Raw genomic sequence first — 61,022 nt, forward strand, 5'->3', positions numbered from 1 at the left:
CTTTGCAGGGGATATTATATTTTTCTACACATTGTGTGAATCAAGTTTATAAAGCCATGATTTGCAAACTACAATGGTTAAATTTACACAACACATGAAGCTAAAATGAAACAAATGGTCACAATATGTGGCTAGGTAGTGCATGAATCCCACAATGAAATTTGAAGCATATGAATTTCTCCCCTGCTCTTATTAAAAAAAACCCTGAGGCTCTCAATTTACTGCAGTGGTTTTGAATTCTCCATGTTTATCTCTTTTATAAACTAAAGATCAAAATATAATGCCATCTCAAATAGGACTACTGTCCAGACAAATATTTCAAAATAGGAGTTACAGCCCTACAAAAATAAAATAATCTAAAATTCCACCTGGTGATATAAAAACTGTTTAGCATGTGATACCATTGTATTTGCTGTGTTAACATTCTATTTTGTTAAGTAATAAACTGATATCACCCTCAAAACAAAATGTAAGGAAACTTCTATTATGAATCTTTAAGAAAAACAAGTTTTTTTCCCTTTGATAATCATATTTTCAACATACAGCTAATTTCTAGTGATACACAGACATTTAGTTTCCCACTTTTCTACTACAGTTCTTGTTGGAAGGATTTTTGAACAGCACTTAACAGAGGGAGAGCTTAGAACCTAAAATGGCAAAAAAGGGGGGAAATAACCCATCACCCATTTCCCTTTGTGTAGTACAGTGGGATTTTTAAAAAAAATATTGCAGGTGCTTCTGTTAGGAATTTCAACAATCATGCTCAAGTTATCAAAGTGTTTCCTGTATTAAAATCCAGAATCATTTTATTCGTCCTTCGCAGAATTTTGGAGGGAATTCAGTGTTTGGATGTCAGAGTTAGTGTAGATGACACACAGAAAATCTGTGGCAACATGTTACTCAGTTGGTAAAACATTTCTTCAGAAATACTTTGTGGTACCAAGAATTGAACAGTTCGAGAAATCCCACCATCCCAGGAAGCCATTTCCATCATAAACCCTTTGACACACTTAAATACAAGTTCTGCTCTTTTCAGGCACCAAGATATCGTCATTTCTTCAGACATATCATGTACCAGCAGAAGAGGGATACTAATTGTGGTGATGTCATGGGTGCAGCACACTTTAAGGATATTTCGGAGGCCCATGATAGCAGGATCCCGGGCTGTAATATTACCCGACCTCACATTGTCATCCACACAAAGATGAAAAGTCACATGAATTTCAGACAGATTTGAATGTCGGGTGATATAAAATTCTCCGGGAAAAATATTTGATTGATTCTGTTCCCCGTTCTTAGACTTATCTTCATTGCCACTATTTCTGTTTCCTGCTTCATTTAGTCTTTTGACCTTACTACTACGTTGTGCTCGGGCATAAAGTACAACTTGCTGAACAACTTCAAGCTGTTCCTGAACTCCAGGAAAATGAAAATCTGTACACTCCTGGGAAACAGTTGCAAAATCTCTTTTGATCCCACTATATGAACTGATGCGATTGTCCACAAGCAAGACTAGACCACAAAGGGAAGTTGAATAAAGTGATAGTGCTGTTTGAAGACGGTGGAGTTTGACTCCGCTGCGGTGACTGCGCTTGTGCTTGCAGAAATCTAGCATATCTGCCCTCAATAGTCGCAGATTATGCATGGTTTTCAGCTGTGCTCCCAAATGGATAGTGAAACTTTCTTCCAATTGCCTCTGGTCCTCAAAGAGTCTTCCAGTTCCTTCTTCAGATTCTCTCCACTGATTGGGAGTAACTTTGATCTCATCACCAATATTACTGTTGGGATTTTTCAGATCCTGGTGAACTTTTACCACCCATTCTTGATACTCCTGTTTCTGGATTGCTGTGGTTTGTTTCAGTTCACTGCTCCACTTGTTCTCCAGTAGCTGCTGGGATTCAAAGTGCTTAGCTGCCAACATGTTGACATCTTGATCCGTTAATGATTTCCCCAGTTCTTGCATCACCTTATCCATTTCTGCCCTTTGCCTTTCTCGCAGTTTTTTAAGCTCCACATCCCTCTCGCTTATTAATTCGGAGATGCTAACGAAATAATTATGTTCCAAGTTTAACAGAGTTTCTGAGGCAGGTGAGTGGATCAAGTCATGATAAACATCTGCAAAATCTTCGTCCCAGCTGGGATCTTCTGGCCTGGCATGTTCGGAGGTGGCTTCAGTGTAAGCTTGGGCCCAAGCCTTGGCCAATTGGTCTAAATCCATTTTGCCAGATTTCACAGCTTCCAGAGCCGCTTCGGCTTCTCGGTCAAAATCTTCCCCGGATTCCTCTTCTATGAATTTAGCCAGAGATTCTTTCAAGCCCTTTTCTACGAAGCAAGGCAAATTATGAAGCAGCATCAGACGCCTAGGCAAATGACTAACGTTTTCTTGGACGGGGAACCTCAGCGGCACGGTTAGCAGGAAATGCTGGTTCCCGGCCTTGAATTCATACACAAATTCTCTCTCCATTCTGCAGGCTTTTCCCCCCTCCTCCTTTCCTCAGTGACTCTTCCTTACGAGGTTTAGGCGCCTTCTTCAAAGAGTTTCCAATTCACGCCCTTTTCAAAATAGAAGTAATAGAATTAAAAGCGTTGAAGGGGAAAAAACCCCTACCCCAACAGGCGGTTCCGCTTCTGAAGCGCCCGCTCCTTTTAAAATGGGGGCCGGCTTCCGGAGCGTGTCGAGAAAAGGCTTCGCGGCCCGCTGCCTCTTCGAGCATTAATAAGCGGGCGGCGTCGCCGTTTTGTGGAAACAGGCGGCATGCGAATCCCCGGCCGTGCCTGGGGCTTCCGGGGGGCGGCCAGGCCGAAGAGGCCGAGCCGCCGCCGCCGCCGCCGCCGCACAGTTATCACAGTCCTGAGCCACCGGTGTGAGGGAGGCTTTGAGGACCGACCGCTTACCTTTCAAGAGGCGAGACGGGAACTCCGCCGCCAGGCCCAGCCTCCCGCAGCTGAGAGGGGCGGGCCTGCGCGCTAGTCGGGGTGGAGAGACACAGAGAGAGTGAGAGATCGAGGGCCGGCCTTGGTAGGCTCAGCCCCTGTCGGGTCGTTGTTTACATCCGTCCCGCTCGGGTCTCCCTCCCCGCCTTCTCTCGGCCTCGCCGGCCACCCCAACTTGCCCGAAACCCACCTTCGCCTCCCTCTCCCAGGCCGGGTCAATGCGGCGCTTTCCACCGAGCCATGGACACCAGCGACCTCTTCACCAGCTGCAAGAAGGGCGACGTTTGTCGCGTGCGGTGAGGCCTGGGCCGGGGCTTTTTTTTTTAAAAAGGGCGCTGTGCGGAGAAGGTGGCGGGTGGCTCGTTTGGGACATTTACTTGAGGCGCCCCCTCCCTCCTCCGAGATAGGCTGGGTGGTTGTGTAGTAACGAGGTGGTATAATAACTCTCTCTTTGGGGGCTTTGCCCGCCCTTGCGTTTCTTGAGACGCGACTGCGTGTGTTGTTTACCAGCCCAGAACTTTTCAAAGTGGCTCTTTGCCTTTTCAGACTCTTCCAACCTATGAATGTGGACCAGGAGGGGTTCCAAGCACTTAACTAAAAGTAGTATTAATTGTCCTGACTTACCATCCTTTTTGGGGTAGCAGAGAACGCAACCACTTGTTATGTGGCACCCGAGGAAAAAGTTGCCTAGGTTGAGGGAAAGGTAGAAGGAAAACTGTGTTTTTAAGTACAAGTAATCCTCAACTTAACAACAGTTCATTCAGTGATCGTTCAAAGACTCAATGGCACTGAAAAAAGTGATCTATGAGCAGGTGGGGATTCCTACTTACCGCCACTACTGATGCGATGTGCCCGCAGCTCCCGTGCCCAGCGAGCAGGCAAGTCCCAGCATGCACAGGCAGCAAAATCTCAGGAGAAGATACACACACACACACACACACACACACACACACACACGGGATTTTTGGTGATTTTTTGCTTCTGCGCATGCATGAAAGCAAAATCTCACCAGGACACATGCACACACATTATGACTGTTGCAGCATCCCCACGGTCAAATTTCAGATGCTTGTCATCTGATTCGCATTTATGACGGTTGCAATTTAGTTTAGTTTAATTGGATTTGTAGGCCACCCCTCTCCGAGGACTGGGGTGGCTCACAGCATACATAAGATATAACAATGCAATAGATCCAATTAATACAGTTTAAAAAATCTTTAAAAATTCTAAAACACTTTAAAAACATTCATTAACATTCACCTAATAAATTTACACTAAAAACACTTGTTGGTCAGGCGGAAGATCTAATGACCCCAGGCCTGGAGACAAAGATGAATTTTTAAACTCTTTCAGAAGGCAAGGAAGGTGGGGGCAGTGCTAATCTCTGGGGGGGGGGAGCTGATTCCAGAGGGCTGCCCCCCCCAAATAGAAGGCACTTCCCCTAGGTCCCGCCAGCTGGCATTGTTTGGTCGACGGGACCCTGAGGAGACCAACTTTGTGGGACCTCACTGGATGCTGGGATTCGTGCAGCAGAAGGCGGTCTCGGAGATAATCTGGTCCTATGCAGTGTCCCTGAATCATGTGAATCCCTTTTGCGGCCTTCTGACTCAGTGGGAAAACCAGATTCACTTAATAACTATGTTGCTAATTTAACAACTGTGGTGATTCACTTATCAAATGTGGCAAGAAAAATACTAAAATGGGGCAAAACTCACTTAACAAATTTCTCATTTAGCAATATAAATTTTGTGTTGTTGTGGTTGTAAGTTGAGAACTATCTGTATTGAACAACATTTGGGAGGAAATCTGGTTCAGTATAACAGTAGAATGTTCAAAAGAAGCATTAACACAATTTCTCCTGGTGACCAAATTTTCTTATCACGCTACATATATTACAATATTCAATGAAAGAATGCCTGATTCACACTTGCTGAAGTCGGTACACCGTAGGTAATTCTCATTAACTTTCATCACTCCCATTTCTATTTTCTCTTTTCCAACAGCAGCAAAGTGTGTATGCATACTCCACACGTTTGATCATTTCAAATATGTGTTAGAATCCTGTATTAGATAGTAAGACAAATGTGTGTTACCTAATTAAATATTTGGGACCCAAAAATGATAGAAAGAATGCTGTTTTAATTTTGTCGTGATGAGCATGCTTTTGGCCTGCTCACATTTACTTAACTCACAAAACAACTACTGTTTGGTTTTAGTAAGTCTCTTACTCAAATTCTTTCATGACAGTAGTGGCAAATCCAACAACCTCCTTGATTAAGCTCACTTCCTGGTGACTTGATGGATATGTCACTGCAATTTTCTTGGCAATAACATAGAAGTGGTTTGACATTGCCTCTGGAATGTATATTTTGTTTCTTGGTCTAGCCTTGGCATTATCTGGTGCTTTACCATCCACATATTAAATAGAATGAACCTGCTTTATGGTTTCAAAAGAAAAGGATTTAGGGGTAGTGATTTCTGACAGTCTCAAAATGGGTGAACAGTGCAGTCAGGCGGTAGGGAAAGCAAGTAGGATGCTTGGCTGCATAGCTAGAGGTATAACAAGCAGGAAGAGGGAGATTATGATCCCACTATATAGAATGCTGGTGAGACCACATTTGGAATACTGTGTTCAGTTCTGGAGACCTCACCTACAAAAAGATATTGACAAAATTGAACGGGTCCAAAGACGGGCTACAAGAATGGTGGAAGGTCTTAAGCATAAAACGTATCAGGAAAGACTTAATGAACTCAATCTGTATAGTCTGGAGGACAGAAGGAAAAGGGGGGACATGATCGAAACATTTAAATATATTAAAGGGTTAAATAAGGTCCAGGAGGGAAGTGTTTTTAATAGGAAAGTGAACACAAGAACAAGGGGACACAATCTGAAGTTAGTTGGGGGAAAGACCAAAAGCAACATGAGAAAATATTATTTTACTGAAAGAGTAGTAGATCCTTGGAACAAACTTCCAGCAGACATGGTAGATAAATCCACAGTAACTGAATTTAAACATGCCTGGGATAAACATATATCCATCCTAAGATAAAATACAGAAAATAGTATAAGGGCAGACTAGATGGACCATGAGGTCTTTTTCTGCTGTCAGACTTCTATGTTTCTATGTTTCATTTCCTTCTGTTTTTCAGTCAAATTATGCTTGATGCTGCCATCTAGTGGAGCCCATGGTTTTTACACTCTTTCTAAAAAGTTTTTCTGCTTATCAGCTCTACTTTTCCCCTAAAACAGCTGGAAACTTCAGATATCCTAACACAGCTAGTGTAAAAAGTAGATAAATACAGTACTGTATATATGAAATGAGCTTTGAAGTCATTTACAGTCCCATCTTAAAATTACATGATATTTATTTGAAGATAATTTGAATCTATCTGCTGCTTTTCCACTAGATGAGTTTAGTGCTGCCTGTAACAAAAACGAATTCAGTGCAGAACATAATTAAAATACAAGCTAACAATAATTGTTAGTGATTAATAAAGAGAGGCTCTTTGTTTGTGATTATATTATGTACTTCACAGCATATTAGACTCTCTAATAATATTATAGTGTCTATATCAGTGTTTCCCCACCTTGGCAACTTGAAGATATTTGGACTTCAACTCCCAGAATTCCCCATCCAGCAAATGCTGGCTGTGGAATTCTGGGAGTTGAAGTCCAAATATCTTCAAGTTGCCAAGGTTGGGAAACATTGGTCTATATCAGTAGAATGCTATCTTTAAAAAAATCATGAATAACATTATATCCCTGCTGTGCTACCATTCACCTCTGGCATATGCATCCCTCATTTTCCAGTCCAAATGCTCTCTAATAGAGCTAATTTCCTAAATTATAGGTATGATGGAGCAATGCTATATTTGATAAGAGAAAATTCCTTAATAGGAGAGTCTCTTCATAAAATTATTGTCTCTAGTCCATTCTGCCATAATTCCTGATGAATGGGAACTCTGAGCATTTAGTTTCTGTAGCCAGATTCTATTTGGAGTCAGCACTGTTAGTGATAATGAGGCTCCAAGCCACAAAGGGTTTCAAAAGTGATAACCAGCACTTAGAATTGCACCTGAAAACCAAGTGCTTCTATTTATTCACACTTCTAATGTAAAGGGACAATATTTGTATTCCTATCAATAATATAATTGATAAATAACCTTAAAGAACTTCTGTTATTTGATTTTCCACACACACATATTAGAAAGTTAGATTTGATCTGTAATAGGGAGACAAATGGAAAGCAGTAGAATTAGTTAATTCACAAAAATATGTTTGATAGATTCTCACTTATTTGGGTTGAGGCTTTGAGAGTGCTCAGTTGCTGGTATACTTTAGTAATAAAAGGAAAACTTAAGCCATGAATAAAGTGTATTGAAATAGCTTCTTAGTTATTAAAATTGTCTGTCTGTCTTTCAGGTACCTTCTTGAACAGAGAGATGTTGAAATCAATGTCCGAGACAAATGGGACAGTACCCCTTTGTGAGTGCTTTGGCTTGAGCTACCCATACTGTTTGGTAATTTACACAGGGATTTAAGAAAAATTAAGGTCTTTCACTTTTTGCAGCATTTCTCTATCCTTTCTATTTAAAAAAAAGAAAATGTGTTTTTTTGTATTTTTAGTAATCTCTCCCAGGTTATATGTATGAAGTGTACTCCAGTGTTTACTCCTTTGTCAATGTGGATACTTTTCTTCCTTTGCAAAAATATTATGGGTAACAATAGAGATTTTATCATTGCTTGGGAATGGCCATTTGAATAAGTTTCTAGAAAAGTCCTGCTAATTTAAATTAGCTGATAGCATAGAAACATTAATTCTCATATTTTTTTTCTATTTATGTTTGGAGCTATATTATTTTTGAAGCAGAACTCATTTTCTTAGCACACTGCCACAAATTTGTTAGCATGGAGTTTGCAGAAAACTTCTTCAGTCATTGTTCAGTCTGGTTTTAGTTAGGCAAGCCATTTGCTAAATAAGCCATTTGCCAATAAAACTAGTTCTCCTTTCTCTGTCAAGTTGACCAATTGCTTCCTATGGGTCTTAAATATCTTTCTTCACAGAAAGTAAAGCACATACACTATAAGCAGCTGTCTTTTTGATTCCAAACAGAAAAACTGTGCATTACCACATTGAGAAGTCCTGTATCTTAGTAAACATTTGGAATGCAGTGTATCAGAAAAGTTGCATTTGAGAGCTTTTATGCTATAGCATAGTCCATGACAGCATGGTAGTAATCTGAGCTGAATTAAATGCCAGCTAGATGGTACAAGGCATAAAGTGTTGCAAGCAGTCTCTACAGTGAGATAACAAACACCCATTAACACAGGATTAATTTATTGGAATGTGAGTTTGATTGGTTTTGAAAATTGAGGGGAAAATGAGAACAGTTTTTCAGAGGGTGGTGAAGAAACAGCTTAATTTATTTTGCATTAGTAGTGGTTGAAAGACAACATTGTGGTATTAGTGAGGATGTCTGCTGTCTATGAGGCAAAAATAACTTTATCCAAGTAGCTTTCAGAAAATTGTTTATTACACCACTCCTGAAATAGTTGTTTTGGTTATCAGTCTGAATCTAGGAAAAAAAATCAAAGTGGTGGTTTTGCCTTAAAAGCTTAAGCAACTTCTGGGCAACTTACTTAAACTTTATTTTATCCTGATTCCTGAAGATGAGACTGGGAAAAGGGCTCTTAATGTAGAATGGATTCTTCAGGCAAACTTTTGCTGGCAGTAATCTGGATATCTTTATAGAGCCAAGACAAACAAGATATTTAAAGATACGCAGTTCTGGATGTTTAAATCTGAGGCCAAATGCTTTTTCTCATAAGAAATTGCTGCTTAAAATGTTTATTATTTATGTGATTTGTTCTGGAAGTCTTGCATAAAAGGAGCAGAACATTTATACTTAAAGATATCAAATGTATCATTTTCTTGGTTTGTTTATTGGAGATGAGTTCTTTCTTTCCAATTGAGGGAATATAAGATAATACATTATCTTCCATTGTGTGACTATCATGTTATGCTATGTTTTTTTCTCATAATGAGTTACTAAATAAGCTATATGCATTTGGTCCTAAAATATGCAAAGCTAATACCAAATAGGCCACATTATGACTTAATATGATGTGTGAGGTCAGTGATACAATTAGTGGGAATGCTTAGGAACCAAGGTTTTTTTTAAAAAAATTGCTACACTTGCATAATTCTAATTTTGAGTTTTATTGGGGATGTCATCCTATACAGTAGTGGAACTGAATAAATTTTTATTTTAAAATATTTTGCATATACATATAACTAAATTAAACAGCTTTATGGAAATAAGCTTGACTTTGAAAGCTTGGTAATATAGGGATAATCTGTGGCAAATGCAGCAACACCTTTGGCTATTTGAGTGCTTTATTGTGAGGATTAAACAGGTAGCCCTAAACTTACAACCATAATTGAACTTGGCATTAGGGTCATAATTCATTGGAATCATAAGTCGAAGCACTCATGCGACCAGAAGGAATTTTTCACCATGGTCTTTAAGTGAATGCCACCATGGTCATTAAACAAATGGCATGCTTTTTTAAGGAAACCCATTCATTTGAAGGGGCTTTTGTTTGGCCAGAAAACAAGCAACAAACATCACAAATAACATGACTGTGGAATTCACAATTGGACATAAAGATGACCTGCATAACCTGCAGTTAGATGATTGCTGAAGGCATTGTACCCTCTTGCTAGAAGTGCAGTATGGGCTGTAAAATCCCATTCTATGGTGTTGTAAATTCAACTGGTTATAAACGTAGCCCAGTAGTTAAGTGAAGATGCCTGTAATATCTTAATGTGGTGAGGGAGACCTTGCTTGACGGTAGTACATTTAAAAGCGATTTGGGTGTCCTTACTGATAGGAAGTTACAGGCTAGCCAACAGTGTGATGTAGCTGCTTAAAAAACGGTTGCTATCTTGGGTGCATTAATAACATAAAGTCTAAATCACAGGAAATGATTGTTCCACTTTACTTTGCCCTGGTCAGACCTCACTTGGAGTACTGTGTCTGGTCCTTAAGAAGGAAAAGGGAAACAAGTTTAAAGGAAGGATATCAGGATAGTGAAATGCCAGAAAAGCAAGCCTGCAAAGAATGGCTAATTCAGTGTGTTTAGCTCCAACAGAGATTGAGAAAGAGATGATAGAACTTCTTCAAGTGCCTAATCTCACTGTTCTCTTTTATAGATATTATGCTTGTCTCTGCGGACATGAAGAACTTGTGCAATATCTTCTAGCCAGTGGTAAGAAGACTGATATATTTTTCCAGAAATAAATATAAGTTGTCACTTTATGCTCTCTAGAACTGGAACTGTAAAGTCAGACAATAATTCTGCTATGATGAAAATTACAATTCCTTTCAATTTGTTTCTAACAAAGAAAGTCTTTCTCTCTTTCTGTTTATGGGTCTGAGGTTTTTTTTAAAAGGTTGGAGAGTAAGTGGTGATATTTTTTGTAACATAATTTCTGTTCCATTTCATATTGATGCATCTAAAAGTAAAAACTAAATTAGAGGGAGATCTCACTAGACCAGGTTTTACACTAGAAATACATTCACTTTAATAGCAAGTTAAAATGGACAGCTGTTGTTATGTATGAAGTGGATAGTAGAAGAAGTCTGAAAATCAAGAATAGCAGTTTGGCATAGTGATCTATCTAATCTAAACTATTGTTCATCCATGTCTTTAACCATATGTTCTTGAGGAGAATTAATACACTGTTTAATAATAATTTGATTGCAAGGAAAATATATTTAAAAAGAATGCAATTAGCTTTATATAGTTCTTCTAAAAGGAAAGTTTACCTGAGAAAATAAAGGTCAGACATTAAAACAGGAGGTTTAATTAATTAATTAAATTTATTGTATTTCTATGCCGCCCAACTCTTGAAGGACTTTGGGCGGCTTACAACAGGATATAGAAAATACATTTAAAAACATCATAAAAGATTTAAAAAACAGTTAAAAATCACATACATGCATATCATTCAGGCCAGACCTTGCAAATTGTGAGATCAATGGCCCCAAGCCTGCTGGAAAAGCCAGGTCTTCGATGCTTTCCAGAAGGCCAATAGATTGGAGACAGTCCGGATCTCAGGGGGTAGTTGGTTCCAGAAAGCTGGGGCAGCCACAGAGAAGGCCCTTCTCCATGGGCCCACCAGCTGACACTGTTTAGCTGATGGGACTTGGAGAAGACCACCTCTGCAGGATCTTACTGGTTGCTGGGCTAGGGCTTTAAAGGTAATAACCAAAGGTAAATAAAGGTAATAACCAGGGTGTGTTTTGAATCTCAAAACAGATTCATGACTTGTTGCTTTTCTAAAAGGAATACAGATAATAGATATTTTACAGTTTAATAATTTAAACAGAAGCTGCATGTAGGCCAGCTACCTTGAAGTGAAATGTAATGTAGCTGAGAGTATTATTATAGAATACACAACTCAATGTAATGACAAAATCAAATTATTTTTATTGTTTTTCTAAATTGATTTGTCTCTATTATTTCAGCCAAATAGAATAGCATCATGTAATATTCTAATATTTTAAGGACCTAAATTTTTCCACTACAGGATTGCTGTTTTCATTTTATAATTTTATAAATCATAATAAAAATGTACTTTATCTAAAATATTCCTCCATAGTCTTATTTCATAAGCTCTTCTTTAGATCTAAACATTCGCAGTGATATCTAAAGACTCTATAAAAGTTATTTGGTTTCTGTCAATCACCCTTCCAAAAATAGTGCCGATAAAAATGTGGTACATGTTAACGTTATGTAAACTGGTCTTCCCTACAGGTGCAAAATGTGAAGCAAACACCTTTGATGGTGAACGTTGCTTATATGGAGCTCTGAATGATACTATTCGGCGAGTGTTGAAGGAATATAAACAAATCACAGCAAAGTGCATGAAGAGGGACTACTATGATGCATTTCTTCAGCGGTAAAGAGATCTATTCTGATGTTGGCAAAAGACTTATCTTCAGAAAGGGCTGTTGTCTTCTATTTCTTATCATGCCTTCCCATTCCCGATTTTAAGTTATGGCACTCTATTATATAGAAGTATGCAGGGTTTAGTTTTTCTCCCTAGCTGTCTGTTTCTCTTTAAAGAAGCCATACCTTTGCCTGGATGTGACCAGTATCTGCGTAAACTCAGAAAAATATGTCTTTGATCTGAAGAGATGATTTGTGCAGTTACTGTGGAAACCCAAAGAAAAACATGGCTTATTTAAAGGCCTTTGGTGAGGATTAGCGCAGGATTTGATTGCCTGGAATTTAAGTGGTTAAGGAGATTGAGTGTGTTAAAAAAACCTATAGTGGTGTTTAAAACTGTTCTTTCTTCACACAGTTGTGATTGGTGTTATATCTTTAGAATTTATCAGAGTAAAAACTGTATCAACACTACAATAAATAGGATTTATCAAATACAATATTAATAATGTTATTTTACAGCTTTAATTTTCTTTTTGGGGGGAGGGGGAGATGGTGATGCATAGAAATGTCAAGTTGAATTATTCCATACTGTTTTTGTTTAATCGTGAAACTACTTTTCCCTCTCAATCTCCTTGCAGGCTTCTAGAACAGGGATACCACAGTGACATTGTTTTTATTGTTCATGGGAAGTCTTTCTGTGCTCATCGCTGTGTACTGGGTGCCCGAAGTGCATATTTTGCAGAGATGTTCGAGACCAAGTGGAAGGGGAAGAATGTCATAGCACTGAAACATCCATTGGTAAGAAACTCAACCTTTTGTTTTTTCCTGAATAAATTACATTTGAGACTTTCTTTTTTTGAATTGTCTTTATTACATTTTTCTCTTTCTACATGTCACAGTTATTTCTTAAATATATCTACAGCCTTTTACATACATTACTTTTATATTGGTACATTGTGTACATTATCTCACAATATTTTCTAATTCTACCTCTTCTTCATACACTCTTTCTTCATCCATCTGTATTCAATCCAGTTGTACCATATTGCATAATAATCTGAATCTTTTTGTCCTTTAAGTTTTATTGTAATTTTTTTTTTACTTTTTAACTTTCTTACTTGTCATTTGTCAAAAACAGATCCCAACAAATTTTATTGCAAAGTGATGGAATTATGGGTTACCACTAATATCATACTAACAGAAGTGTCACACATTTCCACTTTCAGATACATTAATCTGCGGTGCAGGTGAATTAGAACTAAGAGGTACTGAAAACTGAACCTCTGTTTTATATTTCTCTTCGGTATTTTAAAATGAAAATGAAATAAAAAACACTCATGAGTAGTGTAGATCACATAAAACACTTTTTATTAGAATTTTTCCCAACTCATTTTTCATGCAGAACATTCAGCCTTCTGCAAATGTTACCTGGGCGCTTAATGAGTCCTCCTTAAGATGGTGAAAGTGCCTGGATAAGGAATCTTCTTCTGCCGCCCTGCTGTATATTCCTAAATCTGACCCAACTGATTACATAATTTGTAAATAGATGGCTTCTTGCCATTAAAATTTAAGTGCTGAAGGGAAGTTTTAAAATTGTTTGCTTATCTTTTTGGCCAGTCAACTCCCAGTGGCTCTGATTAGATTCAGAAAGTTAAAAAGTCTGTAAAAAGAAATACAGTAATACCTCGTCTTACGAACTTAATTGGTTCCGGAAGTAGGTTCGTAAGGCGAAAAGTTCGTAAGACGAAACATTGTTTCCCATAGGAAACAATGTAAAAGCGATTAATGCGTGCAAAGGGGGGGGAAAAATCGCAAAATGGCGCTCCACTGGGCCTCCAGGAAAGACGTCTTTGTGACGTCAAAGCTCCGCCCATGGAATTCCCTATTGGGATTCCCCACCTCCTTTCCAGCCTCCAGATCAGCCGAAAATGCCGCCGCCGCTTGCAAAAATGGTGCTCTGCCGGGCGGCGCCACCTGGCTGTAACTTTCTGAAACAGCCAGGCGCTTCTCGGCGGCCTCCGGAACCCGAACCCGAACTTCTCGGTTTGGTGTTCAGGAGAATGGCGAGAAGTCCCCCGGCTGTTTCAGAAGGAGACAGCCGGGCGGCGGCACTTCTTGGCAGCCTCCCGAACCCGAACCCGAAAAGTTCAGGTTCGGGTTCAGGAGAACGCCAAGAAGCCCCCTGGCTGTTTTAAAAGGTGACAGCCGGGCGGCGGTACACAGTGGAGCGCCATTTTGCGATCTGCAGTGGGTTCGTAAGCCGAAAAAAGTTCATAAGAAGAGGCAAAATTTTTCCGAACCCCAGGTTCGTATCAAGAGCGGTTCGTATCACGAGGTACCACTGTATTCATAAAACAATGCCATCCAGTAGAGCAAAGCTTAAACATTACCTCAAAGAGGCCTATCCATCAAGGCTGGGGTGGGGTGGGTATTTAAAAAAAATACTTGAATATGGACAAAGTGGAAGCCATGTGGATTTCTGGAGTGATGGGGGAAAGGAGCTGTTTAAACAGGTAGATCCAGCAATAGAGTAATCCTGCCTTTTAAGTTTCCCATAGATGACTTGCCTAATTAATGGAATCTGATGCAAGCCAACTGTCAGAGTTCTCAGGGTGAGTGAACCCCAGAGGAGGCATATGGTCCCTTAAATTGCTAGGCCCTATGCCGTGCAGAGCTTTGTATAACCAACAACGTATTGAATCACAGCCAGAAGCCATGTAGTAAACACTGCATCCCTTGTAGCAGGAGTGTTATAACCATTATAGGACATAATGAGACTTGCCAATATTGCAAATGAGTTTGCATTTTGCACCAACGTAGCTACCCAATTCAGCCAACAGAATTCTAGGCCCTGTTTACTTTCTAGTTTCATTTATATTATTTCTTTCAAAAGTTTGTATATAACTCATTTGTTCCATATACAGATCAATCCAGCAGCCTTTAGTTCCCTTCTGCAATACCTCTATACAGGTAAATCTAATGTGATATATTAAAACTATGGATTTTATTTATTTGTAATAGGTTCTACATAAATTTCCTGTTGGTATTTCCTGTCAAAGTTTTAGATTTGTTGGAATTTCTTGAAAGATTCTGGGAATGAATAGATCATGGTTGGTCAGCTTCTTTGCTCTGGATTATAATTAATAGTGTGTGGATGTTCAGAGCAAAATCATGAAACAAAATGTTAAGAAGTTATATTTATGTGGTTATTTACCAAGCACATTTAAATTATATTAAAGTAACCAAAATATCTTTACAATCCCCAGGGCAGGTCACAACTTTTGAGCATCCCTAATGTTTGGAAATTGAAAATTGAAAAATCTGACATGCCCCAGGACAGTAACACTCTGAAATCTCTAAAGTGGTTTTCCAGTTCGCTATCATATATACATAAATAATTACTAATAATCACCCAAGTGAATGTGGTTAGGATTTCCATAAAGTTTTAAAAGGGGGTTTAAAGAGAGTTTTTTGTTTTTAAATGTGTTTCTCATACACCTTTGAGGATTTGGACAATTTTTCAGGTATTTACCGGTGACACCCTGCCTTTGAAATTTAGTGGCATAATTTTTGATAATTGTAAAAAGTCTATGTTTTCAATGGGAAAAAAAGAAGAAGAAATATAAAGGGTTAAAAGCAATAAAAGAGTAGAATCCTCTTAGGCTTCATGCTAATAAAATCGTTTACCCACATAACCTGTTTTATTCACAAAAGTATTAACTGGTGTTATTTTAAACCACAGGGTGGTGCTGCAGTTTAAGTTTATAGCTTTGGTGTATGGAGGGGAAGAGAAAGAGAGTTCAGAGGGCATGGGTAAACAACAGGGATGAATCGAAAGAATGAAATGAAAGGATAATTAACACTTTTCTTTTCCTTACCAGGGTGTTTGGACATAGATGTAGAATATGTAAATGACTGCAAGAGATTGGCCAAACAATGTCAGCTCCAAGATCTCATTGAAGACTTGGAAACCAAATGTAAAAAGGTGTATGAATTTGGTAAGCCTCCCAATCTTACTGTCATTCTTTATAAGAAAATGGAAAAGTAGCCAGTTCTCCTATATTAATTACCAAAAGCAAATTTATCTATTTTACAATATCTAGTTCACCATACTAGAATCAGTAACCATAGATCTAAAACTGAGCAATAGATCAAAGTACAAAATAAAATACGTAGCTTTCAAAGTATGATGAAACGAAAGAAAATGACACTAAATCTGCATATATCCATTTGAATCTTGAAATTGTATCATGCAGAAACTGTCAAGCTAAAGTTAAGTCTTCTAATGGAAGTGGCGGACTTTAAAGTAGTTTGGTTTAAGACATTTGGGTACCATGCTGTCTATAGATGCCACCATGGAGATAAAGTGAAGGGAGATTGCTAAGTGTGCTGGTTCAAGTTCTTGGAAGAAAGATGAGATAGAAACCTTCCACTTCACTGAGAGTCACCATATCAAGCTCAGACAACCATTTCAATTCAACCCAGGTTCATAGCAATTTTACTTAGACTTAGAATTTTACTGCACAGTGCTTTACAGCCCTCTCTAAGCAGTTTTACAAAATCAGAATATTTCCCCCAAACAATCTGGGTCCTCGTTTTACCAATCTCGGAAGGATAGAAAGCTGTGTCAACCTTGAACCGGTGAGATTCTAACTGCTGAACTGCCGGCAGACAAAAGTAGCTTGCATCATGCTTCATTCTAACCACTGCATCACCACAGCTCTCATAGTAGCAGTATACTGTAAGTAGCAGTATAGTTGTAAGTCGGCTCTAAATGAATGCAAGCAACTTTATCCAAAAAATGCTTTCTTACTATAGGTTTTCTTGAAAATAAGACATGTCCTGATATTAAGCCCGACAGGGCTTTCCAGGACATGCACTGAAATAACCCCATTCCCAAATAAGCCCCTCAAACTACTTTCTGGGGAAAGGGGAGGACATGCCCCCCACATCCAGGCTGAGCTCGTTCGGGGGCAACAGAGGCAGCTGCTCCCTTGCCCGGTGGCTGTCCCAACCCCTCCTGCCCATCCTTTCCTCAGAAAGAATGTGGAGGTGACAGCAGTAACTCACTCTGTGGGAGTGGTGATCAGTGGCTAGAATGAGGGAAAGTGGTAGGAGGGCCCTGCTACAGATCCCACCGAGAGAGTCGCCTGCCGAAACAGAAGTGCAGGGAGGCGGACGCGGGACTGGGCATGTGGAAGAGCAATTAGTGTCTCCACGTCAAGCTGGCAGATGGGGCCGGGCCTCTCCCTACCCACAGTGGATACAGAATCTCAATCCCTGCCTTGCCTCCTCCTCACAGACAGGGGCATGTATGTATGTGTTTGTTTGTTTAATTTATATACCACCCAACTCCCCAAGGACTGGGCAGCACACAACAAAGAGAACAATATCTAAAAAACAATTTAAGAAATAATTTAAAACCTATATTAAAATTATGCATATCTCTTGTTGCTGGATCTAGATGATAGCTCATTTGGTCAACAGCCCCAGGCCTGCCAGAAAAGCCAGGTCTTTACAGCTTTCTGGAAGGCCAGTAGGGTTTGGGCAGAACGGACCTCAGGGGGTAGCTGATTCCAGAGAGCCAGAGCCGCCATAAGAGAAAGCCCTTCCCCATGGCCCCGCCAGCCGACACTGTTTAGCTGACAGGACCCGGAGAAGGCCAACCCTGGGGGCCCTTATTGGTTGATATATTAAAACAGTGCCAAAGGCAGAGCCCAGAGGAGCCAACTCAGTCCTCCTGGGTGTCCGCATCTTGTGTCGATGCCTGTGCGCACCTGCCTCTCGCTATCTCTGGCTCTCCCGGCCAAAAGAGTGCCTGCTGCAAAAAGAGAAGCTCCCGGTTGGGAGAAAGAGAGAGCAAGCAAGAGTGGGTGTGCACAGGCACTGACACAAGACACACACACGGCGGGACTGGCTTTGATCCTCTGGCACTGGTAGTGTTTTGAAGTGCGCTCCTGCCAGTGAGGAGAAAGAGATGAGGCAGGGATCGAGACCCTGTGGCAGGAAAGGGAGAGACCGGCCTCCCCATCTGCAAGGCGCGACATGGGGAGATGCAAAAGCTGCCAGACTCAGGGAAGATGCTCAGCCCACTTCATCCCCCGCCACACCACGAGATGCACATCTTACCCAAGTCAGGCAGCTCCATGGCATCTCTGAGCTGATCTGTTCAGGGAAGTATCTTGCAAAGTACAGAAAAACAAAGGGCGAGCAACTAGCAACTTCATTCAGTGAGAAGTTTTTTTTTACTTTGCAAGGTGTTTCTGTGCACAGACTGGCCGAGAGATGCCACAGAGCTGCCAGACTCAAGTAAGATGTGCGTCTCAGGGCCTGGCCTGCCTCCTGCACCCCGAAAATAATAATACACACATACCCTTCATGGCACCGGACCAGATTATCTCCGGGACCGCTTTCTGCCGCATGAATCCCAGCGACCAGTTAGGTCCCACAGAGTGGGCTTTCTCCGAGTCCCGTCAACTAAACAATGTCGTTTGGCGGGACCCAGGGGAAGAGCCTTCTCTGTGGTGGCCCCGGCCCTCTGGAACCAGCTCCCCGCAGATATTAGAATTGCCCCCACCCTCCTCGCCTTTCGTAAGCTCCTTAAAACCCACCTCTGCCGTCAGGCATGAGGGAACTGAGATATTCCTTCCCCCTAGGCCTTACAATTTATGCATGGTATGTTTGCGTGTATGTTTGGTTTTATAATAAGGGGTTTTTAGTTGTTTTAGTATTGGATTGTTACATGTTGTTTTTATCATTGTTGTTAGCCGGCCCGAGTCTACGGAGAGGGGCGGCATACAAATCCAATTAATAATAATAATAATAATAATAATAATAATAATAATACCCCCAGTAATAAGGCCAAGGCCATATTTTGCGGGTCAAAAAATATAGGACGGTCTTATTTTCGGGGAAACACAGTATCTATAGATATATTTCTAGCTCAAGTTAGGAGGACATGTCAATAAAATATTTGTTATTTTAAAGTTTTTATATTTTTGTTTCTTTTAGTTTCTTCCAAGCCAGGCACCTGTGTAAAAGTGCTTACAATTGAACCATCAGGTGATTCACGATTGCAGGAAGACCTTGCTCTGCTAGCAGAATGTGCCTTGCCAGCTGAATTCAGGGTAGGAAGTATTTCATTTCTCGTTTTCATCTCTTTGAAGTGTTTGTCCATTTGAGTACTCTCATATAATTACATTTAGCTTAATATTCTGCCAGATAATTATTGACCACAAGGTTATTAGATCCAGGACACACACATACACGAGTCAATAAGGTGGTCTGGGAGATGATTTACAGTTAGGTCTGTGCTGGCCTGGGAGAGAATGGTGCCTTCAACCTCATAAGAAATAGTGGTATGTCTTCTCCTCAGGAGACTGCCCTAGTTGGATCCAACTATTCTAAACAATTTAGCATCTTGTCTCTGATTGTCTCTTTTTAAGGAAGAGGGGAGGGATGGCATACAAATCTAATAAATTATTATTATTGTTGTTGTTGTTGTTGTTATTATTATTATTATTATTATTATTATTATTATTATTATTATGTCAGTACAACACAGCAAACGAGATCACTATGCTGGATTTCGTATTTCATCACCAGTCGGGCGCTTCCCAAGCACCTAGGACTGAGTGATGTAGCGGCGAATTATGTTTGCCGATCCCAGTAAGCGGCCTTTTGTAATTGACAGATGGAGATTTTGTCAATTCCGATGGTTTTCAAATGGGAATTGACAAAATCTCCATCTGTCAATTGCAAAAGGCCGCTGATTATTTGCAGTTGATGATGATGATGATGATGATGATTATTATTAAGCAAGTGATTGGCTGCAGTTGTAGAGAACCTTAGAGAAAGTAAATGATCTCTGTTTCAGTAATGTCTCGGGCTGGCATTTAGCCAAGAGATAACCTTGTTGTGATGGTTGATTATCAGAGCTGGGTTAAGACTTGTGCATCTCGCTTTGTGCTCCTTGAATTTTTGTTGCTTTTGTCACCCTCAGTGTGATAGTACTGATTGGAAATTGGAAGCGGAGTTTACAGCTACTCTGTTCCTCCATGGCTGGTTCCAGTCAGTCCTGTGGAATGCCATAGCTCAATACTTTCTCCCCTTGTATGCAACATTACATGAAACTGAGATCATCTGGCAGCATGTTATCAATATGCTGATGATACCCAACATACAGTTTGGATCCTGGGCTGGCCAAATGATGATATCACGGTCCTATTCCAGTGAAGGGATATTCTACATGGATCTGGATGAGGATAAAATAGCTCCAAAACGTAATCCTTTCCAATTGAATGGCTGTGGATATTGGGTTCCCCCTGGTCCTGGGTTTTTGCATCTCTACTCTTGTATATCATATGTGATGTGGGTTTTCTTGGCTCTCAACTCAAGGTCAGGTGGCAGCTGTGGCCAAGACGGTCTTTGTATAGTTTCTTGGGCACAGTTTTGCCTCTTCCTCTATTGGAAGACCTTCAGACAGTCACTCATGCCCTAATCACTCCATGGCTTAAATATTGTTGCATGCTATACATGGGGCTCCCCTTGAAAAGCAATTTTAAGCTTCAGCTGGTCAAAAAAACCCATTAGTGCTGGCAGTTTTTAGCATGTCATGATAAGCCCAAATGACACCATTGTTTCACGAGCGACATTGATTGCCATTGTGCTTCCAGGTACGAATGAGTGTGTTGATTACAAGCCCACATGGCATAAGGCCAGGTTATTTGAGGAACCACCTATCTTCCATGGTTTCTGTCCAAGTACTAAAAGCTGGCAGAGTTGACACAGTCCAGATTTTTATGATTATTATTAAACAACGCCATCTGTCAGGATCAGGAACTATGTCTTCTCTGTCACAGAGTCTACCCTCTCAAAATGAAGTTCCCTTCAGAAATGTGCGTGGCTTCTGCTCTGATTGTTTCCAGAAGGCCTTATAAATCTGGCTGTTCTGCTAGGCCTTGGGATAGAACAGATGTGGCCATTTTGCTAGATGGGTTCCTGACTGTATTATGTATTTTTTCACTGGATGCTGATCTTGCTCACGTTTATTGCTCTGTTTTATTGTTACTTGTTTTGTATTGTGAACCACACAGAGAGTTGCCTTGGAATCTGGAGGCACCTAAATCAAATCAATCAATAAATAAAGGCTTTGTAATGTATCAGATTTAAAAAGCAGCCAGAATTACTTCATTAAACCTTATCTATTTTCACTTTCTGCTGGCAGTCCCACAAAAACCTAACTACCCTTCATGATATAGTATACAGTGATCCCTCGATTTTCGCGGTCTCGATTTTCGCGAAACGCTATACCACGGTTTTTCAAAAAATATTAATTAAAAAATACTCCATGGTTTTTTTGCTATACCACGGTTTTTCCCACCCGATGACGTCATACGTCATCACCAAGAGTCACTTCTCTGTCTCTTTCTCTTTCTTTCCTGTCATTCTCTGCTTCAATCATTTTCTCATTTCTCTTTTTTTCTCCCCTTTTTTCTATCATTTCTCTCTCTCTTTCTTCCTCTCTCACACTCTCTTCCTCCCTCTCTCATCTCTTTCTTTCCTTCTCTCTCTTTCCTTCTCTCTCCCCCCCTCCACTTGCCCACGAGAAGAAAAAAAGCAACCTCTGCCGGGCAGCTCCCCTTGTGCCCCCGCTTTGTGCCTGCCTCTTGTCCCTCGCGAGTGGAAGGGTTTCTGGTGCCTTGTGCGGAATCGGTTGCGAGGTCCGCCTCCGGCTAAAGGTTGCGGCTTGGGCTGGTCGGCCTCGGAGGCGGGAGAAGGCGAAGAGCAAGCGGGGAACCCGGCGGGGTGGATGGCGGCGGCGGCGTGTGTGTGTGTGGTGGTGGGGATAGGATAGAGAGGGACCCGGGAGAGTTCGGGTCTGCCGCTTGGCCGCCGCCGAGAAGTGCGGGGAGGGCGAGAGAGGGAGATCGTGGCATGCGAGGTCCCTGCAGAGCAGAGGGGGTGGCTGAGGCGGCGGCGGCGTAGCGGCGGCGGCAGGCGAGCTTGGAGCCTTGCTTCGCCTCCTTCGCTGCAATAAAAACGAAGGGGTCAGACGCAGCCTCGGCGAGCCGAAGGTTTCCGCGGCTCTGACCCAGAGCAGGAAGGGCTGGTGGGGGCGGCGAATCCACCTCCCCAGCCACCGGAGGGAGATCGGGCTGGTGGGGGCGGCAAATCCACCTCCCCAGTCACCGGCTCCACCATCTGCGCATGCGCGGCCATGGAAAAAAGGGCGCGCATGCGCAGATGGTGTTTTTACTTCCGCACCACTATACCACGGAAAATCGATTATCGTGGGAGGTCTTGGAACGTAACCCCCGCGATAATCGAGGGATCACTGTAGTCCCAATCAGGAAAAAAGAAGATCTTTGCCAGGACTAAAATTCTATCATTTGTTTTTCTATAGTAGTACAGTGGAGTTTGAGCCAGTACAGTAGTACCTCTAGATACGAGCTGCTCTACATGCGAGCATTTCAAGATACGAGCCAGGAGGGGAGAGACATTTCTGTTCTAGTTCCGAGCTGAAATTCAGGATACGAGCTGAGCGTCCACTAGGTGGCGCAGGAATCCTTGCTTTTGGTTATCTCGGAGGGGAAAAACAACTTGTTCCAGATACGAGTTTTCTCGAGATACAAGCTCCCTTATGGAACGAATTATGCTCGTATCTAGGGGTACTACTGTATTTCATTGCTTCTAAGTCATATCTTTCATATTTTCTTATGTCGGCCAAGTAAATTTTAGGAAATAAAATGTGAAAATGCACTAATATGTAAATTTTACTAATCAAGATTGGCTAAAAGATTATCTCACATAATTGTGTTAAGGATTTTACCCTCCTGTCCCCGTCTTTCTGCCTCATAACCGAAAGGCTTTCCAGATTGTAGGGGAAATCCATATCAATGTAACTTTTTATTTATAGGCATTTAACCAATTATAGATTATAGTGCTGTGAGAAATAGAATAGAATAGAATTCTTTATTGGCCGAGTGTGATTGGACACACAAGGAATTTGTCTTTGGTGCAGATGCTCTCAACGTACATAAAAGAAAAAGATACATTTGTCAAGAATCATGTGGTACAACACTTAACGATTGTCATAGGGATCAAATAAGCAATGAAGAAACAATCAATATTAATAAAAATCTTAGGATACAAGCAACAAGTTATAGGCATACAATCCTAAGTGGGAAGAAAAGGATGATAGGAATGATGAGAAAAACTAGTAGAAATCGAAGTGCAGACTTAGTAAAAAGTTTGACAGTGTTGAGGGAATTATTTGTTTAGTAGAGTGATGGCGTTTGGGGAAAAACTGTTCTTGTGTCTAGTTACATTCCACATACAGGTGCTTTTCCCCCCATTCCCCCCCTCCCTCATTTTTCATTGGTGAAAACAACCATTTTTTAAAAAAAGGCAGTCATCCACATGCATTCCATCGCAATCATACATATGGCCAGAGCTAGAGGCAAATATTCAGTGGCCCCCAGGTCTGCTGGCAGAGATGAGTTTTTAAAACCTTATGAAAAGCCAGGAGGGTGGGGGCAGTACGAATCTCAGGGGGGAGCTAATTCCAAAGCTGCCACAGAGAAGGCTCTATCCCTAGGTCCTGCCAGACAACATTGCTTGGCTAACGGGACCTGGAGAAGGCCAACTCTGTGGGACTTAACTGGTCACTGGGATTCATGAAGCAGGAGATATTCCTTGCAGACAGCTGGTAATCTGCATCCTTTTAGAGCAACGGTCACCAACTGGTGGTCCATGGACCACTGGTGGTTCGCAAGAAAATTTTAATTGTCTGCAGAAAAATTATTTGCATTTTTTATATTGCACTAAATCAGGGATGCTCAAACTAGGCTCCTGAGCTGGATTTGTGCTACTGTAGAGTCTCCTTCATTGGGGTCTTTTTATGCAAATCAGATTGGGGGAGGAATTCCTATATGGGGTCTGCTTCAGCCTCCGGGTGCAGGGCTTTGGATGAAGGCTTGTGGAGAAAAGCTGGAAGGCCTTGTTCCAGTGGGACTGCATCATGGCCTGGAACTGGCTGACCATCTCAGCCCGCTGAATGTCCAGGTGCTGGTACCTGGCCTTGCACTCCTGCAGGTCTTCCTTCTGCTAGGAAAGCCTATGCTCGAAATCCTCAGTGAGGTGCTTCTGCTGAGCCTTCTTCTCAGTCAGATCCAATTTGAACTGGCCAGCTGTTTTGCCAACTCTTTCTCATGGTGGCTGCTTAGCTCCAACAACTGCTTCCTGTTGGGGCCCTAAGGCAGGCAGGGAGGTGAGGAGTGGCTGGGAGGGGAGGGGCGAGTAGAGGCTGGCGAGGCGCCCCTTGATGTGAGTGACATGGAATTGGCCATGCCCACCCAGTCACATGATTACATAGCCACACCCGCCCAGCTAGTCATTAGGCAGATCATATTAGTGGTCCACAGGATTTAAAATTATGAATTTAGTGGTCCCTGAGGTCTCAAGGTTGGTTATCCCAGTTTTAGACGATTCATAGAAGCTCTGGGAGGGTTAACTGTGGCCTCAGGGTCACCTAAGTAGTGCTTCAGGTGCTTCTGGTTCCTGTCTTCAAAAGAAAAAGCAAGAAAGTCCAGTTGCCTCCTGAAAAGCACTTTGGGACAACTATGACCTGGATGACTGAGAATCTCTACAGACAGCAAATGGGGTGTGCTTACTTTTTCACATAACTGAAGGTAAATCTGTGCTCCAGATGGAGGAATACTGTAGGCATGCAGAGTTTTTTTAAGAATATAGACTGAATTACTTCCATCATGGTAAAATGCTGGTGAAAGCTAAACTGTATCATATATAAAACTTTATGGCATTTTGGGTTCCAAAAACATTAAAGGAATAGAAACATAAATGAGTCCATTTCATATTGAGGGACGGGGTGGGGAGCCATATTTCTTAGGGTGACCAAACTTATATAATCTTGATGGGTAGTTTACCTACTCATAACTGTATTTTTGACCTGAATCAACAGCCTCGTTCCGTCTCCCTTTTTTGTAATATTTTGCAAAAGGCTTGCTATTGTCACTACTGCCAGCTCTGGTAATTTTATTTCCGTACTCTTCGTGTTTGGTAGAAATGTTATTGTTTTCCACGTCACCTAAATTATAGGTGACATGGTGGGTTCAGTCCAGTCTTAACCGAGAGCATGTTTCAGTTCATTCACTTATTCTAGCCTTAGGAAAATAAAGGTTGATATTTGGAAGTTTGCCAATTCTGGATGCCAGGCTTCAATATTCTCTGTCTCTATTCCCAGTATACTATTGGCATATTAGATATAGAAAAACTGTACTTTTCATTTTGTAATACAGTGGAACCCCGACATAAGAGCTGCTCTACTTAAGAGCAACTCGAGATAAGAGCTGGGAGGGGAGAGATATTTTTGTTCTACTTACAAGCCCAAATTCGAGATACAAGCGCCAAGGAGCTGTCTCCTGAAGCCAAACGCTAACTTCCGCGTTCGGCTTCAGGAGACAGCTGCGAAGCGGCGCGCGTGTTTTAAAAGGTTGCAGCCGGCCTGGGGGGCTCGGGGAGGTGCTTGCAGCTTTCTTTCTTGCTCTTTTTCTTTCTCTCTTTTCCCTTCCCTTCCTCTATTTCTTCTTTTCTTTCTCCTTCCCACCTTCTTCCCTCCCTCCCTCCCTTCACTCATTCCTCTCTTACTCTCCCCTTTCATAAGTTTCCTTGCTTCCTTCCTCTGTTCCTGTCCCTTCCCCCTTTCTTTCTTTCTTTCTTTCTTTCTTTCTTTCTTTCTTTCTTTCTTTCTTTCTTTCTTGCTCTTTTTCTTTCTCTCTTTTACCTTCCCTTCCTCTATTTCTTCTTTTCTTTCTCCTTCCCACCTTCTTCCCTCCCTCCCTCCCTTCACTCATTCCTCTCTTACTCTCCCCTTTCATAAGTTTCCTTGCTTCCTTCCTCTGTTCCTGTCCCTTCCCTCTTTCCTTCCTTCCTTCCCACCCTCCGTCCATTCATTCACCCATTCCTCTCTTGATCGCTTAAAGCCGGTCCCTGGTGCAAAAAGGGTTGGGGACCTCTGTCCTACAGGATTGGGTGGCAGAGAAGTTGAACATATGTAAATTTAAAAGTTTAAGAAAGTTTACAAGTTAAGTGAAAGAAACTTCATTATTCATTTATATGTACATGTACATTTCTTCATTAAAAACATGTCTTTCTGCATAATTTAGACTAACTTTGTGAGTTTTTTGAGGGCTGGAACCAATTAAAATTATTTACATTAATTCCTATGGGGAAAAGTCGTTCGAGATAAGAGCTGCTCGACTTAAGAGCCCAGGTCCGGAACGAATTAAACTCGTATCTTGAGGTACCACTGTAGTTGCACTATATAGTTGCGTGAGAGCTCTTGGGCTTCATACTGTCCCAAATATATACGACTTTCACTCTTGTTCCAAAGAGAAGTTGCCAAAGTTACCACTGTCTTTGGGAGAATATGTGGCAGAAAATTGAAGCCTGAGCACATGCCGAATAAAAGGACTCTATGAAATTGCACAGATCCTTTGACGGCATGTGGATTATATTGATGAGCATTATGTGTTTTTAATTCTACGTTAAACCCTTTTCATATTTTTCTGCACTCCCCCTGCTTTTTTGGCTCTGTTAACAAAAGTAAACTAATAAAACATGGAATTCATAAAGAGCTTTAGTCTGCAAATCTAAACATTGGGGGAAAATATTCTGATTTGCTTTAAACAGAAAATTTACCATAAATCATTTTTTATACCAAGTTTCCTATTAGACAACATTTTTTGTATTGTATCGTATTTAGCATATGCGAGGTGATCTCTGCTGGCCTTTCATATGTATGGTAACTTTTCTGCTACCGTGTTTCCCCGAAAATAAGACCTGGTCTTATATTTTATTGGGGGATACTAAGGCTTATTCTGGGGATGCCTCCTCCCCCCCCCCCATGCATGGGAGGCCCATTTCTTCTGCTTGCTCACAGCCACAATGGAGCAGAAGATCACGTTTTGTGCAAGGGCTGTTGCCATGAGGTGGGGGGGTAGAGCTGCCCCAGGCGCCCCACATTGGCTTACCTTGTTGTGAGCCGTTCCAAGTCTTTGGAGAGGGGCGGCATACAAATCTAATAAATAATAATATTATTATTATTATTATTATTATTATTATTATTATTATTATTATTATGTCAATATAAGACAGCAAACGAGATCACTATGCTGGATTTCATATTTCATCACCAGTCGGGCGCTTCCCAAGCACCTAGGACTGCGTGATGTAGCGGCGAATTATGTTTGCCGATCCCAGTAAAGCGGCCTTTTGCAATTGACAGATGGAGATTTTTTCAATTCCGATGGTTTTCAAATGTCTGCTGAGATCCTTTTGCACTACGCCCAGCATGTCAAGTACCACTGGGACCACTTTCACTGTCTTATGCCAGAGTGGTTGCAGCTCGATTTTTAGATCTTCGTATTTCACTAATTTCTCTAGCTGCTTCTTCCTCAATTCTGCTGTCCCATGGGATGATGATGATGATGATGATAATAATAATAATAATAATAATAATAATAATAATAATTATTATTATTATTATTATTATTATTATTACCAGCTCAGGGCCCCCACAGCCAGGCCACCCATACCCTGACACCTGCCTCTCCTCACAGCGGTGGCTCCAGCAGCCCAGTGCAGCCCTGAGAACTGCACATGGCCGCCAGCCCACTTCTTTTTGCTTGCAGCTGCAAGCAAAGCAGGAGGCTGAGCGACATGCTGGTGCCATGGCCACGAGATGAGGCAGAAGGGTGCAGCTGTCCCATATGTTCCATAGGTTTAAAAATCTTAAGGATTACAGCCAAACGTCTCTCCAAGCCCAAAAGAGCCAAGAGCATTGTTGTTTTTTTTACTGTAAGAAATGGAGTGTTTGGAGAGACTTGGAATGTTACTGGGATCAAGCAAAAAAGCAAGTCTGGTCAAAGTTTAGATGATTCCTGTACCATGGTGATAAAAGTGATCAAAAAGGCAATATTTCTCCTATCATGTATTGTGTTACATATTTGAATATATAATTGTATATTATGCATATGCATACATTGTGCGTTTATTTTAGTGTAATGTTATTAAATATATGGTCAAACATTAAATATTGTTTTATTTCTGTTTTGTGTATAGGTAGGCTTTGGAGAGTTGCCTTTTGATAGTACCGACAGCTTCAGTAGTTATCCTGATCTGTGTTTCCGAGTGTCAAATTACAGTTTCCTCTGTCACAAGGTATAGGCTGCATTGATTTGACTTGGGTCGATTCTTATTGTATTCCTCAATATTAAAATAACTTTTATAGAACCAATGATATTCACTCATTTATTTATGGGACATCTTGTGGGGAATTTCCAGATTAGGAATGTGTTATCAGATAACAGTAAATTATTATTTATTAAACTTGGTATGTCTCCCAACTTTCAACAAAAGTTGATAGGTTTGGGGGTTTTTGAAAACACACCTTTGCTGGCAGCCTGGGGGGCGTTGAGCGTTGACATCTTGCTCCAGCCGATAGCATGATTGGGATTGGATGAGTTTGGATGAATGGGTTTAATGTTGGGAATTTTAAGTCTTGGGTTTTAGTGTGTGTAATTTTATCTGTAATTTTGTATTGATTTTATGTTGTAAGCTGCCCTGAGTCCCCCAGAGAAGGGTGTCCTAGACATTTTTTAGATAAATAAATAAAAACAATCAAACAAGTCTTGGTGGCTTCCAACAACCAAGTTACAATAAAGTAAATAAAACAAAAAATAAAAATAAAAGAGGGTAAGCATGATGAATTTTGATCTTTAAAAAGTTTGGGATGGGTGCCTTGTCATAGATCCCTATCTGGACCCTGCTGCTTGCCTATTTTAACCAAGAAGATTCCATTATTTTGTGTGTGTGTATGCACATATTTACACACATATACCGACACACATTCTTGTGCATACATGTACATATTCTTTCTCTTTTTGAAGGCATTTTTCTGTGGACGAAGTGACTACTTCAAAGCCCTTCTAGAAGACCACTTCTCGGAGAGTGAGGAGCTACAAACACAACCCAGCATCCCTGTGGTGACTCTTCACAACATTTCAGAGGAGATCTTCATCAGAGTTCTCTATTACATCTATAGTGATGATACGGAGGTGAGGCTGGGGTTCTTCTTTCTCAGCACAAGGCCTTTTAGACTATTAGACTATATAGCAAGGATGACAGAGCAAAATAAACATGGCAGAACCAGCATTGTATGATGCTTGCTGTACTTTTATGAAGAAAAATAAAAGTATGCATTAAATTAAGGTAACATAATCTCTTCCATCCTTTTTTTGATTCTCTTTTTAGTTCTCATATCTTCCTGCAATTCTTGACCGATTAACCATTTTTTGCTTGAATTTTACTTGAGACTTTAAGTAGTGAAGGCATATTTGAATATAATTAATGGTGGGTTTTTTTTCATTTAAAAAGAAGTGATTTATTAAATGCGTTCTGTTTGCTGGATTCCTGCCCTATATATAAAATTATTTTTAAAATCCCTTCTCACCTTTATCAGTGGCATATGTCTTCCTCAGTTGCATGCCCTGTAGCAGAGGCCTGGAGGTTTGAAGGCTCTGCAGTGTCTTAGCTGTTCCTAGCACTGCAGTCTCCTGGACAAAGGAGCTCTGATGTCAATCCTGGGATCTGTCGGGAGCTACACTTAGGAGTCACACTCCCAAATGCTCATAATAGCACTGGGACATTTTGGCCTTTACTTTCACATATATCTTTTGTTTCCCTATACAGTGATCCCTCGAGTATCGCGAGGGTTACGTTCCAAGACCCCTCGCGATACTCGATTTTTCGCGATATAGTGGTGCGGAAGTAAAAACACCATCTGCGCATGCGTGCCCTCGCGCATGTGCAGATGGTGTTTTTTACTTCCGCACTTGGGAAGACCCCCGCCCAACAGCTGAGGACCCGCCTGCCCGCCGCTTGTCCGGCCGCCGCGCCGCTCGTGCCGCCGCTGCTGGCGCGAGGAACGCCGCTTCCCAGCTGAGTGGCGCGAGCAACGGCATGGGTGGGCGAAGGGCGGGCGCGCGGACAAGGGGCGCACGAGCGGCGTGGCGGCCGGACAAATGGCGGCCGCGCCTGGCGGCAGCACGAACAACACAAACAGCGTGGCGGCCGAACAAACGCATGAGCAACGCAAGCGGCGTGGCGGCCGGACAAATGGCGGCCGCGCCTGGCGGCAGCACGAACAACACAAACAGCATGGCGGCCGAACAAACGCACGAGCAACGCAAGCGGCGTGGCGGCCGGACAAATGGCGGCCGCGCCTGCCGGCAGCACGAGCAACACGAACGGCGTGGCGGCCGAACAAACTCACGAGCAACGCAAGCGGCGTGGCGGCCGGACAAACGGATTCTCCTCCGACCTGCCCTCACCTTAGCTTCCAGCTGATGCTTCGATCCTTGGAAGAGGCCAGAGCGCCTTTCTGCACCACACTCTGCGCTCGGGTTCCTTTCCGGAAGATGGAAGTTTCTCTCTTTCCATCCTTTCTAGCAATACAATACTCGATGGTTAAAACCATTTTAACCATCGAGTATTTTATTGCTAGAAAGGATGGAAAGAGAGAAACTTCCATCCTTCCATCCTTTCTAGCAATACAATACTCGATGGTTAAAACCATTTTAACCATCGAGTATTGTATTGCTAGAAAGGATGGAAAGAGAGAAACTTCCATCTTCTGGAAAGGAACCCGAGCGCAGAGTGTGGTGCAGAAAGGCGCTCTAGCCTCTTCCAAGGATCGAAGCATCAGCTGGAAGCTAAGGTGAGGGCAGGTCGGAGGAGAATGCGTTTGTCCGGCCGCCACGCCGCTTGCGTTGCTCATGCGTTTGTTCGGCCGCCACGCCGTTCGTGTTGCTCGTGCTGCCGGCAGGCGCGGCCGCCATTCGTCCGGCCGCCACGCCGCTTGCGTTGCTCGTGCGTTTGTTCGGCCGCCACGCCGTTCGTGTTGCTCGTGCTGCCGGCAGGCGCGGCCGCCATTCGTCCGGCCGCCACGCCGCTTGCGTTGCTCGTGCGTTTGTTCGGCCGCCATGCTGTTTGTGTTGCTCGTGCTGCCGCCAGGCGCGGCCGCCATTTGTCCGGCCGCCACGCCGCTTGCGTTGCTCATGCGTTTGTTCGGCCGCCATGTCATTTGTGTTGATCGTGCTGCCGCCAGGCGCGGCCGCCATTCGTCCGGCCGCCACGCCGCTTGCGTTGCTCGTGCGTTTGTTCGGCCGCCATGCCGTTCGTGTTGCTCGTGCTGCCGCCAGGAGCGGCCGCCGTTTGTCCGGCCGCCACACCGCTCGTGTGCCAATGTCCGCGCGCCCGCCTTTCGCCCGCCCACGCCGTTGCTCGCGCCACTCAGCTGGGAAGCAACGCTGGGGTTTCCCCGCCGCCCACGCAAAGGGGAAACCCCGGCAAGAGGGGGAAGACCCAGGGAAGCCACCCAGCAGCTGATCTGGCCAGGGGGAAGCAAACTCCACCATCTACGCATGCGTGGCCATAGAAAAAAAAAATGGCGCACATGCGCAGATGGTGTTGTTTACTTCCGGGTTGAAAACTCGCGATATAGCGTTTCGCAATAATCGAGATCGCGAAACTCGAGGGATCACTGTACATGGATGAGAATCACTCTGTGTATGTGCACACACATATGCATACACAACATGCATACACACACTTGCGTCAATAGTGGGTTCCTACTGGAACAGATAAGGTAGCAAAAGTTGAGATGCGCACACAGCTTTGGGTGTCTTCCGTCTAGGAAGCAAATCATGTGAAGGGATGCATCCGGGTGTGAGATTTTGGTGATTTTTTTGCTTTTGTGCATGCGCAGAAGAAATAAAATCGAAATCTTTCTTGTGCATACATCCCATTGCAAGATTTCACTGCATGCACAAAAGCAAAACCACGCTGGGACATGCACACATGCAAGACACCCAAAACTGCGCACGCAGCACACCGGTAGTAGCGGTAGGAGCAATCCACCCCTGATGTGCATATATCGACACGTGTTCATTCTTTCACTTTTGTATTCCTGATAGTAACAAGGAATATTTTTGTCAGGTATATTGTTGGTTTAATAGGAAAGATGAAAAAAACCCCAAAAGTCTCAGAAGCAAAATCTAGGGATTGCCAAGAATTCTACAGGGATGTATCCATAAAGCAAGCAGGAGTTGAGCTCAAAGCAAAAGTGACTTTACAGAAGCCTGATGGTGTGCAGAGTGGTCAGTTTGCCAGTAGAGGGCAGTATACAGTTAGCAAACTGGCCAGAGCTAAAAATAGTTTACTCTGTTTTTGTGCTGCATTTTCTTGTCGCATATACTGTAGTACAACGTCTTGGTTGCAGCTTTAGAATTTAGAAAATTCTTAATGGAACTGAACTCTATAGTATGGATGCTCTATTTTCTCTACCATATTCTGACAATTGAGTTCTGAGGAACTTGCTAACCGGGTATTTTTCAGAAGTAATGATGAATTTGTTTAATGAGAATTCTTCAAGAAGGTAGAGGATATGAAACAATAAGTGTGGGGTTTGTGATGTCAAAATGATTATAGATACTAGCCCTTTAAATATCTCTCCCCCCCCCCCCAGGATGGTGAATTTTCAGTGTAAAATGGATGTGTGATTACTGTCACATTCCATAATTCATTATAATGCAATCTAATAAGCAATGGTCTTTGAACAAAATGAAGCTTAAGATAAAGTCATAAATATATGCCTTATTTTTCTAAGTATAAAGAGAAATTAACATTAACAACCTGAGCAATGAAGTTCCATCAGGTAATAATATGATAGGTAAAAAGTGAGGTGGAGATCTCATTCCCATGCATTGAATGAGCTGGCCTAATTTCACTGCAGAGGAACGTTGCCTGTGTACTGTATATGTGTGTGCATGTGCACAGTACTTCATGTACTGAAAGGCAAGAACAAAGGCAGAGAATAGCTGCAGCCTTTCTTCTGAAAACAGATTTTAGGTATTAGACTTTTCTCTGCAACAACTGCTTTTTGCCTGGTTTTTTTTTTGCCCGAGAGTCTAATCATATTTGCTCTTCAACAGGCGTAAGTGAAAGATAGTGCAAATCAAATCTTGATAAGGTCATAGACCACATAATAGTGATAGTGACTTCTTTCTAGCATAAAAACTCAGTTATTCAGTCTGTCCTCTCTCTAAATCTATCACACCAAGAAGATACGTTGGCTGCTCCATAGTCCTGAGACAATTGCTCTGGAGATGGATAGATGGTTGCAGGCGCTCCTGTTGCTCTGTGGAGATTGTGCACTTTCCTTTTCCCTTTGCTGCCCCGCAGGGCAAGAGTGAAGCTGCCAAACCATGCCATCTGTCCTTGTTTTCCTTTAGGCACTTTCCCAGTTGCCCTGTCAAGGTCATTTTGAATCAGGATTTCATCCCCTAAGATGCTACTACTCTCCCTTGCTTGGTGTCCTTTGCAAATACAATGCAGGGAGTCTTCATTTAAGGGCCATTTGTTTACTGACCATTTGAAATGATAACTGTGCTGGAAAAAAATGCTGTTTAGTCTAGTCCTTGATGACCATTGTAGATACCATACAGTCACTTGATCAGAATTCAAACACTTGGCAGCTGCCTGCATTTATGGATGCAGAGTGTACTTCAACTCCTCCCCTCTCAGCCATCATTCTCCCATCTCTGCCCTTTTTGGCCATATTGCACTCAGCTGCCTCGGACCCCCTGCATTTTGCCACCCCTCCCATCCGACCTTCATGAGACAGCTGCTGGCTTTACCTCTTAGCAGGAGGAAGAAGGTAACAAAGGAATAGATGGAGGTGCAGGCAGGGTGATCAGATGAGCAAAGATGGTGGAGAGGATAGGTTGGTTAAAGCATCGTGTGGATGAAAAGGTCAATGGTATGCTCCAAGCACCTGGATTGTGATCATGTGACTGCACGGTTGCTATAAGACCCATTGCAGATCCATGATAAATACCATATATTTTGCACCATTGTAACTTTGAATGGTTGTTAAGTGAGGGTTACCTGTGAAAAGACTGAAAATATAAATGCTGTGTGTAATCATTAAAATATTTTAAGTTTATTAACTTTAAATTACACCTATCCAGACCAGGAAATTGGGGGATATGGTTTTAGAAGACACCTGTTATTTGTTGGATTTATACTTCTTTCCTCAAGGAACATGAGGAACCACACATAGCACAGCATCTTTAATTCCCCCCCCCCCACACACACACACAACAGATCTGTGATATAGATTGAGGAGAGAACATATGAGTGGTCCCAAATGCACTTCCATGGCTGAAGTTGGACTACAATCTGTGTCCAGATTGGGCTTTCAATCTCTTTTGTAGTAGGGCCAGGTATTGGTTTGGAGTCTAGTTACATTGATGCCTTTTGTCCCAGCAGTTGTCTCCTGAAAATGCCTATGATGTGCTTTGTGTGGCCGATATGTATCTGTTACCTGGGCTCAAGCGCCTGTGTGGGAGAATTTTGGCACAGGTTCTTGATGAAGACAGTGTTGTCAGCATCTGGAAGATTGCAAAGCTATTCCAGCTGACCCGATTGGAAGATCAATGCACAGAGTATATGGCAAGGATAATTGAGAAGGTAACAAAGAGGAGGTGAAGGACAGCTACCGTAGATATTAATTCTTTGGCATGCTGCAAATTAATATTTGATAGAGAAGGTCTTTAAAACAAGTTGAAATGAACTATAATTTTATTTGTAAAATTTGCTATTTTTTATAACCATAACCACAGTTGGTTTCTATAGAAATGGATAGCTATAGCAAGGCATGTCATATAGGAAATAAATGCTATTTCCCATGTTATAGCGAGAAAATTGATAACCCTACCTTTTAAAAGGAGCTGTTTCTTCATCTAAAACTTTTATCAATGCAAATACTATGTACAATTGCAATTTATATTTAGCAAAAAGCAAGACAAACCTAAATTTAATGCAATACTATCAAAGGTGGAATAAATAGAAGAATATGAAGACTAACAAAAATATTAACATTGCCAGCTTCAGTGAAACCAATGATAGATATTCTCTCCTCAACTAATAATCTGATGAAATGAGCTACAGCTCATGAAAGCCTGTCTTTTCTATTCCAACAAATATTTTTATTAAAAGATGGTATCAATTCCTGAACACCCCCCCCCCCAGTTCAAGATATTGTGATGATACACTTTTATTTTGTACTACCCATAAAGTAATGGTCAAGGAAAAAATAATTAATATTTAACAATAATGAGACAGAATTGATCTAAAAAAACACATTATATCAGTTGTTCTAAGATAATATTCTGTCTAATTAACTAATGTATGATGAGTTAATTTTGTCAGACCAAACCTTTATAAAATGAAGACATTTCTTGGAATTTCTTTGAAGTGATTTAAATTTTTCATGAACAAGATGAATTCATAAGAACAGTTAATTTAATCCCTACGCTTCTTGGAACCTCAGTGGCAATTGTGTTAAGATCCATATAAGTGAGAATTGATATAATTAAGAAAGTGTATGAGAATGTGCTTATTTGGCTATAAAGTCTCTTATTATGCATTAGAAAGTTATAAACTTTTTTTTAGTTTAAAATCTTTACTCCAAAATTGTTAGTACAGTGGTACCTCTACTTAAGAACTTAATTTGTTCTGTGATCAGGTTCTTAAGTAGAAACATTCTTAAGTAGAAGCAATTTTTCCCATAGGAATCAATGTAAAAGCAAATAATGCGTGCAAACCCATTAGGAAAGAAATAAAAGCTTGGAATTTGGGTGGGAGTTGGAGGAGGAGGAAGAGAGTCGCTGCCAAAGGAAGTAGGTGAGGTGAGAGGAATAAAAAAAATCCAATACTTTAAGGCTTAAGAAAAAAAAGAGGGACTCTGAGGTGCTGAGAAGGAACACGCGCTTCCAACACACTCTGCACAAGGCTGCCTCCCATACCTTCCCATGCTGAAGGGCTCCCCTCTCCTCTTGCTCGCTTTGTAGACGGTGCCTTTCCTTCGCTGTGGTGACTCCTCGGCTGCCCAGAGTGAAGGGAGTGTTTCTTTTCGCTGGCAGAGGTTTATTCCCTGTCCAAGCGCCCAGAGAAAGGAAAATGCTTCGTTCGCTCTGGACTGCCAAAGCCTCCTTAAGCGCCACCAAAAGGCTCCTCTGGCAGCCCAGATGGCCGGGATTAAAGGGGGAAGGGCAGGAAACTGGCCGGGCCTTCGTGCCGCTCTCAAATTTCCTGGAAAATTTTTCTGGGCTCGGGTTTGTAAGTAGAAAATGGTTCTTAAGAAGAGGCAAAAAAACTTGAACACCCGGTTCTTATCTAGAAAAGTTCTTAAGTAGAGGCGTTCTTAAGTAGAGGTACCACTGTATTAGTCTATCATCCTGATTTATATGGCAGCTTTATTAAAACATTTGAAAATATGCGATATAAATATGCAATATTTTATGTTATTGGTGATATGGTAGGCAAATTGAAGTGATTTGTTTGCCTGATATACTTAGCATGTGACTGATATTTTTAGATAGAGATGTAACATGTGAATGGGATATTCATCGTATGTATGTATGTATGTATGTATGTATGTATGTATGTATGTATGTATGTATGTATGTATTGGATTTATATGCCGCCCCTCTCTGTGGACTTTATGAGATGGGTTGACAGAATTTGATGTGTGTCTGTGTGGTATTATTTATAAATTCAGTTGTCTATTTTTTTCCCCATATGGAAAATAATGGTTCATGTTTGCATGTAAAATTAATAACATCGGTTTCATATCTCCTTCCTTTTCCATATACTAAATCTTGGCTGCATAGACCAGCTTAGGCTACAAGAGGGAATTTGTAAAAGAGTGTGAATTATCATGTACATACTTAGATCACATGCGGCAAAGTCCTGTTACTTTAATCTTGAGTATAGATTGTACCTTTTAAGAGTTCATATACAGAAAGCTGCATTTATCTTTCTAATTCAATTGATGAGGAAATCATTTTCCAGTTATTCTTTAACTTTGTGTATACACTGCGTGTGTGTGTGTGTGTGTGTGTGTGATGATAAATATTTGGATTTAGATAAATAGATATACTGTATATATATATATAAGACAGACAGACAGACAGAGAGTAGGTAGGTATGTGTGTAGGTAGGTAGGTATAAATACAGGTGATATTGATATCTGCACCACTGTTTGTCTCCAGTAGAAAGAAATGGTGTTTTTTCTTCCCATAAAATTTCACACATGGTTATGGAATATGGAAAATCTATTTGACCAGCATCAATTTTTCCTAAGTGTAATTCACTGTTCCCTAGTCAATTCACTGATGTTATAAATGGTTCTAATTAGCACTCCCACATAAGTTGCAACATTCTTTACTTAACAGGCTTGGAGAGAGGTGTGAAATTCTTTTCTGTCTGTGAAAATGCACCCTCTGCCCCCCAAATTAACAGTTTCACTGTTAATACAAAATTTATCACCTATTTTTAATAGGAACAAGCATGGCCCAATTTTATAGGGCCCAAAATTGATATTTTTTTTTTTGCAATTGTCCTTCTCATCTCCAAACCAGTACGAGATGCTGAGCTAATCTCCCCAGAGTTCAGAATTCAAAGAAACCCTTCATTATTATAGTTTATTGGACGAAGCTACCAAAAACAGAAGCATGAAGTGAAGACAATACTTGCTTTGATGTGAGTGAGGCTGCAGACATTCCCCTGTGAGTTGTGTGTTTGAAAGCAATCTGGCTAAAAGGCCAAGGGCCAAGGTTTGATCCCCAGATCCTTAGTTATTGTTTTTAAAAGACTGTGCCATCACAATAATTTTTTTTATTTTGGTTAAGGCTGCATTTTTAAGATATATTTTTCATCTCATTCTCAGAGCAGAACCAGACCTGTGAAACCAGTGGTTTTTAGGATTAACTGACTTCCACTCCTATGCTGCAGGATCCAGTGCTTGACTATTTACTTTTGTTGCCAAATGACAGCAGTCTGATAAAGATTCTCTTGGATTTATCCATTTTCTGTCTCTTGTTTCTTCAGTTAGTGGAGTTTGAAGAATTTGCAGCAGCAGTGAAGGAGAATGCGGATGCTGTGGAGGAGCGCCAGGAGACGGACTCTATTCCCCTTGTGGACGACATCCGTTTTCACATAACCAGCAACGTTCAGACGTACAGTGCCATTGAAGAGGCTAACCAGAAATTAGATGCCCTGGATAATCTTTTGGCTAGCATAGGACTTGAATGTTAAGCTGGCGGATTTTCTTGTGATTTTCCCATTTCTTTATGTTAAAGTTTCTTTAAGTTTCCCTTATTTTATTTTTCTTGATGACTATTGCATCTGGATTAATGTTTTTCTTCTTCCAGGAAACAGGTCCCCAGAACAATCTGTAATTAGAAAATATGGTTAGGTGTATCTTACGTGGTTGAGGAAAGATTTGCATGTATTATGTAACAAACATATTGTTTGGCATACAACCAGTTGCTGCGGTCCCAAAAAGCCCAATGAAAAAGGGTCAGTCCTTCAGAATATTGCCATTCCTGCTGGGTAAAGAAAGAATTGAAAGCTTTTACTGAATTATAAGAATATGAAGTTGGTGCACTAGAAGCTGAGATTGCCTGCTGTTAGTCTTACACTCTAATCTTCCAAATGTGCACAGCTGGATCTGAGCAGACCCTTAATTTTCTAATCTAGCCGGTGATCTAACCATCAGGTGATAAGTGCATTTACTTTAAAAAAAAATCTGTCCCCAGCCTTGAAATAAAATATTTCAAATACACCCCTTTCTTGCTATATTGTAGGGGACATTAAGACATGGAGATTTAGCCTATCTGTAATTAGTAATGTTCCTTTGATTTTATTATGCTTGGGGATTCACTCAAATGATTCACAAATTTTAGCATGGAGTATGTATGTACAAGTGACTGTGTTGTGCTTGCATGATACCACAATGGACCGATGGAGCATTATTTCCCTTTGCAGTGGAAACATAAATTTGTTTTCTTCAGATCCCAATATTGTGAGTCAATAGAAGGTATCATCTTGCTAACTAGTTCTACCCATTGATATATTGAATGGCATATGGGAATATATTCACATGGAATAGTCTACACCAGGGGTGTCAAGCTCACGGCGTCACGTTGTTGTCATGTGATGTATCACAACTTTTTTTCCCTTTGCTAAACCAGGGGTGGGTGTGGCCAGCACATGATGCATCTGGTTTACAAGCTGCAAGTTTGACACCCTTGGTCTGCAAGTGCAATATTTTATTTGAATTAAGTCAGTTCACATTAAGGTCACTTACGTGAAAGTCTGTAGGAAAATTTAACATTCTATTGTTGGATGCAGTGAGGTGTGGGTTGTCCATATGTATACAGTTCTAATATCTACAATCACCTGTTGATAACAGATGTTCTGGCTGGCTCTATGTAATTGATTGGCAGGTTTCCTAAATGAGACTCCTGCTCTTTCCATGTTCTGTATGTATTAAATCTAGGGTATCTAAAGATAACCCAATGAGATTAGTTTGATTACTAAATTCAGAACAGCATAGCAGAGACATAGAGGTGTCCTGATCTACTATTTGTCAAGTTTTCTATTTGACTTTTCATAATCTGCATCATCATGCCATATTTACATGTTGCACAGAAAAAAAATACAATTAAGATTCTGTTTGTTAAGATCTTAGTCTGTAAGTAAATAGTGTTTCATCGCTGTCCAGTTCATTATGTTCTTTGTTACTGCCTCCCCTCTCTCCATTAATATGAATGATAGATGGAAAATGCATTATGGCCAATCAGAGTGGGAGGGGAGGGGAGGGAGGGGAAATGCAGTACATATTAGGTGGATCAGCCAGGGTTCTGTGTCACCCAACCACTTTATAATTATGTGCTTATTATTAGAGAAACTAGACAAGGAAAAAACTCAATCCCATTTGACTTATCCTGACTTGATGAGGCAATATTGTTCCTATACTATGGTAATACTGTTAGTAAGTGTTACAGCAATTGCAATGATAGATTAACTTTAGTAGGACTTTGATGCGACAAAAATGATGTTGGACTCTAGCAGTGTTTTCCATGCACTGATAACTCTAAGGTCAAAAAGTTGTTTATTCTTAATAGTACGCCAAGGAAAGCACCCCGCTTAAAGGAATGGCAATTATTTAAAAGCATGTGGAACTAGTCTTGTTATTCATAAGCCATAAATAAAAGCCTGGCCAGGATCTTTCTTTTTCTGCATTTTACTAGGAAACTGAAGGGAACTGAAAGGCTGAATTTCTTGACATTTATTTATGGCAAATATTATAGAATCTTTCTTGTACCAATTTATAAGCCCCCCTCCAGTGAATAAATGGATATCATACTGGAATAAATCATAACAACCTTTTCTATTTCCATTTTTTATTTGAAACAGTAAATTATTGGAACAAAAAGCACAATAAGCTTTTTTAAAATACATAGCACCCTAACATTCTCTTTTTTGCAAGTATCTAGTAAAGGTAACATGACATAAGCACAGAAAATTACTACTAGTAATTGCTATTGGTGTTTTGCTTTTGTTTTTTTAATTAAAAGACTTTTTAAAAATATGGTCAAGTGAAGATCCAGTTAACTTTTAGATAGGCGGTGAAGGTGGCTGAACGAAGCTTTGTTCATAGTACAGGTCCTGAGAATGGTAAGTAAATTCAGAATGAATTACCAATATTACTGTGTTTTGAAGCTGCCTCCTTGATGAAGTGTCCCCTTGCTTTCTCTTGTATTTTGTTGGTTGCCCTTGTATAAATCAGAGTTGTGGGGAAAAACAGACTAACACCTATTAAACATATAGTGAAAAGCCACCTTCCTTAAATCCAAAGAAGTTAGGAAAACAATGTATCTCTAATTATTTATTGTATTGTCTTCCTGGCTATTAATTGCATTGTAGAAAGTTTAAATGTCAGACTTCTTACTATTATGAACTTACTTTTAACCTGGCCCTCTGTTATTTAAAATAAAGAGAATGTAAAGCTTTACAGAATGGCAATATAATTATATATTTAAAAGCTTAATATATAAGCATGTGTGCAGCAATAAAGAGTCTATTTCATTAATCTGCTTTTCTTGTGCCTCATTAAATACTAAAATTGAGTGCTGCAATAGTTCCATGTTATTTATGCTCCCATGACTCAACCTTGATGTTATCTTCCAATCAACAGTAACATTGACTGATGGTAAATTTAATTGCCAGAAGTTGCATAAAATACCCTTTTCAATTACCATTTAGAGATTGTGGTAGCTTGGGAAAATGCTTTATATATGTAGACCTGAAACTATATAATTCAACACTAAACACATCAGACTATTGGTAAAGAACTTGCATCATTTTGAAATCTGATCTCATGAATGCCAATGTTTTATAGTACTTAATTCTCTGGTTTAAAAATATATGAAAAAAATGAAAGCAGAAGCTTTTCATGGCTTTGTCAGGAAAAAGTAACACACAGGAACCTGAAGTAATACCAACTTTTTTCTTAGGTAATTGAATATTTTGTCTCCTTTCCAGAATTAATGGATATAATTCTAACTTCACCAAAGCAATCCAGATTTTAGTAGTTCAAGGTTTGTCAGTACCACATTCCCATTGCCTTACAGTTCACAATACTCCTAGCCAATAACTTTAACCCTTCAATGTCATTATCTTACAAGATGTTATCAAACCCTTTCAAGATATATGGGGTTCCCGAGTCAATGTGTATGATGTCAACAACCCTACATTCAAATTGTAATGCTTATCACCTGAAGTGGTTGTCACCTGGAATTAATCTGTGAGCACAATTTATGTCGTGTTTGGGAATTGGTTACTCACGAAAGAGGAGAAGAAAGAAGAGATCTTGGTCCATTTTTCCCTCCACTTCTGAGTAAAGCAACACTCATAAAATGTGCTGGCCCTATTGTCAGTCCCTATCCTGCATATATTTCACCTGCTACAGATTATTGCTAAATAATATTTGTCTTGATCAGTACATAGCAATAGCACTTATATTCTGCTTCACAGTGCTTTACAGCCCTCTCTAAGTGGTTTACCAAGTCAATTTGGGTCCTCATCTCACCAACCTTGGAAGGATGGAAGGATGAATCTTGAGCCAATAGAACTGCCGGCAGTCAGCAGATTCAGCCTTCAATACTGCATTCTAACCATTGCGCCACCACAGTTCTACATCAGCCAATCATGATAGCCCAGGTACTTGGGTTTTTTCCTTTGGCTTTGCTGCATCCCCTTTTTAGCACATCACCAGCTAGTAAAAACTCCCACCAGTTAGGTACTGCAACAGGAATAGAGAGGGACTTGGGGCTGATCAAAGCTCGGTGCTTTTTAACCAATTGTTTGTTTTTCCTTTCATATGCAATGGAGGTATTAAAATAATGTGAAGTAAATGAGAGGTCACCACAGAAAAGTGAATGAGTTGAAAAGGGGAAGTTTGGTGGAAAAGGGGAAGTTTGGTGGAAAACCTCCAAAAGAAAAATGTGAGGAGTGATGTCTCCTACGTACTTTTTAATCAATTATAGCTTTGATGGACTTGCCTCTAAAAATGCATTTTTACAGTTTTGCCAAGTACGTTCTATTTGGTGTATTTTTATCTAAAAGTATACATAATCCACACAGACATTTTTAAAAAGTCCAATTTTGAATGGAGTTTTTGCACTTCTATAGGGCACTATTTTTACTCAAAACCTCTCAAATATTTTAAAAGCTTGTGGACATTAGAATCTAGAGAATCAACAGGGAGCCCATCAGAATTATTAGTAATCTGCCCACCACCCCTAGCTACTGCGGTTCCTGAAATCACACAAATCCTCTTACACCCCATGCAGTGCAAACCAAGGTGTTTTTGACATCTCTAATGTGTGAATTTTTTCATTGCATGGGGGGGCGGGGGCACAAATCTCAGCAGCTGCTATAAATAAGTTTATAAAACCATCATTTCTTTATTCTACTTAAAAGCCAATTGGTAGGTGTGATTTTTTTTTTAAAGCATGCTACCACTTTTGAGAGCAGCTGTTGTTGCTATTGGGTTGAAAAAGGAAGAACTTTTCGCCAGGCCCAAAGCAAAGACAAGCAAAAGTTGCTGGATAACAGATGGTTCTGGAGCAGCAAAATCCAGATTGAATAGAGTCTTGTGCACCAGGATACAACTCAAAAGGTGCTTCAGAGGGAGGATGAGATTCACAGCTGCGAGAGCAATCATGGGCTTCCCTAAATATGCCCATGTCACACCAACACTCCGCAGTCTGCATTGGTTGCCGATCAGTTTCCGGTCACAATTCAAAGTGTTGGTTATGGCCTATAAAGCCCTTCATGGCACCGGGCCAGGTTATCTCCGGGACCGCTTTCTGCCGCACGAATCCCAGCGACCAATTAGGTCCCACAGAGTGGGCCTTCTCCGGGTCCCGTCAACTAAACAATGTTGTTTGGCGGGACCCAGGGGAAGAGCCTTCTCTGTGGCGGCCCCGGCCCTATGGAACCAACTCCCCCCAGAGATTAGAATAGCACCCACCCTCCTTGCCTTTCGTAAGCTTCTTAAAACCCACCTCTGTCATCAGGCATGGGGGAACTGAGATATTCTTTCCCTCTAGGCTTCTACAATTTATGTATGGTACGTTTGTATGTATGATTGGTTTTAAAATAAGGGTTTTTAGCTGCTTTAGTATTGGATTGTCGCATGTTGTTTTTACCACTGTTGTTAGCCGCCCGGAGTCTACGGAGAGGGGCGGCATACAAATCCAATAAATAAATAAATAATAATAAACAAATAAATAAATAAACAAACAAACAAACAAACAAACAAACTGTATCTATCATTACCTCCTTAAAGGAGTTACTGTTTATCCTGAGCTTGCAAGGCTCCCAAGAAGAGAGCTTTCAGTGAAGTAGATGCTGACGGAGTGTGACAAGAGGAAAGAAAAACCCAGTTTCCAACATATTTTATGTAACACTGTCCTATCCGTATGGATATGTATTGTTCATTTATTTAAAATATGTTGCTAATTAAATATAACTTATAATATACTTTATACCAGTGATGGCGAACCTATGGCATGGATGCCACAGGTCGCACATGAAGCCATATCTGCTGGCACCGAGTCGTTGCCCCAACTCAGCTCCAACGTGCATGTGTGTGCTGGCCAGCTGATTTTTGGCTTGCACAAAGGCTCTGGGAGGGCATTTGTGGCTTTCAGAGAGCTCTGGGGGGATGGGGGAGGGAAGCCTTTGGAGCCTGGGGAGAGGGAAATATGAGCCCACTGGGCCCACCAGAAGTTGGGAAACAGGCCGTTTCCAGCCTCCAGTGGACCTTGGGGGAAGCTGTCTTTGCCCTCCCCAGGCATTGAATTATGGGTGTGGGCAATTGTGCATGTGCAGTAGCGCACACCCATGTTCTTTCAGCACCCGAGGAAAAAAAGGTTCACCATCACTGCTTTATACTATCACATATATAGAAATTTTACCTATGAAGAGAAACCTTTGTCTCCCCAAAGAATGCAATCCATAACTCTCCTAGAGCAGAGGAGAAAGCAAGCCAGCATCTAAACATGTGGAAATAAACAATGACCAGGGGCTTCCAGTGTGAGATGATGACTATTAGCACTGACATTTATAGGATTTGCAGGTCTAAATCTACTCCTTCCTCAAGTCAGGATTACATTCTCTGCATGTCCACAGCTGGGTTATTAATGTTGAAGAGTGAAGGAAAAATGTCACAGAGAACAAAGCCAATTTTTCTTTTGTCAAATTCATCTTTCTCTGATTCCAAATGGCTCTTTGCAATTAAAGGCAACGTAGCAAGAAATGGGTCTCTTAATTCTCATATGGTCCTTACCCACCCTCAACTATTTAGTGCAGGGATGTCACACTCACGTCGTCACACTGTCGTCATGTGACAATGCTAAACTGGGAGTGGGCGTGGCCAACACAGGATGCATCCAGCCTGCGGGCCGTGAGTTTGACTCCCCTGATCTAGTGGGTATTTGAGAAAGTTCAAGTTTGCTAGAGAAGTAGAGATGGGAAGGAATGGTGGATCCAAACTGATAGCCAAAGGGTGTGTTTGGAATGCAAACACACCCTTCATTATAAAGCCATTTACCATAATGTGCATACTCCTTAATTGTCATGTCTGTGGATAGTGATTATAAGGGCAAAAATTCTATATATTTACAGTAGATCCATAAATCTGAATCTAAGGTGTTGTGGTTCAGCCTGAGGCTGCTCAGGGACTGGCTGTGTCTCTGCTGGCTCCATGTCCGGAGGAGGATGACAGCGAAGAGGAGGGGGCTGAACAGTCGGACGGGGGAGAGGAAAGTCAGGAATGGGATGAAGGAGAACAGCATGAGAGCCCCGGGGGGGGGGGCTCTCCCCAGCCAGTAGCTTGGAGTCATTAGGTGATGACGCACAAGCCGTCATTGACATGCGGCAGAGACGTTCAGATCAGAGAAAGGAGCAATTAAAGAAGTATTATCAGCACTGAATTAGGAACAGCTGGGCTTGGGTGTGGTCCTCCTTAGCAGGGTTTAAAAGGCAGGCAAGCCCTTGAAGCCATGTGGAGTGTTATCAATTGGAGTTACGGTGTCCTGGTGTCCTGCTTTGTTCTTGGCATCTCTGTTCCTGGCTTGTGGCCCAGCAGTTTGGAAGACCCGTGGGAGGGGTAGGTCTGCTATCTACAGCCTCCTCTTGACAGCAAGAATCCTGTATTGCTGCATGGACTTTTGCCTGCGTGGATATATCTGAAGATACAGCGTTTTCCTGTTTGTAAGGACATTTTCTGTTACCTGTGTTTTTCTTGAATTTTATAAACTGCCTTTGCCTTTTACCGGTGTGTCTGGCTTCTCTTTTGGGTTGGTCTTGGCTTCCGGAGTGACCCAGACAGAACATAAGGTAGCAGAAGAAAATGGTCATAACTAAAACCATAAAGATCCCCTATCTTTAACAGAACTTGACAACAGGCAAAGTCAAGGAACCAAGAAGGAAAAGAGATAGAGACAACTAACTAGATGACTTCATGAACATGCATTCATATGGCCAGCAGTCCCAGTTGACACATTCATTTGGGAAAGCTGTGCCAATGTTTCTGGAGAATGTGCTTGCCCTTGGCAAATCACTCCTTCCAATGTTTTGTATGGTCTGATACGCAGTGGGTGCACCAGAATATTGCACACTATAGCCTTATTCACTTGATCTCCTGGGCTACAAAACCTATTGAGTGTGCAATTTCTTATTTAGAGAAATTATTTAGTTATATTTCGTTACACCCTCCAGATATTTAGCACTTCATACAGTGTGCATTTTTTTTTTTTGCCATGCTGGTTGGGAACGATTAAGTGTTGACTCTACACAACTGAAGAGATTAGAGTGGACAAGGCTAATCTCACTTAGCATTTGGGAGTGCTGTTAACTATTTCAAGACACATTGCAAATGTAATTACAGAATCTAATTTTCCAATCTATCATCTCCCGAGAAGCTAGTTTGAAAAGCTGTGTTTCCATAGCTGCTAATGGAAATGGTCTAGAATGAGTTGGGAAATTAGACTCTGTCCTGAGTCATAGATCATGCTTAACCATGTTTGTTTAATTAGGGAGCTGAGTGTACTACAATTGCCTGAATTCACACAGCATGTCAAACCAAAAACCACCCTTTAGAAAATGCAATGAATTCCAAAACTAAAAACCAATGCAGAACAACCCATACTTCTTAGCTTGTTGCGTGGTGTTGCACCTTTAAACACGTTGTGTGCAATCCCTTCACCACCACTTATAAGATTATCTTAATGAACTCAATCTGTATAGTCTGGAGGACAGAAGGAAAAGGGGGGACATGATCGAAACATTTAAATATGTTAAAGGGTTAAATAAGGTCCAGGAGGGGAGTGTTTTTAATAGGAAAGTGAACACAAGAACAAGGGGACACAATCTGAAGTTAGTTGGGGGAAAGATCAAAGGCAACATGAGAAAATATTATTTTACTGAAAGAGTAGTAGATCCTTGGAACAAACTTCCAGCAGACGTGGTAGATAAATCCACAGTAACTGAATTTAAACATGCCTGGGATAAACATAGATCCATCCTAAGATAAAATACAGGAAATAGTATAAGGGCAGACTAGATGGACCATGAGGTCTTTTTCTGTTGTCAGTCATCTATGTTTCTATGTTTCTATCCTTCCTGACCATCTTCTTGCCTGAGACTTATTCCCATTGCATCCTCCCCATCTTTCCTCCATGACCTTTAGTACAAGGGTTGTAACAAATGATGCTTTTCTAGCCCTTGCTGATCTTCGGATGGTTCTACTTGAGGCCACTGTCTTCCTTGATTTAATTGCATTGTTAGCCTTCGTATTAGAGCACATTTATGCTTATGGAAATAATCAGTTGCCAAGAGTTTGCTGTTGCTGACAGGTGCATGGATGGCTGATGAAAGTAGTTTGCACCTTAATTATGTAAGGCTGGCTCTGCATTCTCATTGTCTCTGGTGCAGCATGACATTAATGCAAAATGCTCCAATCATCATAATAGTAACAGCACTCGAGTCCAAATCAGTGATGCCTTGCCCTTCATTACCAAAATTCATTTTATGCATTTTCTCCGGAAGAAGTGCATGCTGTCTGAAACACATCTTTTAAAGGCAACCTTAACACCACTCATAGAGGCAGAATTTCTGACATATATTATTGACTCATTAGTAGTTACTAATGTTCTAGCCGGTGACTGACAGCTAGAGAGAGCAGACTGACTTTGGATAAGCAATAGCAACATTTGTAAGTCTTCCAGACCATGAAAGAGTTGTGGTGCTTTTGGAGTTATTGACAAGAGCACAACTAGTCTGCTGTTCCTAAAATGTAATAGGTTCCAGTTGTTTGTTTGTGAAGGGCATATTCTTCTTCATTCTTAGAAGACTTTTTCATATCTTTTATCTTAGCTTGAATGTCTTGGTTTTGATGTGGGTCCCAGACACTTTAAATCCAATTGGTTAACAATTAAACTGAATGAATAGAAGGTGCAAAGAGGATTTTCTTCCACTGTTGAACTAAATATAGACTTGTTAATGCAGAAAAGTAGCAAGACTGACACCTATAAGAGTTTTTGAGCCTCAGCAACTGCTAGCTATTTATTAATGCAATGACATATTTGCAGAAAGAGTTTTTTATTTAGTAAATAAGTGTTAGAGGAAAATTAAGCGATAGAACAATTATAATGTGATAGAACAACTGAATTATTTTCTTTCAACTGATAAATAAATATTCTGGGGATTTTAAAATATAATAGATTGGTCTGGAAAATGGATTTTGAATTCCTGTGTTTGCCATTAGCATTTTGACTTCAGAATAATAATTTTCAGTCTAAGTTATCTTTTCCCCCCTGTTTTTCCTTGGTAATACAGCTAGTTTTACAGCTTGATTTACAACAGTTTGTTTAGTGACTGTTCAAAGTTACAACAGCACTGAAATATGTAATTTATGATTGTTTTTCACGGTTATGACCTTTCAAGCATCTCTATGATCATGTGATGAAAAATTCAAATGCCTTTCGTAAGCTGCTTAAAACCCACCTCTGTCGCCAGGCATGGGGGAATTGAGATGCTCTTTCCCCCTAGGCCTTTACAATTTTATGCATGGTATGTCTGTATGTATGAATGGTTTTTATAATAATGGGTTTTTAACTGTTTTTAGTGTTGAATTATTGTTATATGCTGTTTTATTATTGCTGTTAGCTGCCCCGAGTCTCCGGAGAGGGGTGGCATACAAATCCAATAAATAATAATAATAATAATAATAATAATAATAATAATAATAATAATAATAACTGATTCATATTTATGACCGTTGTGGTATCCCAGGTTCATGTGGTCACCTTATGCAACCTTCTGACAAGCAAAATCAATGGGGAAACTGGATTCACTTAGCAACTGGGTTACTGACTTATCAGCGGCAATGATTCACTTAATAACTGTGGCAAGAAAGGTTGTAAAATGGGCAAAACTCACTTAATAGATGTTTTACTTAACCGCATACATTTTGGTCTCAATTGTGGTCCTATTTCGAAGATTGCCTATAATTACAAAAGTAGCATAGTACTCTTAGTGTACTTACACAGAGCAGACCAATTTTAACGGCATAGGCTTTCATGGAATTTAGGCTATTTCATCAGATACAGAAAGAGATGCCCTTTCCAAATCCGGATGATTGTTTAGAAATGTCAGTACTTCAGATTCTTTGAAGGGCAAAAATGATCAGGGTTTTAAAGAGATGCACAATACATTTGTCCAGCCATGTGAAAAAACAATTTAGTCCGTGAGAAAAAGAAATCCCAATACTGTTGCTGGGAAATAACTTTATCAGTAACAACCAAAATAACACCAACGAATAAGTGGGATTTTGAGTTCTCTTGAGCTTTTTATAGGTCTCTCCAAACACAGTTTACATAGCTTGTTGGTTCTAATAAACATTATCACACAAATAATTTTGGGGGGGGGGATGTTTGCTCTGAAAAAAGATATGTGTCAGAATAAAGGAGTATTGGTTATTTCAAAGGGCTGCAGCCTTGGATTCCATGTATGCATGAATATTTTTTTTTTAAAGAGAAAAAGCTCCTTGTTTCTTTTTTAGTTTGTCAATTAATTTTGCCCATCCACTTATTTTGGCTGTCTCGCACAAATACCCCCACACACAATGGTTGACAGTTAGGGTTAGGATTATCGATATATGGTTGACAGATGCATTTACCAACACGTAATCACAGCATAAATGCCACCTAATGAATTATGTCCACTGCAGATAAACATTGCAGATAAACATTAATATCAGTGGTAGGCAAAAAATAAATAAGAGGCAAGAAATAGTAGCAATAGCAATAAGAATAATATTAGCAATAGCAATAATAGGCTATTACATTTATGTGCCACCAGATTCCAATGATTCTGGGAATAATAATAATAATAATAATAATAATAATAATAATAATAATAATTTATTAGATTTGTATGCCGCCTCTCTCCGAAGACTCGGGGCGGTTCACAACATAGCAATAATACATTACAAATAATAATAATTAATAATAATTAATAATACATTACAAATCTAATAATAAAATTTAAAAAGTCAATTAAAAACATTAATATAACATAATCAGTGTCATAAAATCACCAACTACACAATCGTACACATTCAACCCAGTTAATCATACAACAGAGGTCAGAAAACATAACGAAGGGGGGAAGTAATCATCCCCACACCTGGCGACAGAGGTTCAGCATTTTATAGAAGGCAAGGAGGGTGGGGGCTGTTCGAATCTCTGGAGGGAGTTGATTCCAGAGGGCCGGGGCCGCCACAGAGAAGGCTCTTCCCCTGGGCCCTGCCAACCGACATTGTTTAGTCGACCGGTCCCAGAGAAGGCCAACTCTGTGGGACCTAATCAGCCGCTGGGATTCGTGCGGCAGAAGGCGGTCGCATAGGTATTCTGGTCCGAAGCCATGTAGGGCTTTATAGATCATTACCAACACTTTGAATTGTGACCGGAAACTGATCAGCAGCCAGTGCAGGCCGCGGAGTGTTGATGAAACATGGGCATACCTAGGGAAGCCCATGATTGCTCTCACGGCCGCATTCTGCATGATCTGGAGTTTCCGAATACTCTTCAAAGGTAGAGAGAGCGTTGCAGTAGTCGAATCTCGAGGTGATGAGGGCATGAGTGACTGTGAGCAGTGACTCCCGGTCCAAATAGGGCCGCAACTGGTGTACCAGGCGAACCTGGGTAAATGCCCTCCTTGCCACAGCCAGAAGATGATGTTCTAATGTTAGCTGTGGATTGAGGAGGACACCCAAATCTGATGAAAGATGAAAACATCTTTCATCCGCATTCTCCCATGCTCTGGATAGATGACCAATTTAGCAAGTAAGTAGAGATTTTACATAGTTATACGGATTTTCATCTCTTTTGTCCTGATCTGAGTGTGAATTTTATAGTTATTCTGTAGCTCAGGTACTTGAACGTAGTGAAACAAAAACCTATAATGAAAAGGGGCATCAATAGATGCTGCTTTGTGCTAAAATATATAGCATAAAATACATAAAATTATTCTAAAATCCATACAATGGCAACTCTTTGATTTTATTTCCAAAAGGAGAGAGGCAATCATTATTCTAAAAGTCCTAAGATCTTAACTTGCAAGTCACTTATTAGGGAACAAGTTTGAATGTTTGTGATTATTAGCTATTGCGTCTGCATTTTATCTTCAAGACGAGATTAAAGCTAAATTCTGTGGCTTCAGCATGAAGTAACATAAATTTCCCTGTTCTTCCATTTTGTTTAAAATATAACCAGAGAATTCAAAATTTTACTTGCTTGCTAGAAACATCCAGCCTTACTTACTTTCCCCCCTCTTGAAGCTACAGTACATGTTAATAATTTGCTTGCATGTTGAATGGAAAGAGACCATCCGTCAGAAACTCGTGCTTAATGCTATTTGTTCAACAGTTTTGGCTTAAGCAGGTATTCAGGGTTGGGAAGTGTACCTGTGGGAAGCATTTCCTTGGCCACCAATTCCAACTATTTTGAAACACAACTACTGTGGGATTTACAAGGCAAACAGATGTTCTCATGAGGCTATGTGGAAGGAACTCATAAGGAGACGTTGCCAAGCAGGAATGATTGATATACCAGAGACTTGGAAAATCAGTAAAGGAGAATATTTATAATTCAGGGTTGAAATGATGGGTCTTTGGTGCTCTCTGAGCTTGGTTGTTTTGTTACCGATGTTTTTTTGCCCAAACTAGGTAACATCAGCACTGGAATAACATTTGGTAATGAAACATCTGCAAGAAAACAACCAAGCTAGAAAAGTAGCATCAGCCACCCCTCTTCATTGCTACCTCCTTGCAGGATCCAGAAGATGGCAGTGCTTGGCTGCTGTGAGAAAGGCTGCTGGTCTCAAACCTCAGATATCTCAAGTCCTTGCCTCTTGTTTAGGAGATCATGGTGTAGTTCCAAGCTGCACTGGCAGGCTCAATTGATATATGTAACCTGGCTACCAATGCAACCCTTGACTACATACATTCAGGGCTGTCACACTCATGGCCCACAGACCAGATGCATCATGCACTGGCCATGCCCATGTCCAGTTTAGCAAAGGAGAAAAAAGTCCCAATACATCATGTGACGCCACCATGATGAAGCTGTCAAGGTTCCAGGTAACATCCAAACTAAATCAGAGCCCGAGTCAAAGTACTCCTCAAATTTCCAATTTATTACCAGAACCATCTTGGCACCTCCACTGGGAAACCTGAATCTGAGTTTCCCACTCAATTGAAAGTTCACATCCCTTGGATGTGCTACAGGTGGAAAATACTGGAGAAAATAATCAAAAAACAACTTACCCACTTCCTAGAAACAAACAAGATCATATCCAATAGCCAGCACGGATTCATCAGAAACAAATCATGCCAAACCAATCTCATATCATTTTTCAACACCATAACCAAGTCAGTTGATCAACGCAACTCAGTGGACCTCATATACTTGGACTTCAGTAAGGCTTTCGATAAAGTCGACCACAATCTCCTAATCCACAAACTAGAAAAAAATGGAGTAGATTACTACACATGTAGATGGATAAACAGTTGGCTGACCAACCGCACCCAACGAGTTGTCCTCAACGGCACCAAATCCACATGGAAAAAAGTAGACAGTGGAGTACCACAGGGCTCTGTCCTGGGTCCTGTACTCTTTAACATCTTCATCAACGACCTGGACGAGGGAATAAAAGGGGAACTAATAAAATTTGCAGATGACACCAAGCTGGCGGGGGTAGCCAACACCCTTGAGGACAGGCTCAGAGTACAAGAAGACCTAGACAGACTATCACAGTGGGCCCATACCAACAAAATGAGGTTCAACACCGACAAATGCAGAGTCCTCCACCTCGGCAAAAAGAACCCTAGACATACATACAGCCTGGGAGATACCCCACTCAGCAGTAGTGACTGCGAAAGAGATCTTGGAGTCTTGGTGGACAATCAACTAAACATGAGTCAGCAATGTGCAGCAGTAGCCAAAAAAGCCAACTCAATCCTAAGCTGCATCAACAGAGGAATACGCTCCAAGACCAGGGAAGTACTAATACCACTCTACTATGCCCTGGTCAGACCCCACCTGGAGTACTGCATCCAATTCTGGTCACCTCACTACAAAAAAGACATCGAAACTCTGGAGAAGGTGCAAAAAAGAGCAACCAAAATGATTAGGGGACTCGAAACCAAGACTTACGAAGAGAGATTGAGAGAACTGGGCATGAACAGCCTAGAAAAAAGAAGGTCTAGAGGGGACATGATAGCAGTTTACAGATACTTGAGGGGTTGCCACGGTGAGGAGGGGGTCTCTTTATTCCCCAGGGCACCAGAGGGCCAGACGAGGAACAATGGTTGGAAGCTGACCAAGGAGAGATTCAACCTGGAAATAAGGAAGAACTTCCTGACGGTCACAGCGATCAACCAATGGAACTGCCTGCCAGGGGAGGTGGTGAACTCCCCAACTCTGGACACCTTCAAGAGGAGATTGGACTTCCATTTGGCTGGGGTGCTGTAGGGTTTCCTGCTCAGGCAGGGGGTTGGACTCGATGACCTAACGATCCCTTTCAACTAAATAAATAAATAAATAAATAAATAGATAGATAGATAGATAGATAGATAGATAGATAAATAGATAGATAAATAGATAAATAGATAAATAGATAAATAGATAAATAAATAGAGCCAAATCTGATGGCACGTAAGCTGTTGTCCTAGATCAACTCTAATGTGCATGTTTGTGCCAGCCAGCTGATTTTTGGCTCTGGGAGGGTGGTTTTGGCTTCCAGAGAGCCTCCAGGGAGATGGGGGAGGGCATTTTTACCCTCCCCCGGCTCCAGGGAAGCCTTTGGAGCCAGGGGAGGGCAAAACATGAGCCTACTGGGCCCACCAGAAGTTGGAAAACAGGCCGTTTCTGGCCATCAGAGGGCCTCTGAGGGGTGGGGGAAGCTGTTTTCACCCTCCCCAGGCATTGAATTATGGGTATGGGCAATCGCGCATGCACGATAGTGCACATCCACGCTCTTTCGGCACCTGAGGAAAAAAAGGTTCACCATCACTGCACTAGAATGTCAGGCCTTCGTTTACCTCACCTCCAAGAGAGTCATTAGATCATGTTCTATTCCCTGGGATTGCACACCATATAATATGAAACCAAGATGAGCTTTATCTCTTTCTCAAATCATGAAGCTGCTATTCCTCAGGAATTTATGCTGGGCATCATAATGATTGGCAGTGTTGGAGCCATTCAGGGCAACTAAGCAGCAGTGAGAATTTTTTAAAAAAATTTCTTACTAGCAGATGGTGTCAACTGGGACAGCGATATTATAGGCAAACAGTTGTCTTGTGTGTGTATGAGAGAGAAACACACATATGAAAACACAGAAAGACTCCTTTAAATCCACATTTGTTTGTCAAAACTGTGGTAAAATTGTTAAGATAGTTATGAACTGGGAGAACCATAGTAATAAGGTCAACCAATGAATAGGCATGGCAACTAAGTCAGCCAATGAGAACACTTCCGAGTCTGTGCAGAGAACAGAAAATGAAAACTTAAGCTTAAGGCTGGGTGTGGCTCAGTCCACTCTACATTCTTGTCCTCTCTGCACTCTACACTATGTGCTTTATGTATGTGTGTGTGTGTGTTTGTTTGTTTGTTTGAGTTGGAAGGGACCTTGCAGGTCATCTAGTCCAACCACCTGCTGGTTCAGGAGACCCCAAATCCCACTAGTCCAATCACACTTGTCTGTGTTCTGCCTGGCGTGACAGCTGAGCAGTAATTAAAGTCAAATTCCAACACACAGACTGGAGTTTCTGAAACGCCAAAATATACTGCCTTAACAAATGGACTGAGGGCCACAATTACGGCAAAATAATGTCTGTTTATTGCCAAAGAGTCTGGTTTATCTTCAAGGCTGATAATGAATGTTCCAACCCCACCCCAACAAGGTTTGTAAATAATGTCTCCAAACTGGGCTGAAGCAAAGGTACTCACTCTTTTTGCAAGCGTTACAGTCTTTCATAAAACAATTGTCCAAAGGCTGGGTTTCTCCAAGGAAGCAAGATGTTGGTTTAGAGAAAATTCTGGATCTGTTTCTTTTTCTCTGTTAAACCATGAATGATAACTCATGCAAAGGACATTCCCACAAAACCTCCCCTTTTAAGCATGCTGCAGAATTCCCTATTACTATCAGCTGTGATCAAGATCTCCTCCTGCATCTGTCTCATACAGATCACAAACATTTACATTTATTTTCAACTGTGTCAATATTCAGGCAGGGTTCTGATCCACCATTCTTAAAAATGCTATTGGCGGCTGCTGTTGCTTTAGGAAATCTCTGAAAGCCCATCAACCACAAGCAGATATCAAGACAATTGTGGCTGATTCTCTCCTGCAGCCTGTCAGAAGTGCTCTGTATCCAGATTTTTGCAGATTAAATAATCCACTGCTAAAACTGATCCAGAGAGCTGGCTTGTGGAGGGTCAAGGATAACCAATTAACACACATTTCATGATGATGAAAAGTGATTCTGAAGAGAATCAAGTAGCAGCAGCCCAGCCATAGCAAAACCTTTTCAACATTTTAAAGGGTATAGACAGCTTCACATGTTAAGGAAATAGAACTTAATCTAGCTGCTACTGCTTTGGATATCACAAAGGCCAATAAAAGATCAGACTTTTTCTGCTATCAACTGTTATGGACTAGCACTCGAACAAGACTCAGGATTAGTTCAGGGTTAAAAAGCTTTGTAAGCAATGGAAATGCTGAAAAGCGTTTTTCTTCTGCTGACTAGGAACGATGTCTTAGCAAGTACAAAATGTTTAGTTATGGCTATTAATTCCTTTTACACTTGGCAGGAGTTCAATGCACTCAGCTTTGTAGTCAATTATTTTCCTTCCTTGGGACACTTAAAATATGCAAATGGGATTGCAGCGATCTATTATTTCCTTTTAGGCTCTGTTGAAGGAATACTTCTGCGTTTTTGTAAACATGCTTGCATGCTGTTAGTTCTCAGTGACCACTTTGTCAGCAGGGCTCGGAATAGGAAAAAATGCTCTGAAATATTAGAGAAGGAGGTACATGTTTACTTATTTATTTTTCATATTTCTGAACTACCCATCTTCCTCAAAGAAAGACCCTTTATGTCAGCTAGGTTAGGTTTAGAGAGGGCTTCCATCAGAATATTTTTTTAAAGCTAACTATCTTTTCCCACTGCCTATAATACAGAAATCTACAAACGTTTTTGATTGGCAAGCTCAAGAAAAGAGCAACGCTTTAGGGAAATATGAGTAAATATGGTTTGTCTGGATAAAAATGGGAACTAGTGCCTGAAACAAAATGTTGGCTTTGCCGTCCTCCTAGTTCAGGCCACTTAATTAAATTGATCTGTAGCAAGTCTATTAAAAAAAAAATGAAAGGAAATTACATATTCCCATAATGCATAATTAATTTATGGAATTCATCAGCACAAAATAAGAAGATGCTAGTTACTTGGAGTAGTTTCAAAAACATAAGGGGAGGTCAATCAATGTCCATTAATCTTGATGGCTAAAACCTGGGTTTTTCTTTTTAGATGCAGCCAGGACTCCTGAGTACCAGCTGCTGGGGCGGGTTGGGGGGGGGCAGTGAATATAGAGGAGAAAGGCCCATTACCAGCCTGCTCTGCATGTTAGGAACTTGCCAGGACCATCTGGCTGCTGATTGAGGACAAAGTGTTGGACTAAATCAAGCATAGGCCTGATCCAGCTGAATGAAGATACAAGTCCCATTGGTACCATGTACTTGCATTGGGCTCAGAGGCTGGAAAATCTGGTGGTTTTCTTCATTAGTCAAGAGGCCGCTGGATTTAATCTTCAGAGGACCTGAGTTTGGTATAGTCTGGAGGACAGAAGGGAAAGGGAGGACATGATCTGAAACATTTAAATATGTTAAAGGGTTAAATAAGGTTCAGGGGGGAAGTGTTTTTAATAGGAAAGTGAACACAAGAACAAGGGGACACAAACTTCCAGCAGACGTGGTTGGTCAATCCACAGTAACTGAATTTAAACATGCCTGGGATAAACATATATCCATCCTGTTCTGCCAGCGTGTGCCAACCGCCCATAATTACAGGGTAATTAGTCCAAGCACACACACACGCACACGATTGAATGCAAAAGAAATGTTCTTTATCAACAGAAGAAAAGAAAAAACTCCTTTTTAAACTTCAAAGGGATTTCTTGTACAAACAATGCAGTTTAAATGCAAACCAGTTTCTAACCCAGTAACTGGGAAATTGAGTCCACTAATGTTCTCCAAACAATGATAAACACTCACAGTGAAGTATAATCCAGAGTCCAGAAATTCCACACGCAGTCTTGAATACAAACAGGAAACAACAATTCACGGTCTTGATGAAACTACGATCAGATAATCCTCCACAACTGCCAAACCAGCACGCTGCTATTTTTATCAGCAACTCTAATTTCTGGAGCCCCACCCAAACACAGGTGGCCTCTCTTATCTCCTGTAATATGTCTTAAGTTGTTCTCTCCTATGCATAGCTCTACGCATGCATGGGTCAGTCATACATTCCTCCTCTGAATCCAAAGAAGATAAGGAAGATAAGGAAGATTGATCTCCTCCTGGGCTGTCAGCCAAGCCCCCCTCTTCCATCACACCCGCACTTCCTTCGTCAGAGGATACTTCAATGGCAGACTCTGTCGGGAGCAAAACAGGCCTGTGGCCTGTGGCTGTTTCCCCCACATCCCCCTCCACATTCCTTGGGGCAGGAGCTGGGCCAGAGCTAACCACAACACATCCTAAGATAAAACACAGGAAATAGTATAAGGGCAGACTTTTTCTGCTGTCAATCTTCTCTGTTTCTGTTTCTATGTTCTATGGTTGGGGTTAAGTTAGTTCCCCTTATTCATTTAACTCTTTTTGCCATGCAAATGACTGACCAGAGCCTGGGAAGCTGCAAAAAACAGAGCCTCTCATTTTTTTTCCTCCTGTGTACTTTTCATTGCCCCCTTCACAATTAAAGGTGCCACCGATGCTGGTTGTGAGCTTTTATGAATACTGTTGTATAAGAGAAGTGGGGATGAAAAGTTTCCCAGCTCCCATGCGCCACTCATCTCCCTATTCATCTCATTTAGAGGCATCTTGGTTGCTGTAGGACACAACGAGCTGTCCTGAATCAGGCACCATTGGCATTCAAAGTCTGAGATTGTTGGATGGGGAGGGAGAATTGTCTGTTGATCGAAAACTGCAGGATTATGGACCCCGAAGGACATGGGAGGTGGGAGGGCACTGCAAAGTTGCTTGCATACTAATAGGCATATGCATTTATTTTATATTATTTATTTATTCGATTTTTTAATGCTGTCCTCTTTAGACTCAGGGTGGCTTACAACATGTTAACAATAGCAGTTTTTAAAAGAGCCAGCATATTGCCCCCTCAATCCAGCTCCTCGTTTTACCCACCTCGGAAGGATGGAAGGCTGAGTCAACCTTGAGCCGGTGATGAGATTTGAACCGCTGACTTGCAGATCTACAGTCAGCTTTAGTGGCCTGCAGTACTGCACTCTACCCACTGCGCCAACTCAGCTCATAAATCTATGTATATGCATTCACCTTAAATCTGCACCTTAAATCCCAGATTTGCATGAAGAAAATGGGGACTATTTTTCCTCATTAAAAGAATTCCATAGTGCTGCATTGTTATTGTTCATCTTGCCATATCAATAGGACAGCATGTAACTATAGAGAGTTGGGTGATCCTGCAAACTACACTAAGATGTACTGTAGTGGTATAGGTATTGGACCAGGAAGCTGAAGCTGGTAATACCCACATGACCTCAAGCTCCGTAGGTGCCTTTGGGTGCATCACTCTCAGCTCACATTGATTTTCAGAACTGACAGAAAGGGCATAGAGAAGACTCTGAATGCTCAGGGGAAAAAAAAAAGATGTGAAGTAAACAAAAGCCAATTTTCTTAGAGCTGCAGATAGTATATCAACTCATTCCAAATAGAAATGTTCAAAATTTGTTCAAAAACTGCTGTGAATTATCAGGCATTAGTGTGTGAAATACTTCAAGTGTCATTTTGTGTAGCAATTTTTCTCAGGGGTAATTGATCCATAGCTTAGAGCAGTGATGGCAACCCTACACTATCACGCATGTGTGAGTGCCCACACCCATAATTCAATGTGTGGGGAATGTGAAAACAGCTCCCCCTACCCCCTGGAGGCCAGAAACGGCCTGTTTTCCAACTTCTGATGGGCCCGGTAGGCTCATATTTTGCCCTCCCCAATGGCTTCCCTGGAGCCAGGGAAGGGTAGAAAAGCTCTCCCCCATCCCTCCAGTCCAGAGGAAGCCAAAAATGCCCTCCCAGAGCCTCTATAAAAGCCAAATATCAGCTGATCAGTATACACTGAGCTAGGGCAACGTCTCGTGTGCCAGCAGATATGGCTCTGTGTACCACCTGTGGCACCCATGCCATAGGTTTGCCATCACTGGCTCAGAGAAAAATCCTGTATCATGATTGCTTACATCAGAGGTGGGTTTCAGCAGACACATACATACATACATATATATATTCGGCGAAATCACATTCACCATCATCAGGCTGAAGTTGTAAGCTTCGTGCTGCTGTAGATATAGTTTGTTTGCAACTGCCATTTGTTCCTTATAAATAGTGGTGGGGGTGGAGATTTGAATGTAGCAAGTAGATTGGGTGGCTATGTTTTAATTATTTGATTGGTTGGTGGAATCACATTTAGTTGAAGGATTGACATGGTGATGATTATGATATATTTTTTTGTTTAGGGCTGGTTTCCAAATTTCTGGTAGGCGGGACAAAAACTTTGAGAAGTTCAGAGAACTGATAAATGACACCTGACTGGCTCCACCCCCATCTATTCTCTGCCTCCCGAGTCCCAGCTGATCGGGAAGAAATGGAGATTTTGCAGTAACCTTCCCTTGGAGCAGGGTGGGAATGGAGATTTTATAACATCCTTCCCCTGCCATGCCCACCAAGCCACACCACGGAACCGGTAGTGAACATTTTTGAATCCTATCACTGGCTTACATAGTGCATGAAAAAGTAAGACTGTTGATAAAATCAGCCCAAAAAATAAGGGTAAATCAACAACGACTGAAGGAGTTGGATGCATTATGCTTAGTAAGACTATATATGTTGATAGGCCGGGCTTTGTAGTTCTTCATCAAAATATTTTTTGCTGTTCAAGAAATGCCAGATGAAATCTGCAGCATGTGGTCACTTCAAAGAACCAAACAAAGTATTCCGGTATAGTTAAACTGCATTTGATTAAAGCTGCTTAAAATAACAGTACTGGCTTCCATGCTTCAGTCTCAATGCATCTTATATTTCTGGATAGAAAAACTATTCCAGTTGGGGAAGAAAAACCATGAACAGGCTGGAAAAACAGAGGGCAAAATATGCTTCCTGCTAGTATTTGTTTGTTTGTTATGCAATTGCATTTCTGCTTCTAGTGGGAACGGATCAGAGTTGAATTTGGCATTTTCCAATATTTATGCATAGATTTCCCACAGTGATTGTAAGACTGCACTGCATGTTTGTATATTTCAGTTACAAAAATATCTATTTTTTTGGTACTGAATTCCAGGAATGCATCTGTCTATCCTATTCTGCCTCTGGATCATCACTTTGAACGATGTTCAATATATATATATTTGTACCTCACAATCAACTTTAAAAGACATTGAATTTTGAGTAAAATGGCTTTTAACAGAACTGCAATTATTCTATAAAGTTGCTGAGGCAGCGTGTATAGATATCAAGTTAGTTCTCTCCTATTCCCTTGTCCTTTGTCATATAAACGATAAAATGAACATCTGAAAAATTGTCATTGTGTTCAGATCACATGGCCAATGCTAAGAAAACATGTACCTGACAAATCTGGAGTTTGGGAAAGAAGGGCTGAAGCAGGTGCCTGCCTTTTCATCTTTCCCTTTCTTATTTGGTGGATTGGTGGGCATGGCTGAGAAATGATACACTAAAATCTACATTTCCACCCCATTTTG

General features: G+C 41.1%; 2 protein-coding genes across 4 annotated transcripts; one reads left to right on the forward strand and one right to left on the reverse strand.

Annotated features, from left to right (window-relative positions):
* Positions 1-217: 217 nt before the first annotated feature.
* FERRY3 (FERRY endosomal RAB5 effector complex subunit 3) lies at positions 218-2,985 on the reverse strand. The gene is made up of 2 exons (XM_070738381.1): positions 2,896-2,985; positions 218-2,553 (listed from the first exon to the last, which is right to left on the reverse strand). Exon 2 carries the CDS (start codon positions 2,462-2,464, stop codon positions 839-841), a length of 1,626 nt encoding a protein of 541 aa, XP_070594482.1. The 5' UTR covers positions 2,465-2,553; positions 2,896-2,985; the 3' UTR covers positions 218-838.
* Positions 2,778-40,979, forward strand: ABTB1 (ankyrin repeat and BTB domain containing 1). 3 transcript variants are annotated; one of them, XM_070738382.1, is made up of 12 exons: positions 2,778-3,230; positions 7,358-7,420; positions 10,152-10,207; positions 11,759-11,903; positions 12,532-12,691; positions 14,818-14,863; positions 15,775-15,891; positions 18,905-19,020; positions 28,037-28,135; positions 28,864-29,031; positions 34,307-34,507; positions 37,931-40,979. In XM_070738382.1, exons 1-12 carry the CDS (start codon positions 3,175-3,177, stop codon positions 38,135-38,137), a joined length of 1,434 nt encoding a protein of 477 aa, XP_070594483.1. In that variant the 5' UTR covers positions 2,778-3,174; the 3' UTR covers positions 38,138-40,979. The 3 variants fall into 3 exon arrangements, with proteins under 3 accessions (XP_070594483.1, XP_070594485.1, XP_070594484.1); XM_070738384.1 differs by having other exon boundaries at positions 2,965-3,230; positions 7,358-7,487; XM_070738383.1 differs by lacking the exon at positions 34,307-34,507 and having other exon boundaries at positions 2,981-3,230.
* Positions 40,980-61,022: the final 20,043 nt, after the last annotated feature.

This window comes from Erythrolamprus reginae, chromosome 2 (genome assembly GCF_031021105.1).
Source record: "Erythrolamprus reginae isolate rEryReg1 chromosome 2, rEryReg1.hap1, whole genome shotgun sequence".
NCBI classification, from domain to species: Eukaryota; Metazoa; Chordata; class Lepidosauria; order Squamata; family Dipsadidae; genus Erythrolamprus; species Erythrolamprus reginae.

Excerpts from the sequence above, each read along its gene's own strand:
- FERRY3 (XM_070738381.1), bottom strand. The coding sequence starts at position 2,464 with ATGGAGAGAGAATTTGTGTATGAATTCAAGGCCGGGAACCAGCATTTC.
- ABTB1 (XM_070738382.1), top strand. The coding sequence starts at position 3,175 with ATGGACACCAGCGACCTCTTCACCAGCTGCAAGAAGGGCGACGTTTGT. Across the intron at positions 10,208-11,758 it reads GCAATATCTTCTAGCCAGTG|GTGCAAAATGTGAAGCAAAC; the intron begins GTAAGAAGACTG and ends TCTTCCCTACAG. Across the intron at positions 28,136-28,863 it reads ACAGTTTCCTCTGTCACAAG|GCATTTTTCTGTGGACGAAG; the intron begins GTATAGGCTGCA and ends CTCTTTTTGAAG.